Source organism: Balaenoptera acutorostrata, chromosome 19 (assembly GCF_949987535.1).
Source record: "Balaenoptera acutorostrata chromosome 19, mBalAcu1.1, whole genome shotgun sequence".
NCBI lineage: Eukaryota > Metazoa > Chordata > Mammalia > Artiodactyla > Balaenopteridae > Balaenoptera > Balaenoptera acutorostrata.
The window spans coordinates 7,446,345-7,507,292 of NC_080082.1; the positions used below are offsets into that span (position 1 = coordinate 7,446,345).

Below are 60,948 nucleotides of genomic sequence, written 5' to 3' on the forward strand. Positions count from 1 at the left end.
CGGAAGCTCCTGCCTATCCTCCCTGAAGCATTTGAATCTTAGGCTGCGTGACACATACCCTACACAATCTTCTTTCAGGTTATCACTGGGGTTTTGTGGCCAAACTTGGGTTTTTTTCTGGCTTTTTCCTTTTATACTGAAAGTGTTTCTAGGGCAGTATGATTGCTAAGACGATCCGGAGGAAAAACAAATGTTAAACCAAAGATAAAGCACAGGAAAAGAGTAAACCAGTAAGGCTAAAAGACTTCTATATTAAGTAGAAAGTATGCCAAGTTAGTTGCTTTAATTCCTAGTGCAACAGTGTTGGATTGGTTCCCTTGGTTGATGATACAGAAGCAATATATAACATTGTTTCTAAACTGCACAACTTCAGACCCCTATGACAGTTACTAAAACCAGGCTAACTGAAGACATTAAACAAAACTCAGATTTTTATAAAACTTCAGAGACTACTAAACTTTTGAACTCCCAATCCATATATTAATGACATCACAGACCTAAATGCTTAAGCTTCAAAAGGGAAAGTGAGAAACATCAAGTTCTAGAACATACAAACTCATTTTGTTTCAACAGAATTCTTTAAGTTCCATTCAAACAAAACAGAGATGTTATAAAAGCCCAACATCATTGGTATCAAAAATTAAAGTTTGTTTCTAAGTAGTAACATGAATTAGTCATATTACTTTGAAGTAGCCTTGAGATTGATAATTTTAAAAGAACCCCAAGAACAAATATACCACTTCAACAGTCAAAGTTACAGCAATTAGTCACTGAAAAAACACATATTGACTAATTCATATTTATCTGTAAAATGTCAAAAATATCTGCCCTGCCTGTACAAGATGGTTGAAAATGAAAATCAAAGTGAGACAGCATGTGAAAGTACTTAATAAGCACGTAAATCATAACATATTGTGTAAACTCTACCGCTTACTGACTTGCAAAGAATAGTTACATGCAAGTAATGCTGTAACTTGGTATGGTAAACGAGTAGGAGACTAGGTGTCATTAACCTGGAGTCTAATCCTAGTTCATCCATTAAATGCTAATAACCTCATTGTAATACAGATCACTAATGCCCACCGAGCACCACTTCTTTATCTGGAAAGTAAAAGAATTGGATTAGAGGGGTCTGAAGTCCCTTTTGGCTCTGCTACTACGATTAGTAATATTTCACATCTAAATTACTGCTAGCAGGACTTCCCTGGTGGTCCAGCGGTAAAGAATCTGCCTTACAATGCAGGAGATGCGGGTTCGAGCCCTGGTCGGGGGAACTAAGATCCCACATGCCGTGGGGCAACCAAGCCCGCGCGCCACAACTACTGAGCTCGCGCATCTCAACTAGAGAGCCCACGCGCCCTGGAGGCTGCGCGCCACTAGAGAGAGAAAAACCCGCAGGCCACAACTAGAGAGAAGCCCATGCACCGCAACGAAGAGCCCACGCCGCAACGAAAGATCCCACGTACCCCAACAAAGATCCCGCGTGCCGCAACTAAGACCCGACGTAGCCAAGAATAAAATAAAATAAATAAATAATAAATCTTTAAAAAAAACCTAAAAATAGAAAAAAAAATTACTGTTAGTCTAAATAACATTTCACATTACTAAATATTCTCATACGTGCCACCATGTCACAAGCGGATGCCCCACCTTTCCTAATTCAGCAGATATAGCAGTGATACCACTACCTTCGGAAACCTGTGTGTAGACCTGGGAGCGGCTCAAAGCACTATTACCTACTTCTGCACAGTGTGGGTCAAAGATTAAATGAGATGAAGATGCATTTTATCCCTCATTTATCAGACTAGTGAGCTGAAGCCAAGAAGAAGTCATCTACGGACAACTCGCTGAAGAGTGAAAGGTGGGAGCAGAAAGCAGGTGCAGGGCTCTTCTCAATCAGGGACAACTGAGCATCTGAAATGGAAACGCACCAGGGCTGGTCCTCTCATGTCCAATCTTCTGTGGCATAAAGGAAGGCAGTCCCTGCTTCAACCCATCTGCTAACCAGTAGGCACTGGTCTTTCTGTGTGCCAGGGATACGGTAATGAACAAAAGGAAAGTCCCTGGCCTCTTGGAGCTTACACTGTGGGTGGGGAAGATCCACAGAGTAAATGAGTAAAATACAGGGTATATTATAGTGGCAAGTGCTATGGAGAAAAATGAACCACGGAAAGGGAATAGAGAGCATGTATTTGGTGATTTGCAATTTTCTTTTAAGCCAGCTGGATGTCTCTTACAGAACTACAATAATACATCTAAAGTGGTTTTCCTAAGCATTTCCCCAAACAGGGAATACTTTGGATACAGGGAAGACGCTGGCCTGCTGATGCCAATTTTATACTGACTGCTCAAAGCTCTGAACTGCCAGCTATGAGATATCTGTCATGTTGGCAATCTAAATCCACACTAATGACAACTCACCCCAACTCCACCTTTAAATCCACAAAGAAAGAGTGCAAGTGGATTTAAGAAAGAGAGCCAGGAGGAGCCAGAAGTTACCAGAGCACTTGAACTGCTTCTGACTTAGCACAAATGTCTGCCAATACAAAGGTTAAAATGCAGTTTGTGTGCCGAGTTCTGCTAGGACAATGCACTAAGAATGCAGCGCACATCATTTTGCCTTTTCTGACCTGTCAATTCTAGTGACATTCTCTACTATTAGTCTATATTTAACCAGCTTACTAGGCAGTTTCTCCAGCTTCTAGCATTTTCTTTTCTTTTATTAAAAGAGTAACCCAGTTTGCAAGAAAGTTGCTGTAACATAACAGCCCCCTCAAGATGTGACACACTTGTATGAGCACTGTCCTATCAACCTTTAATTCACCTCGTTAGCTGAGCTGGCAAACCAGGTTAAGCTTTGTTTTAAAATGCCTTCTCCAAGTCGCTAAAATCTCATGGTCCTCGGGTTGTAACAGCATCCTGAGAATTACAGTAAGTCTTTTAAAATGTGCTACAGCTTACTTTAACGTCTATAACGCACTACCCTTCTTTTTAAAAGAAGGTCCCACAAAGGGTGGAAAGTCACTTCTGCGAAGAACTTGGGGCTGGTGGGGGCGTGGGGTGTCGGATCGTCCATCCTAAGAAAAAGATCCGATAGGGTTTTCCTTCTGCCCACACCCGGAGAGGTGTTTGTTTGGCTTCTCCGCGGGAGGGGCGCTCCCTGGCCGCTTTCGCGGCGCTGGACCCGGCCCACTGTGCGTCGATTTGGAGGCGAACGGCCGGCAAACTTCAGCCGGGATCCGCGGGCTGGGCCGGGGCGAAGGGGCAGCGCTTCCTGGGCGCCGCCCAGCCCTGCTCGCGGTCGCGGGGCCGGGTCCGGCCCAGGACGGCGTCTGGGGGCCTCCGGGGTTCTGAGGCCCCGGCCAGCGCCGGGCGGTGGGAACCCGAGGAGGGAGGGCGGGGGGACTGCGGTCCGGCGTCAACTCCAGGGGGAGTGGGGTCCGGTGGGGGGCACGGGCCCGGCCCGGCCGAAGCCATAGGGGCTGTCCTGCGGGGAGGCAGCGAGTGGGGCCCGGCCGGGGTGTCTGCCGGGAGGGACGCCGCGCTAAGCGGTGACCAGAGGGACCCCAGCGGCTGGGGGGTGGGGACCAGGGGCTCCGGGGACACGCCCGGCTCGCCCTGCCCCCGGGCTCCGGGCAGCGCGGGCCCGCCCGGCCCCCTCCTCACCTGATGTACGGGCTGGCAGCCGCCAGGATGTTCTTCTGCACCGGTATCTCCTCCCCGTCGAGGACCAGGTGCGCGTCGCAGAAGCGGGACTCCTCGCGGAAAGAGCTGAGCGCTCGCAGTAGGCGCGTGGCGTGCTGAGGATCTGACACGGCGCTGCCCTCGGCCATCGCGGCGCCCGCTCCTCAGCCCGCCGGTCGGGCTCCGAACGCCGCCCAAACGGATGCCTCGAGCCGCCCGCGTCCAGCGCGCACCCAGTCTGCACAGCCCGCTCGCGCCCGTCTGCCCGGCCCGGCTCTCAGCGCTGCGAGCAAAATCGGGAGCCTCCGAAACGCGCCTGCGCCGTGCGCCGCGCGAGAGTCCGGCGCCTTTAAGGAGCCGCGGTGTTGCGTCATTTCTGCGCGACGCCCCCCGCGCCCTTGTGCCCTCCCTCTCCCCCGGCGTCGCCGGAGGCTGCCAATCCGAAGCCTCGTTCCTCCTACTGTGCTGCCGGTCCCCGAACGGGCGCTGCCGGGCGCGGTCCGCCGCTGAGAGCGATCGCTGCAGCGATGGAGGGGTGTGCGGGCAGGCTGGCACTCGGTGGTTGAGCCCGTGGCCTCTGGCGCCGTGAGTCTGAATTCGAGTCTCGGCTCTTCCACTCACTAGCTGTGTTACCATGGGTAAGGTGCCCATCCTTAATTTGTCCGTCTGCAAAATGAAGATGATATCTTAGTGTTGTTGCGGATTCATGTGAGATAACGCATGTAAGCGAGGGCGCAGTAGGTGTAGCTTTCATTATTTACGAGAGAAAAGGCGCTTCCCAGGTAAGAGCACAGAGACCCGAGAAAGCAGGCCCTGAAAAGAGCGTTTGGGTTGCGGGCGAGGGAGGAGATGGAGCAGAAGCAGGGCCTCCTTAGCAGTGGTAAGGAAGTTGGTCTTGATCCCGTAGGTGTTAGGAACCATGAGAGGGTTTTTAGCAGGTCGTTTCACGAAGATCACTCAGCTGCTGCGTGGAGAACTGGGGGTGGCGGGGGCGGGAGGGTGCCAAAGGCAGAAAAGTTCTTAAATATTGCCGTACTTGAGGGAAGGGAACGGCGGCCTGGATGGAAGGGTGATGATGGAGGTGGACAGTAGTGGATGGCTTTAAAAGAATAGGCAGAATTAGAAGGGAGAGGGAGTCCAGGATAATGTTCTGGGTTGAGTAACTAATTGCATGATGTTGGTACATTTCAGAGAGAGAGAGAAACGCTGAAGGGGTGGAAGGTAGAGAGGTCAGATGTTCAGATGTGACCAGGTTCCCCACCCAGTGAAGATCAAGGTGGTGACAGGAAGCAAATCTGGGTCAGCTTGGCCTGCAGAGCAAGCCCCATACTGTCTGAAGTTTCTGGGAAGGTTGCTAAGGGCACATGGGAATGTGGAATGTAGCCCCCGTTTTGTCCACACATTAGGGGCTCAACAAGCTTATAAGAAATTAGCAGTTTTACAAAAGCCAAGGACCGGAAGAATATGGTCAGTATTCCAGATAAGGCAGGATGGGGTTTTCACTGGATCAGCTGAGGCTTTTCCTTCTGTCAACTCAAAGGCTCCAATAAAGTCTTGGATCTTTACCCTGAACCAGTCAAGGATTTGGGGTTACTGGTGGGAATCAGGGTATATAACTCTGGTGGAGTCAGTGGCAAAAGAATAGATTGGGAGAAGGATGTTACTAGCGGAAAGTCCAGACATTTCCAGCTCAGTATTATGGATGAAATGATTAAAATGTCTAGGATTGGCTTCAAAACAAAACAAAGGGATGGAGTGAAGTGGGTGGAGGTATAAATGAATCAAAAGTGGCTATGAGTTACTACTTTTAAAGCCGGGTCATGGGTACATGGAGATTCGTTGTACTCGTCTCTATATTTTTGTGTACGTTGTAAAATGTCATAATACAAAGTCAATAAGATAAGCAGCTGGAGCTTATCTTCTCCATGATACCTGCCCAGTATTCATGGGAGCAGTCAACACTTCTTGCTTGAAGTTACTGCTGTACTTTGAACGTTGCTCTGGCAGGAAAATTACTGTCAGGGGTTTATTTATCCATGTCACCTGCTAGCTTGTATATGCAAGCATCTCCATTTCTAGGTGCCAAGCTCACTGCCTGGCCCTATTAGTGCTCAGTAAATGTTGGATGGATGGAGGGATTTTAAAAATTGTGAACATCAGGCATTTAATAAATGTTTTCTGAATTGCAGTCTGTTTTCAGTTTGTGTTTGTCTTCTTTCTCAACTGGGTCGTTGTTGGAGTCAAAAATGATATATATGACAGAAAGAGTTCAAATCAAATACATAGGTGTTTGATAAACACTTACTGATCAATTACTTGGAATGCTGGTCTATTCTTCAAATGTCAGAGGTTCCAAAACAAAACAAAGAGCTCAAATAACAGAATCACCCTCAGGTAGCCAGTTTTCCCAGAATGGGAGTGTTGCCTTAGTTGAAGTAACTGGAGGTGAATGGGGATTAGCCAGGCAGGCTCTTCCTGGTAGAGGTAACCTTCTCTGGTGTTTTGACAGAAGGAAGGTATGGGAGGACCTGGGCAGAGGGTTGTAGACAGACCAGCATCAATCAGGGGAAAGGGAGTTGCTGGCTTGAGAGGTTCCCCTGTGCAACAGGCAGCAAACCGGCAGAAGATCTTTTAAATGCTCTCCATTCCACCCCCACTGTTTGCAATATTCCCCACCAACCACCTGCCTGAATCACTCATATTCATCCTTCAAAATCCAGCTCAGTGCCCTTCAGAGAACCTCCAACCTGTTTCCCAGGGCAGAGTCCCCATGCTGTGCCATGGTCGTGCCTCCTGTGCTGCATTTAGCTCGCTGCGCTGTAATTAACTGGCTTACACGCGCGCTCCTCCGGGGTAGTAGCTGTGTTGCGTTTACATATTCCAAGAGACTTGCACAGTGCCTGGTGCTCAGTGGGTTATCCCTGAATGCTTCCCGTAATCTGTTAGAGGTGGCAAGTTGGTGAATGAGCCCAGGAGGCAGGATATAGCACAGCAGGGGCAGGTGGGACCACAGAGAGCTGAAGAACACACCCCCTGTGTCAGGTGGGAGCGCGCCCCTCACTTCCAGCTGATTGCTCCAGGGGATGAGGGCCCACGGGTGCCAAATCCAGCGAGTTTTCAAGAGATCTGAAAATTCAGATTCACATGTCCAGTGTCCCAGTTTTTCAACATTAGCCACGAATTCCATCTGAGAAAAAAAAGATGCAGCATGTGTCTGCAGACAGGATCTGGCTTCCATTCATTTCCAGAGGCAATCAGAAGACCATCTTGGTTTACTGAGAAGGGAGTTAACAATCAAAAGAATGCTAGATTCTCAATAAAAATTGTTGAGTTGAACTCAGGTGCCCCAGAAAACCGCATCTTGGTTCTGTAGGGAAGGAAGAGGGCCCAAGTGTGGGAGGAAGGACTTGTGGGGCAGCTGCTACCAGAGCCACTCCTGGTTAGACCGTGGACTGTTCTGCAGCCTTTCTTGATATTGCTCAAACCGAGCCACCTTGATATTGTTTATGGCCATCAGAGTGGTGTATTTAGTGTTATTGTTTCCCTACATTCCATAGATATCAGACATCAGCTGTTGTGAAATGTGTAATCTCAGAGATTCGACACAGTCCCAGCAAGTTTCAGTCTCTGGTGACTATAACTATAGCCTCTTCAGAGGCTAAACAACCCCAGAGAAAGGATTCTTTTTTTCCTCTGAAGACTAAAAAGGATGTTTTCACAAGATACTAACAGTAGTCATTCATTCAACAAATATTTATTAAGCACCTGCTATATGATACCCATTGCAGAGGCACTGATGGTGAAAACAGACATAGTTACCTCCATGGTGTCATTGTAGGGACTTTTTATTCTTTGTGCTTTTCTGATCATGTATCATTTTACAGTCAGGAAAAAACAAGTTTCATTTGCAAAAAGAAAATACTTTGCTTCAAAAAATGAACCCTTAAAAGAAAGAAGAATCACCTTGGAGTTTGGGGTTTTATTTTAAAATAAATGTTAGAAAGAGGAATAAGAGTCCAGGAGAAGATAATGCAAGGAAAAAAATTAGTAGTTTGGAAGCGCTTTGGAAAGTATTGCCTTCAGTGGATTCATTTTATTGAAGTGAAAACTGAAGCAAGATGATGAAGGACTCAGTCAAAGTCATACACGTGACCTAGTTGGGCAGAACAGACAGGCCCAGAGCTTCTGCCTTCCAGCCCTGTAAGCTTTTCCATTACACCAAGTTGACTCTTCATAAACATTAATTTGGTTGAGACAGTCTCTTCTGATTCATTTTAAGGCAGTCTTCAAATATTTTATTAGGTAAATCTGTCATTTGTCCAAATCTATATATAGCTCCTTTCTTTCCGAGAATCTGAGCTCTTCCAAATTGCTGAGTCAGAGAACATCTCAGTATTTATAACTCTTGAGAGTTGATTCTATATATTTACACAATAGTCAGAGAAGTGTCTCAGAAACCAGTGAACTAATTAAGCTGTAATGAAGATAGTTTCTGTTTCTGTGCAAATCCATGCTGTATTCCCAGCACCTGGCACAGGGCCTGACACACAGTAGGTACTCAATAAATATTTGCTGAATGAATAAATGTTAATAAGTAGGGAGAACTGGGATTTTTCTATCCCCAAGGGATTACTTCACTTGTTGTTTTCCACAGTACCCCCATGAACTCCAAGCTGGTCTATGCAACAGCAGGCTAACATCTCTGGTTGAAAATAAACTCCTGATTTTACCCCTTAAACCTAATCATTCCCCAAATAAAGTGGCAGCATCATTCATTTAACCAAGGACAGAGATTTCGGGACATTCTTGATCTTTTTTCTCATGCCCTTCATCCAATTCACCAGCAAATCCTGCAGCTCCTCCTGCAGTCTGTGTCCTGAGTCCAGCCTCATCTCCTGACCCCCATCAGTATCACCTGAGTCCAGCCACCAGTCAGCTCCCCCTGGACTCCTGCAATAGCCTCCTAGGCTGTGCTCCCTGTTCCTCTTGCCCCCTTATGAGTTCTTTCTCCCCGTAAGTTAATCAGATCAAGTTGCTTCCCAAAACAAAACCCTCCAATAGCTTCCCATCAAACTTAGGGGAAAAAAGTCCAAAGTAGAAAGCCCTGAGAGATGTGGCCTTGTACTTCCTCTGCGACCTCATTTCCTACCACTCTCCTGTCCCTCGATGTGCACTAACCAAGCTGGCCTTCTTGCTGTTCCTTGGACAGGCCTCACATATGCCCACCCCAGGGCCTTTGCACTGGCTGATTTCTAAGCCTGGAAATGTCTTTCCTCATATTCTCAGACTTTGATCTTTCCTTCTGCATAGATCAGAGCTCAAATGTCAGCTCCTCAGAGAGGCCTTCACTTATCTCCCTGTATAATGAATGCTTCCCTCAACCGCCTTCATTTTTCCTCACTGCATTCAATGAGTACCTAAAATAATATATGTTTGTGTATTGTGTGTCTCCTCTGATTATAAGTTTCATGAGGTCTGGCAGGAACTTCCTATTTTATTTATCACTGTATCACCAGCCTCTAAAACAATGCATGGAATATAATTGATACACAATAAATACAGACTTACTGAAAGAAAGAAACAGACTGAAGGAAGGGAGGAAGAGAGAAAATCTTCCTGGATCTTTTCGTCCCTTGCTGCCTAACCTGACCTTGCCAACATGGAGAAAGATGAATTATCAAGAGTGATTCAAAGGACATGAAACTTACAAGCCTCAGTAGGTCACGATATAACAGCTCTGGGCAGAGGTCGCCCCAGTTACTTCTTTCAAACCAAGTCCTGTGCAAGAACCTTTATTTCCTCCTTCGAGCCACACCATTTTCCACTTTGTACTCTTTAAATTTAGTTTGGATATTGTATGTTGTTTATATACCCCAAAGCATGCAAAAGATACTCAATTTCTGTCCTCCCCCTAGAATTCTAGCCAATACGCTGCTGATTTATTCTGCAGCATTTATATCATGTAAGTAATTTGCCTGCTCCTTAGACCTGTTTTAACGTGAAGTCATTTGAATTCTTTTAAGTCATTGGATTTCCTCACTACCTCCCCACGGGGTCTCTTTCTCCTATTCTTGGAGGCTCTGGGTTAATTACTCCACTTCTTCAGTTTCTCCCTCTGTAAAACTAGCATAATCGTAGTAACTTCCCAGAGCGGTTGTGAGGATTAAATGAGATGATACTAGTGAAGCACTGACAAGAAGGTCTGGCACATAATAGGTGCTCAGCAAGTGCTAAGTGTTCTTATGTTTATGATCGCTATCATCACCACAGTCATCCTCCTGGTTTTTAATGGCATTTTTCCCAGCTCACGAACTGTTAGCTTCTGGTTGACTTTCAAGTCAAAAATCTAGTCTCTTCACCTCTACAGTCCGGGCTCCACCAGCTACCTCCTCTCAGATCTGGCTTGACAACTTCACGTCTCACTTCTCCCTGATGTAAATGCTGGACTGTAGTGAACTTAATCTATTTTCTGACTCCATCTGCCATTTTCCCTTCCTATTCCAGCTCTTTAAACATCCCTATTTTACTGCTTTTTATTTCATGCTCCATGTGTTTAATTTGATTTTTTAACATTTAAATTCATTCTTATATTTTCGGAAATATGTTAGACATCTTTGCCTAGCAAGGTTTGAAACTAATTAACACTTTAATATATTTATTATCTTGGAAAAACATCTTGATTGAGGTGTAACATAAAGTGTACGGCTCAATGAATTGCTCCATGTGAACTCACCAGCCGGATCAAGATAAAGAACATTCCCAGTAACCCAGAAGGTTCCCTCAGTGTTTCCAGTTAGTACCTCCCACAGGAAACCACTGTTCTGACTTCTATCACTATTGATTGGTTTTTCCTGTTCTTGAACCTTTGCATTTGGCATATTTCACTCCATACAGTGTCTTTGAAATTCTTCCATTTGTTACTTCGAAATTCTTCCATTTGTTATTTGTAGCAATAGTTGGTTCTTTATTACTGTGACACTACCACTGTGTGATCTTTGGAATTCTTCCATTTGTTACTTGTAGCAATAGTTGGTTCTTTATTACTGTGACTCTACCACTGCGTGAATATACCACCATTTATGTATCTGTTTCCCTGTTGGCAGATACTTGGACTGTATCCAGTTTGGGGCTATTACAATAAAGCTATTATGAACATTCTCAAACAAGTCTTTGTTTGGGTGGACACGTGCGCTTTTTTCCCTTGTGGATGTGCCCGAGTTCAGTTGCCGGGTCATAGAAAAGGCATATGTTCAGCTTCAGCAGATACTGCCAGTTTTCCAAAGTGGTTGTACCAAACTACACTCCCACCAGTTGTCTATGAGAGTTCCAGTTGCTCCACATCCCTCAATAATCGGTGGTGTCTTTGTTTTAATTACACCCATTCTGGTGGGTGTGTAGTGGTATCTTGTTTTTTTAATTTGTATTTCCCTAATGAATAACAATGTTGAGCACCTTTTTATATGCTTTTTGATCACTTGTATCTTTTTTTAAGTGCTTGTTTAACCTTTGTTTCATTTTTAAAAATTGGGTTTTCAAATCGATTTTTTTAGGAGTTCTTTTATTATGTGTATGGAACACAAATTTCTTCTCCCAACCTGTGGCTTCTGGAAGATTGTATGGAAAAACCCGAACGAACTTTTTGGCCAACCCAATACTTTCCCCTTAGAACATCGGCATAGATTACATTCCCTACGTGCCATGATCCTGTCTTTCTCATCCTTCACTGGTCCCCCAAGTCCCTGTGCCTGACTCATGAGGTGTCCCACCATCTGGCCCGCTCCTCCCTCCCCACCCTCACCTTCTAGACCCACACCGCCCTCCATCCCAGACCCTCTGCACAGACCCAGCTCTTCATCCTGCCACCTCTTCCCTCCTGCCTGGACTCCTTCTCCCATGACTTTGGTGCCTGAAAAACTGCTCGCCGCTCCAGCACCTCCTCTGTGAAGCCTCTCCTGGCTTCTTTCTGTCTCTTTGTGCCTTGAAATCTGCCTCTGGAACCAGATTGCTGGGTTCAAACCCTCCTTCTGTCCCTTTCCAGCTCTGTGGCCCTGAGGTTTAAATGGCCTAAACCTCAGATTCCTCACTGGGAAAAATTGTGGTTCCTGCTATATATGGTTTTGTGCAAATAAATGAGATGATCCAGGTACAACTGTTTAGCAGTGTCTCGCACATAGTAAGTGCTCTGTAAATGTTTGATTTTAAAAAAAAAAGTCAAAAATAGTCATACATCACACTAATGACATTTATCTGTTAACATATTGGTCTTTTCACTAGACTGGGTATTTCTTGCAATCAGAAGTCATTACCTTAACTTTTGGAGTTTGTGGAGTTCTTAGTGCAGTTTGCTGTGCAGGGAGCTTTACGTCCATTACCCCAACAGATGTTTACAACAACCTGCAAGGTAAGTATTAGGATCTCCATGCCATGGGTTACAAAACTAAGGTTCCAGCCCACATCCCTCAGCTGATTCATAGAGGAGCCAGGATTTTGACTCCCTGATTCACTGCAAAGTTTTTGAGCCATTCATTGGACATCCTTGCCTCTCCATGTGTCCCCAGCACCTACACAGTGAGCTTGGTAAATATCTGATGAGTAGAATTGAGTCTAATAAACCCCAACGTACCCAAGCTTGTCAGAAAAGAACATGGGTTTATCTGTGCTGCTAAAGTTCTGAAGCTGACCCTCAAAGGCCAAGCAATTAGAGACTGAGATCCTTCTGGCAAAACAGACAGCACCTAGAGCAGGTGCCTGTTTTCAACTTTTCCCTCTCAGGAAACAGTGGTTTCAACATCAGTAAGCTGAAGGTGTGCTCTTTAATTGACACAATGCTACTTTTCCAGAGGAACAGGTTGTCGCTTTTCACAAAATTTGTCCTATTTAATGAAACGTTGTTTGCTGTCTTAGTTACCTACCATCTCTCCTATTGCTATATTACAGTCCCAAGCTTTTAAAATGCTGTACCAAGAGTCTTGGGAAGATCCTTTTCAGGCAGATTCTGGAAGCTTGGCCTCTCCAGCTCAATTGTAAATATCTTGAGAGCAGGAATCACCTCATATCCGTCTTTATCTCCCATGGCATCTGACTCGGTTAGGCAGGAATTCAATAAGTATTTGCCAAATCCATTACTGCCTGCTTATTTCATGCTGGGGACTGGGCTAAGCCTTGGGAAGGAGAAAGGAGGAATCACATTCAGATCTTACCCTCCAGGAGCTTCTAGGCCAACCCAGGAGATAAGAGTCAAACATAAACAAAAAGCATCTGATATGGAAAACGGTGTTTGTAATGGGGATTATAGCAGAGAGCTACACTGGGGTACCCCCCTTCCCCACCAACACACACCCAAAGCATCACTTATACCTAAAGATTGCTGGGAAGTTCTTTGCTATTAAAATAAGCATGGACATACTGTGGAGTACACTCTAACATGTATATGCACTTTAAGGTAAAACGCAGATTTCAAGGTGCTGTATTTGGTAGACCTGTGCCCCCGCCTTTCTTTAGCTCCCCTCTTCTCTGCCTCTAGGAATGTTTTGGTGGGTGTGATGTTGAACGCTGCTATTGGCATCAGACAAAACCGGGTTTTCATTCAGGCTCTGCTCCATCACTTTCTAGCTGTGTGATTTTGAGCAAATGGTCTGAGCTCTCTGAACCTCAGATTATTCATGATTTTTATGAGGGTTAGTGTTTCATGTAAAGCTTTTGTCACATACACAGTAGCTTTTATGCCTGTTGTGAGAAAACAAGTGTGGGATGGATGGATGGATGGATCGAGCAGGGAACAGGCCAGTCTTGCCACAGCAAAAAAGGCACATTCCCTTTGACATGAACACTTTGCAATTCTATAGCATTTTATACACTTGAAGCATTTTCATAATCACACAAAAATCAAAGAAAGTAGAGCCATCCCAATTCTACCTATGAGAAAAACTGAAGCCTCAAGAAATGCCCAGAGGGACTTCCCTGGTGGCGCAGTGGTTAAGAATCCGCCTGCCAATGCAGGGCACACGGGTTCGATCCCTGGTCCGGGAAGATCCCACCTGCCACAGAGCAACTAAGCCCGTGCGCCACAACTACTGAGCCTGTGCTCTAGAACCCATGCGCCACAACTACTGAGCCCTTGTGCCACAACTACTGAAGCCCGCGTGCCTAGAGCCTGTGCTCCCCAACAAGAGAAGCCACCGCAATGAGAAGCCCACGCACTGCAACGAAGAGTAGCCCCTGCTCGCTGCAACTAGAGAAAGCCTGCGCGCAGCAACGAAGACCCAATGCAGCCAAAAATAAATAAAGAGTCTTGCAAAGACTGAGATCGGTCATCTTGAGATTCGAGCCAGTGCCTGGTTCAGCATCTTTAACACAACAGCTTGGGGACTTGTTAGGGGATAGAGGATGGGGAGAAGGGGGCCGGCCTTTCAAACTGCTGCCTTTCCTTTCTGAGCTGTGTACGGCCTGTTAATTTGACCTACATGTTGTGAGACAGAGTCACAGAATCCTCACGGCTGGGGTAGTGCAAAAGTCCTTCACTTTCCCTGTTGAGAAGCTGATACAAGCGATGGACTCTACTCTCCTTAAGAACATACAGACACACAAAAACTCACATACAGTTTCAGGAAGCCCCGGGTGCCCTGAAGCCCCTCCACCATGCCCCCTCAGGCGCTCAAGCCCCCTCTACAGAGACCATCCTGAGCCTGACCAACTGCAGAAACCACAAGCTCATTTCCTCCAGCAGACCAGTAGAAACAGTATAACCCAACATAACAAAGCCCTGCAACTTCAGCCAGGGACAACTCACCCTCCCAACTCTGCAGTCATCCGAATTCTAAGAAGTCTATCCTTCGATAAACGTCCAAAGTCAAACCATCCATTTCCCTCTCAGACTTTCGCAAGTCTTGGTGGAGATGAGAATTGAGGTTATCTGTGTTTTAGAAATCAAAATTGCCAGTGTGTTAATAGAAAGGGGAGACCCGTGAACAGGATTAATACAGAGGTTACCTAGAGTCGATTGGCTTCACCACAGGCAATGCCTTCATTATCATGAAAGCCAAGACTGAGCACAAAAGATAAAGAACTGGATTGGCAGCCAAGGGAAATTTGGTGAGGCGTTCAGTTCATGTGTTCATTCAGCACTCATGTATCGAACACTTACTACGTGCCAGGCACTGTTTTAGACCCCCAGGATACATCTGAGACTAAAACAGAAAAATCCTCACCCTGAATGTAATCTTTGAGCTTACATTCTAGTGAGGGAGACGGACAAATACCAATAAACGTAATAAATAAGTCAATTTTATAGTATGCTAGAAGGCAACAAGTGCTACGGGGGGAAAAGGAATTAAGCTGGATGATGGGATCAGGAGCGTGTGTTCAATGGAGGAAGCAAGTTGCAGTGTTCAACTAGGGTCAGGAAATCTGCACTGAAATAACATTTGAGCAAGACTTGGAGGCGAGGAGACCACATACTCATCTTGACCACACATCTTGAAGCCAAGATGATACCAGCGACAATACTAAATGGCTAACATTCACGTATTCACTCAACAAATATTTATTGAGTGCATTAAGAGCTAGGTGCTTGTGGTCGGCTGAATAATGGTCCCCAGAGATATCCAGGTCCTAATCCCTGGAACCTGTGTATGTCACCTATATGGCAAAATGGACTTTGCAGATGTCACAAAGTTAAGGATTTTAAAATAGGGAGATTATCCTGGATCATCCAGTGGGCCCTAAATGTAATCATGAGGGTCCTTATGCAAGAGGGAGATTTGACTTCATAGGAGGAAAAAAAGTGATGTAACAAATGTATGGATACGTTTGGGGGGAAAGTGGCGGGGAGGGGTGTGTGTGTGATGAACTGGGAGATTGGGATTGACATATATACACTAATATGTATAAAATGGATAACTAATAAGAACCTGCTGTATAAAAAAATAAATAAAATTCTAAAATTCAAAAAAAAAAAAGTGATGTGACGATGAAAGCAGGGAAGAAAAGGTGAAGTGAGGCGGGACCATGAGCAAAGGAATGAGGGAGCAGGAAAAGGCAAGGAAACAGACTCTTGCCTGGAGACTCCAGAAGGAAGCTGCCCTTCTGACGCCTTGATCTTATTCCCATAAGACTCATTTTAGACTTCTGACCCCAGAACTGTAAGAATAAATCTGTGTTGTTTTATGCCACCAGTTTGTGGTAATTTGTTACAGCAGCCATAGGAGCCCAATACAGCGCTATTTTAGACAGGGATATAGTGAGAAACAAAACTGATGAAAATCCCTGTCATGTGGCTGTCCCACCCTTGACTCCTCATTCTGTGCCTCGCACTGGCCTGTGCCTTTGATACATAGCATCCTTTTAATGATCACATCTGTCCTAGGAGATGGCTGCTATTTGAACTGAGACCGTGTAACTCGGAGACCCTGTCCTCTGACCATTGGAGGGTCTTCTGGTCATGCCCGATTAGACTATGGCTATTTTGGGTGTGCCAGTGATCTGCTTATGTCATCTCTGATGCCACTGGTCACTCTGGGTGCCTGGGACACCGTCCCCGTCCTCTCTCACCACACCAGGAGTAAGGCCCCTCCGAAAGAGAGGAGGACCAGCCTTCGCTTGAGGGTTTACGAGTAGCATCCTCTGCATGAACTGCCCCCACAATTTTCGCTAACTCAGATGGTTAGAGGCAACTAAGAGGCAGACACTTCTTCTAAGGGCTACAAGAATATTATTTAATCCTCACTGTAGCCCTGTGAGGCGGGTTCTAATGTTATCCCCATCTCACAGGTCAGGAGCCAGAGGCACAGAGAGTTTAAATAACTTATCAAAGGTCTTAAGACTAGTGAGGGTTGGGAGCCAAGATTCAACCTCTTAACTGTTTTTAAGGCTCATAAATAAAATAGCTAAAATTTATTGAAAACTGCTATGTGTCAGGCAATCTTCATTTAAATTTCATGACTCTCTGAATGAGGGACATGTACTATCTCTATTTTATGGAAGATGAAACTGAGGCATCATCAGGTTTCGAGAGGATCAAAACCCAGGCAGTGAGGCTGGAGTCCCTGTTCTCACCTCTTGTGATGTCCTTTAATTAAGAACCCACTTTGTCCCAGGCACTAAACGAAGCCCTGAGGGTGAAGAAGTGAATAAGATTAAGACAATAAAAGTAGTGGTTAAGAAGTTAGACTTGGGGGGCTTCCCTGGTGGCGCAGTGGTTGGGAATCTGCCTGCTAATGCAGGGGACACGGGTTCGAGCCCTGGTCTGGGAGGGTCCCACATGCCACGGAGCAACTAGGCCCGTGAGCCACGATTACGGAGCCTGCGTGTCTGGAGCCTGTGCTCCGCAGCAAGAGAGGCCGCGATAGTGAGAGGCCCGCACACCACGATGAGGAGTGGCCCCCGCTTGCCGCAACTGGAGAAAGCCCTCACACAGAAACGAAGACCCAACACAGCCATAAATAAATAAATAAATAAACCCAAAGTTTAGAAGTTAGACTTGGGGTCTCAGGAACCACCTGTGTGATCTCGGGAAAGTTACTTAACTGTTCTGAGACTCAGTTTTCTCATCCATAATATGAGAATGGTACCAGGACCGACCTCAAGGCTGTTGCGAGGATTACGTGAGAACCAGCACTTACAGTGAGGTGTCAACACACATCAGCTGATGTTATACTGCTGTTACTATTATAATAAGCTCCGTTCCTGCCCTTAACCACAGAAGATGCACAAACAATATAGACATCACTGTTCCTTCCACATTGATTCTGATGATAATTTAAGGAAACCTGAACTAGGCTAAGACCTCTTGCCTGCCCAACCCAAAGGGCAGACTGAAGACAAAATCAGGGAACCCATGCCTTTCACTGGTCCCAACCTCCTGGAATGGATTAGCATCTCTAGGAACACCAGTCACCCTTGGCCCTCCTGGAACACAGTAGATGTACTTAAGGAAAGAAAAAACTGGAAAATCCTACCAGGGGATGTGACTCTGAATTGAACATGCATACACTGGACTTACCTGGAACTTCGCCAGGACCCAGTGATGAAGATGGAGGAAGATACTAAATCTCCACTGACTGAGGCTCTATCTTGGTTTCCTTGTCTCTGAACCAAGGCCTTGCTGGAACCAGCAGAGAGCTGCCCTACAGTTTCTTTTCACTGGTTGAAGGAACCATCTTCTAAGGAATGGTGGAGGAAAAGGAGATACATTTTTTTTCCTGTGTGGAAGGAAGATTTATCAACCCTAAATGGTGACTTTCATGTTGGGACAATTGGATATCCATATGCAAAAAAGTGAAGTAGGACCCCTACCTCACACTGTAAGCAAAAATTAACTCAAAATGGATCATGGACCTAAATTTAAGAGCTAAAACTATAACATTCATAGGAGTACATCTTTGGGACCATAGATTAAGTTATGGTTTCTTAGATATGACACCAAAAGCAGAAGAGATAAAAGAAAAATTAGATTAAATTGGACTTCATCAAAATTTTTAAACTTTTATATTTCAAAAGCACCATCAATAAAGTGAAAAGACTACCCACAGAATGGGAGAAAATACTGCAAAGCATATATGAGTAGATACTTCCCCAAAGAAGATATACAAATGGCCAATAAACACATGGAAAGATGTTCAGCATCATTAGTTATTAGGAAAACGCCAATGAAAACTACAATGAGACACCACTTTATTTTATCTAGGATGACTGAAATAAAAACAGCAGACAATAAAAAATTAGGGAGGATGTGGATATATTGAAACTCTTAAACGCTGCTGGTGAAGCTGTAAAACGGTGTAGCCACTTTGAAAAACAGTTTGGCAGCTCCTCAAAATGTTAAACCTATTTATACCATGACCCAGCAATTTCACTCCTGGGAATATATTCAAGAGAAATGAAGACATACGTCCACATTAAAGACTTGAACATGCGTGTTACTCATGACAGCTCAAAAGAGGAAACAACCCAGATGTCTCTCAACTGATGAGTGGATAAACAAAATGTGGTATGTTCATATAATGGAATATTATTTAGCCACAAAAGGAATGAAGTACTGATTCATACAACAACATAGATGAACCTTGAAAATATTATGCTAAGTGAAAGAACCCAATCACAAAAAAACCCACATATTGCATGATTCAATTTATATGAAATGTCCAGACCAGGCAAACTCACAGAGATAGAAAGTAGATTTATGTTTGCCTAGAACTGGGGGGAGGGGATGCAGAATGAGGGGTGACTGCCCATGGGTACAGGGTTTCTTTTTGGGATGATGAAAATGTTCTAAAAATAGACAGTGGTGATAGTTACACAATAGTGAATATACTAAAAACCACCGAATTGAATACTCTAAAAGAGTGAATTTTATGGTATATGAATTAGATCTCAAAAAAGCTATGATTAAAAAAAATTACTGGGAATTCCCTGGCGGCCCAGTGGTTAGGACTCCATGCTCTCATTGCTGAGGGCCTGGGTTCGATCCCTGGTTGAGGAACTAAGATCCCACAAGCCACGCGACGTGGCCAAAAAAGAGAAAATTACTATCGGTCCTTGATTGTCCTTGAAGAAACTATTGGAGACTTCTCTTTAGTTAATGCCAATTCCACTTCTTACCTGAGTACAGATAAGCTGGGGTTCTGGCTGAAACTTGTCTTTTCTGCCATCTTCTACGCCACAATTCTACGCCCACAGAAGTTCTTGGTAAACTTCTATCTTTAGTTTACCAAGCTCTCTCCTGATTCCATGCCCCTTTCTTTATCTGCATTGCCCATTTCACCTGGTTACCTGCTACCATCCTTCATATATCAGCCATCCCTGGCTCCTGAGACAGTATGGGGGGTCCCCGGGGGTTCCCTTTTTACTGCCATTCCATTGAATTGTGTTGGTTTGTTCCTTGGCGCTGTGTCCTTCACTATGCTATACGCTCCCTGAGGACAGTGGAGGTACTCGTTCTGCTGACCCTTATATGCCAGCATAATCTTGGTCATCACTGAATGAATGAATGAATGAGTGAGTGAGTGAATATATGCTTGAAAAGAACAAGTATCTGAATGGAGTGGAAAGATACAGAGGATAAGAAAGAATAGAGGAAAGGAAGAAGGGAGAATTTGGATTAAAGTTATATTCCCATGTACCTACTTTTTTTCCCTATTGCCTGAGAAATGTGGATTTCTCAGCCCTATAGCCACATTGACCATTTGAGCCTCTCAGATTCTAGAATGGCTTCTCAGTTTCCTATGAATCAAACCAAAACCTTTGGCCTTTCAAAGAACACCCGAACTTTGTTTTTCCACTCTTTGGCTCAGAAATCCAAAGTTGGGAATCTAGCTAAAGAAAATGACAATAACAAGCACCTGAATACAGAGAGGGATGCGGTGTGGACCCTAAAAATAGACGCACATTGTATATAATACAATCTGGCATTGTTTATAATAGTCAAAAACCTAAATGTCCACCAGCAGGCTGGTGTACATCATGCCATGTCCCAAAGATGGAATAATATGAACCCATTAGAAGAATTTCATGATCTGGGAAAATCATTGTATCGTATAGTAAGTGAAAAAAGCAGGTTATAAACTGGTGGGTTACAAACCTATCACCAATATGTAAACTGTGCATAGAAAAAATTTTTAAATTTGGGAAAAACCACACCAGAATGATTTCAGGGGTGTTCTTTGGGTAGTGGGACTCTGGGTGCCTTTCTCGTTTCTTTTTTTAACATAACGAGGTGTTCTACAATGAACATATATGACTTTTATAATCAGAGAAAACAACCCCCCCTAATTGTCTCACTCTTTCCACTACTCTTTCATGGGAAATTCACTCAACACCTGCTTTGTTCAGTCAACCCACATCCGCCTTCAGATCCTCATCCCGAGCTGCACCCTCAGAATCTTGGCAGGTGCTCCCTCCGGCCACTCAGGCAGCTCCTGAAGGTGCGCCCCTCCAGGAGGCCTTTCCTGGTCGCCAGGAGGAAGGAAGGCTGGCTCATCCCCACCTGTCCCAACACAGGGCTCCCACATCTCTCCCTGCTCACCTTGTCCAAGAAAACCCCAGCCTCTCTGCTGGTGCTTGACCTCGAGAGACCGCTTCCTGCTGCAGCCCGGCAGCCAGGGCAGTGGCCCTGCGTCTGCACCTGGTCGCTGAGTCCAGACTCCTGGAAGGAAGCTGAAGAGCAGAGGCCATTGGTCTCACTGTCGTTGGATGATGAGGAAGGCGGTGATGACTTTTCTGTCTGCATGTCCTGATTCACCATGGGAAAGACTTCTCCCGGCCATTTAAAAACCACCCAAACTGCTTTAAACAGCTGAAGTAGTGATCAAAGGTGTTTTCACTTAACCTGGACCAGCAACCTTCTCAATAGTCAGGCCGGTGCTCGGTAGCTTTGGGAGGAAACGAGTACAAACCAGTAACGTGGATGGAGCTCGAATGCACTTAAATTTTTTGTGAGTTGATTTGTCCACGTATACATCCAGCTTATTCCTGAGATGGAATCAAATTAGAGAAACCCTTGAAGGAAAAATTAGTGGGTCAAACATCTGAGGGCTTAACACATACCTGACACATCTTAGAGCGCTTGTGAAAAGCTGTGACTTTATCAAAGGAATAAACAAATCCAGGGTGATTTTTCCTGCAGAACTTCCTGGTCATGCACTACACCCACATGAAGCATAACAAGGAAGGCTCTGAGGATAAGACGGACGGTCTCGGCTTCAAGAAAGGCGCATGCGTCTTGGCTCCGGTGGCCTTTTGAGCTAATTACCCTGGCCTGTGTCTGAAATATGACAGAATTCAGGATCAAGGTAAATTGGACGTCCCGGCATTGACCTTTGGTGTGTCTGAAACCAAGAAGAAAAGATGTGGTGTGCCAGGCTTCCTCATTGGTCTGGTATTTTACCTGTCTTCCTAAACAAGGAAAACAAACCACGGACATACTTTTCTTCCCCGCAGAACTGCGTCCTTTTTCATGACTAGGTCTGGGTACTGTTTGGCAATGGGAATTCAGTAGAATAGCGGTGGGGAAGCATTTTTTAAATACCACCCTCTTCTCAAACGTTTAAAGTAGAATAACGAATAGGTGAGTGACTGTCCCATTTGTCAACGCTTTTCCGTTCACGCCACCCAAATGCAGGCCTCCATCACATGTTTCTTAGGCCACCATGGTTGACACTTGCTCCCAATCCATCTTATCAAGGCTGGAAGCACTGAGGTCTCCAGAGGAGAAGAGTAGATGGTCTTCATTCTGCCATCCACGGAGTTTGGGTTTTTGTTTAATGGGATCTATGAGCTGAGCATGAAATGGAAATGCTGGGATGGTAGAGGAGTTTTTGAGGAACCAACAGAGGAAGAAAGAGAGGAGAGATCAGGGACAGCTGGGAGAGGAACCCTTGTGGGGAATTTGGGGGTGGTGTTCCATGTGAACTGTCTTCCTTGTCTTCCCAGGAGATCTTCAGTAAAATATCTTTTTCTTTTTTAAAATATCCGTCCCTTTTTTGGTACATTATGGAGTTGGATTTCTTTGTTGGCGGAATTCATTCGTTCAACAAATAGTTAATTTGGTGGTAGAGCCTGCATCTACCAGGCAGCGTTCTAGAGGATAGAGTAGTGAATAAAACTTACCCAACACAGAACAACTTGGATGAAAACAAACAACAACTTGGATGGCACTTCCCTGGCGGTCCAGTGGTTACGAATCCGCCTTCCAATGCAGGGGATGGGGGTTCGATCCCTGGTCGGGGAACTAAGACCCCACATGCCGCGGGGCAACTAAGATCACGTGCTCTGGAGCCTATGCGCCACAACTAGAGAGAAGCCCGGGAGCCGCAACTAAGACCCGACGCAGCCAAATAAATAAATAAAAGGAAAGCAAAACAACAACAACAACTTGGATGAATCTCCAAGGAATTCTGCTGACGGGACCCCCTTTCCTGTATGGCTCTGGCACGCCTCGCCACCCTGGTTCTCAGCATCAGGCAAGACAGGACTCAATCCTGGATTCCAGCCCCTCCATATGCTCCTGCAGTGGGGGACGCCCACACCAGTCTGCTGTCCCACTGGGTGTACAATGAGGCACCTGGCGGACTATGAACCATCTAGCTCTGCCCCTCTGTTTTACTGCCTTAGAAGATCTTCAGAGGAAAGAAGCCATGTAAGATTAAAATAAGGTCTGAAAAGCCTTTAAAGTTTTATTATTTTGTATTATGCCACGCCTTGCATGGAATGACCACAAAGTACACGCCTTCTGGGTCATGTAGTCTACTAACAGCGCAGGGTTGAGAAAGCTAGAACTCACGATCAGTCCACGGGAAAGAAGGGAGGGAGGGAAGGGAAAGAAAGGTGGGGAGGGAGGAGCAACGATAAATATTTCTGTGTCTCTTCTCCAATGGGTCAGTGGCTGCCCATTCCAGGAGCAATGATTATGTGCCTTAATACAATTGCTGATTCATGGTCACGGTCTTTATACTAAAGGAAAGGGGCTTTTAGAAGTGCTAGAGCTAATCAATAAATATTTGATCAACTTTCAAACAAGGTTCTTACGGCCAAAATAAAATGAAAGAAAAGAAACTGATAAAAGCTCTATTTCTGTAACTTTGTCTCAAAGCAACCATGGAAAGAATAAGTGCAAAATAAAATGAAGGGCCCTCCTGCCCCCCACCCAGGGAGGGACCACCCTTGAGTCTGGTAGAGCCGTTCTCCAGGGCCCAGGCCCCCACCCAGTCAGGTCCTCGGGGCCACACGGCGCTCTGCAGCCCTGTCCTGCTCCTCCCGGGAAGGGGCCTGCTTCCCTGCATCCCAGTTGGCACCTGGGATGAACAGCCCGTGGAGATCCAGGTGCATCTCTACATCAACGGAGGCACGAGCCAATTCTGTAAAAGTTTTGGCATCCAGAACCAGTAGAAAAGGCAGCTTCTGGGGATCGGTAGAGACAATGGCTGATAAGATAATCCCTTTGGGGAAACAAAAAGAGACACTTTGTAAAAGTGCAGCCTTGAACCTGGTCCAGCTGGGGCGATAAGTTTCTCAGCTCTATCTCCCTGTCCTTTGAATGTAAGTATCTAATCAAAACAGAAGGGAAGCGAATTTGATATTCTGTGGGAGCAGAAGGGAAAGGCCAGGGAAATCGGAAGGCTTGGCTGAACCAGTCCCCTCACCTTTCTGAGCCTCAGTCTCTTCATCTGTAGAGTGGGGATAATCCTCCCCACCCTCAGAGGGTTGCTGAGAGGATCTTGCACGGTCAGTTATGAAAGCACTTTGTAAATCATTACATGCACTGAAGAATGGCTATTTTCCTACTATTTAGAAACTCCAGTTATAGAGAATCAGCTTTGACGCTGCACTTAGGCTAATATCCGTCACTCGGCTAAACCCGGACCAGTTGCACTCAAATGACATTTGAATGAGTCCAACTCATCTCATGCATGTGCAGCTTTCCCCTCTGTAAAATGGGAATATTCTAAATACCGACTCTCAAGGGACAGAGGACTAAATGAAATAGTGCAGCAAATATGTGTGATTCTTCCCAAGGCCTCCCGGGTTTCAGAGTGGCTGAGGGCAGCTGAGGTCAGATCGGCTTGAATTCAACCCTCCTCTGTATGCACTGGGCTTATGACCGACCGTGGGTAAGGTACCTCACTCTCTGAGCCTCTCCTTTGGTGGAATGAAGACCAGGTTGCTCCCTGCCCACGAGAGATTGTGCAGGACACACTTGCCCAGCCCAGGGGGAGGCCAGCCTCAGCAGGAGGTGGCACCAACCATCCCCCACCTTGGAGGTGACAGTGACACGGGGTCCCTTACCTGGCATGCCGTGCAGTGCAGGTCGATAGGAAGACACCACCCAGGTAGAAAACCACTCCCTTCTCACCCGAGGGAAGCAGCTGGCAGGCTTAGCGGGGCAGCCTGCCCTGCCCCAGAGGTGTGGGCAGCCCCACCCAGGCTTCTAGTACCCTCCTTAGCATCCCTAGGGGGTGGGCAGGGCATTTCTGGGGCAAAGACAGAATCAAAGAGGGAAAGGACCATTTGGTCAGGTGGAAACCTGGACAAGAGAGGAGGGCCACAAGCATTTCTAGGTGCTCCACGGAAAACTTACATGCTTAGAGGAGTTACAAATTCAGATGCAGCCATTGCAATGGGTTTTAAAACCAAGATTCTATACTCTGGGCAAGGGTAGTGCTGCTCCGTGGAAAGGAAGTGGGCTCTTGTGTCGCAAACAATTTAATCACCTCGGAAGGGAGGTCTGACCTTCTGCTCCTGGGAGATGACCTCTAAGCCCTTGGACTGACGGTCTGACGAGAGTGCCTTTGTTTACCTGGGGCCACTGCATATAACCCATCCTAGCAAAGTGATTTAGGGGGAGGCCTGGGCCACAGGTGTCAGCTCAACCTCCAGAGGGGCCGAAGACTGGAGGTCACCATGTCCGCATGACCACGCCCCACACAGGCTCCAACACAGGGCTTGGAGAGCTTCCCTGGTTGGCCACACTCCGTGGTCGACGCTGGGGAAGTTGGCGTGGTCCTACCCCCCGCAGGAGAGGGCCAGCGGAAACCCCATGCACAGGACTCTCCTGGATCCTGCCCCACTCGCCTTTTCTCTTTCAATCTGCACCCTTTCGCCAGGGTAAACCGTAACCATGAGTACAACAGCTTTCGGTGTGTTCTGTGAGTTCTCCTCTTGAAACTGAGGGTGGTCTTGGGGAGCCCCGAACTTGCAGTTGGTGTCAGAAGTGGGGGTGGGCTGGGGGACTCCCTCATCCCACAGCTTTGGACTCAGACACACCTGGGCTGCAAAGCATGACTCCCCCAGCTGTGTGATGGGGGGCGGTCACTGCCCCCGAACGACGTCTCTGTTTGAGGGGTGATCACACGCACAGTGCAGCAAGTGGGCTGCCCTTCCCGGGGCCTTACCGTGATCCTCGTCCTCGGCACCCGGTGTGGGCACGAACACCGGCTCCGCCGGCCAGCAGTGCGCCTTTCCCCACTTCAAGGACGACTTCGTGAGAATGTCGTATTTTATTATCTGCGCGTCCGAAGGGGAGAAACATGGGAATGAGCGGTTGGAGAGCATGCTTATTCCCTGCGAATAGGAAGGCATCAAGGCCCCAGAGAGAGGGGAGTGCACTCTGACACTGGCGAACGTAGACCCCAAGTGGCATCTGCCTCTGGTCAGTGTAACAACAGAAACGAAAGCAGCTCGCTTCCTCCTCCGACTTTAAGCAAAGTTCCTCCCGCCACTGCAGAGCTGACAGTACACTCTGAATTCTTTCAGAAATAAAACCCCTGGATTTATCTGGTACTTGGCACTATATTGCAATTTTTATACACATTAGATAAACTAAAGTATTCAATGCAAACCTTTAAAGTATAATATGATTCCTTTGTTGTTTTAAAAGTGTGAGTCCCTGGCCTTCTCTCAATCTCTAACAGGCCTCTTTCCCCCGAGGGTGTGGGATTAGTGGGGAGTGACTGGGGGTGTGCGTATGTGTGTGTGGGAACCTTAATTTTTTGCTTTGTACATTTCTGCACAGCTTGCGTTTTAAAAAAAAAAAGATTTTCCATTTTATTACTAAAAAATGAAGCTACTAAGGAAAACTGATGTCTGTACAGCACTCAGCATGGTCCCTGGGAAACAGCAAGTGTTCAAACAAACAGCAGTTTAAAAACCAAAATATGAATTGCTATGCTGTACACCTGAAACTAACACGATATTGTAAATCATCTATACTTCAATCTAAAAATAAGTTAATTAAAAAAAAAAAGTAGGGCTTCCCTGGTGGCGCAGTGGTTGAGAGTCTGCCTGCCAATGCAGGGGACATGGGTTCGAGCCCTGGTCTGGGAAGATCCCACATGCCGCGGAGCAACTAGGCCCGTGAGCCACAACTACTGAGCCTGCGCGTCTGGAGCCTGTGCTCCGCAACAAGAGAGGCCGCGATAGTGAGAGGCCCGCGCACCGCGATGAAGAGGGGTCCCCGCTTGCCCCAACTAGAGAAAGCCCTCGCACAGAAACGAAGACCCAACACAGCCAAAAATAAATAAATAAATAAGTTAAAAAGAATAAAATAAAACTAACAATTCATGCTTTAAAAAAAAAAAAAAAGTAAATCCTCCTAGTTTCAGCTCTATCCTCTCTGCTTGAGACAGTGAGTTCCTTGAGGGCAGGAACTGGGATCTCCCTGTTCGCTTCCTTTTCCTCGGTGCCTACCACATTGTAGCACATAGCTGGTGCTCAATAAACATGCATCCAAAAAAGAAATCAACGGATAAACTCCAGCCACCACATCTTTCCTGAGCGACAGCCCATTGGGTGCAATTCCCTCTCCTGGATGGTCCATTGTTGCTTCCAGTGTATTTTGTCCCAAGCTGACGTCACTTTCTGACTTACTCCCACCCCAAGGGGACCTCGGTTCTGACCTCCCTGAGAACGTGGGAACTCAGCTTTGCAGACAGACACGGTGGTTATAGGCTGCCATCTCCCAAGGACTAGTACCTTGGTTGGGATGGGGCTCCACTGGACTTCAGCAGCAAAGACATAGCGGTATCGCTTCCCGTTGTGAGCGTAATTGATCCGAGGCAGCTCTAAGCCTAGAGAGAAATGACACAGCTGACAAAGCCCCCTTCACCGAGAGCTGGGACCACCTGTCTTTTGTGGCATCCAGGCCGGGCATCCTTTTCACAAAAACGGTTCCCAAGCCAGGATCCCTGAACTTGATTCAGGCCCTGGATTGGATCAAGGGTGATCATTGGGCAGGAGGAGGGAACTTCTGATAACTACCCCAGCTCCATTAGAAGCTCCATTAAGAGCAAGGTAAGATAGACCTGGGTTTTTAAGTGTATAAACATCTTTAATTATCCAAGATAGAAATCAAAGAAAATTGCATGATTAAAATCAGAGGCTACTGCAATTTTTTAAAGCTCTTTTAAAAAAAAGTGTGTGCATGCACATGTGTGGGTGTGAATAGAACCTTCTGAAGCCGTGGAAGGAGCATCAGTGGGGAATATTTAAATAAATCTGGTGAAATCATATAATAACATTATACAAAAGTAACATTTACAAAGAATTTTAATAACATGGGGAAATGTCTACATCATAAGATTAAATGTAAAAGGCTGCTTATGGAATTATCTCCACTGTGTTATAAATGAAGAGAAAAAGTTTGGAAGCATTGCTGGGGTGATAACTTCCTCATGGTGGTTTATAGTTTGTACTGTCCATTCTAAGTTTCTCATTGTGTGAAATTTTCATTATACCTATTATTTTTGTAATCCAAAAAGCCTTGAAAATGTGTCCATGTCCACGCATATACATTTATATATGCTTGTTGTGTCAAATTAAATTTCTAAGTCTGAATATTGAAATGAAAGTCCCTCTTATGAAATATTGCCGATAGTTGGAGCCAACTGCTGGTGAAAATACAATGTCCAAGAAAAGAAGAAGCAGAGATGGAAACATGTGCCACATAAAAGCCTCCTGAAGAGGACCCAGGGCATAAATGGTTATCGGGCTCAGTGGGGAGGGAAGTGGGGTGGAGAACTAAGAAGGGAAGATGTCCAATCCCACAGGTGAGTAATCACGAAACTCCCAAGAGACAGGTCAAGATGAACATGAGGATGAGGGACCACCCACACACTCAACTCAGAAAAAAGATGCCCACTGTTGGTCCCAGAGTAGGTCTGAGACTCGCTGTGATGCTCCTGGGTCCCTTGAACCTGGTCTGGTACCCCCCTTTCCTCCACTCTGTAAATGACCAGCTATACGCCCATGGTTAAGTAAAATGTGATTCATCCCTGTGAATTCTATTTTATTCTATTGTCCGGCTATTAAAGCCATGCTCTTGAAGAATCTTTGGGATGTGGGAAAATTCCCAGGCTACGTTCATTAAGCGGAAGAAGCCATTTCAGAACATTCTAGATGGTATGGTATGCATTTTGTATAACCGTAAATGCAGAGGTTAAGGGTTTTTCGAGTCAGTGAAGCCTGGGTTCAGATGCTGGCTCTGCTGCCCAACTTCAGGCAAGTTATCGAATTATTCCCAGCTCTGCTGTCCTCGGTTCTAAAGCATGAACAGTACGTGGCAGCCCCTGCCTCTTAGAGGTGTTCTAATCACGGCTGCTTTTAGCTGGACCCTCACTGTGGGCCAGGCCCTCAGCTAAGCCCCTTACATGCATGGGCTCAGCTAACGTGATAAGAACAGGATGAGACTGGGGAGGAAAGGACGGGAAGTTGGGGAGCCCCTAGAAGAGGGCCTGGCATGCGCCAAGCAATGCCTACGTGATGGAAAGACTGAATGGATGTTTCCAAACGGGCGTCACAGGTGGAGGGATTATGAAGGATTTGTCTACGGTCATGCTTTTCAGTGCTGCCCAAGGTTGCTACAATAAACAAGAATTCCCTTCCCAGAAATAAAACGACCGTAGTGTTTTACTCCTCCATCTGCCCATGTGAGTGACAGGTGAGCAGAGATGGAAGTTGATGCCTTAAGCATGGGGACGAACATGTCTATATTCACTTCCAAAGACTCTGAGAGGCTGGGGCACCACACAGAACCCATTATGGGATCCGTGCGATGCCATGTGTAGACGTGGTTCTTAGTGGGCAAATCTGAGGTCGTCTTAGCAGAGTCCCCAGGACTGTCCTTCCAGACGCCTGGCCCTGGCGTGGGGCAGCGATATGGGGAGCCGGGCTCCCAGCCTAGAGCCCCGCCCGCCGCTCCCCAGCCCTGTCCTGGGCAGGCCTGTTCGTTCCACGCTTAAGTACTGAGCACACCCTGCTCTAAGCCAGACTTCTGTCACATGCCGGTGACAACACTGAGCACACAAACACGGCCCCCACCCCACGGGCTTCTACACTAGGGCAGTGGTCCTCAATCAGGTTGGAGGCCAGGGACGCTGCTCAACATCCTCCGATGCCCAGGGCAGCCCTGACCGCAAGAATGACCCGGCCCCCGTATCAGCAGTGCCCACATTGGGACGCCCTGCTCTGGTGGGTGCTTCTCTCCGAGGGGGTTTATGTTCTGGGTGTAGCTCAGCCTTTCTGAGGCCCAATTTTCTCCTCTGGCAAACGGGGCTGATAGCACTGATTCTGCAGGGTGTTCTGAGTGTGCACAGGTAGAAATCTGCACATGCCATGCCTTTCGGGAAGTCAGCGTTCAATACACAGCAGCATTTGATACAGAGAACAAACTAGTGGCTACCAGTTGAGGGGGGCGATATAGGGGTGGGGGAGAGGGGGGTACAAACTATTGGGTGTAAGACAGGCTCAAGGATGTATTGTACAACACAGGGAATACAACCAATACTTTGTAATAACTGTAAATGGAAAGTAACCTTTAAAAACTGCATAAAAAATTTAAATTCAAAAAAATAAAATAAACTTTTAAAAAGAAAGCAAAAAAACCCCAAAAAAACCATGGAAGCATTTGAAAGGCTAGCCGTGAAAGTCCCTGGGTCCAACGACCACCCGAGTACCTCCCTGGGAGGGGTATGAAGATACTTGAAAGAGAAGTGTCCCCAAATGCCTTCCCTTGGGCATCCCAACAGCCTTCCTCTCAGTCCCTCGGCCACGCACATCTCCTCTGCATCAGAAAGAGGTATCATATAAAGAGGACATTCAGCCCCTCCCTAAACACAGGACAGAGGATGCATTTTACCTTCATAAAGCAACTCCGGCTGGCAGTAGACTTGGTCCTCTTTTTCCTTCAGGGCTCTTGCTGTTGTAGATGACAGTTTGATTAAATTGGAGCCCACCTCTGCATTCTGAAAGAATCGGTTTTCCAGAAAAATAAAAACTTGGTATCCAGAACAAGTATTTGTTTTACTGTGCACATGTTAAAAAATGCTTTAGTGTCTGTCACCTTGTTCTGGCCTCACATTAACCACCGGAAGCAGCTATTATATGATTGGCCTTTTCAGTTAAAAATGAGAACTGGGGGCTGGAAGTGACTCCCCGAAGAGGGCAAAGCTGGTGGGTGGTAGAAGGGGGGGCCCTAAAAACCCTGGATCTTTTCTTCTACTCTGGGCTGCCTGATCCCTCACAGGTGAATTAATGTACTTATAAGTTCTCACTTTTTAAATACTGGATGATTCACCTGTAAAAGGCTGCATCAGTCATTAAATAGGTGTTTATAAAGAGTTCATAATAACATGTGAAATGCTCATGATAGAATACTGAGTGAAAAAAGCAGCAGAGTAAACTGCATACACAGTCTGAGCTCAACCATGTTAAACAAAGAAAAAGAAAAAGAAATTACATTGAAAAGAGCCTGGGAGAAATACCAAATAGTAACAATATAGCATGTGGTGGGATTATGGAGACTTTCATTTCTTTTTCTAGGCTTTTCTAGATTTTCAGTATTTTCTTCTATGAAAATGTACCCCTGTTGAAAAGAAAACAAACATGCAATAAAAATTACTTGGGAGAAAAATATCTATCAAGGACATCTCTTGGTCTCAAGTGACAATCGGACTTTGTTCAGTACTTTACCATCATCGTTGTAACCCAGGAGAGGGACAGAACACAATTAATTAAATATCTATTGAGCATCTACTACTCCCTGTGTCCCCACATACTCTCTACGGGACCTTGAACAACTTACTTGGTATCTCTGAAGTTCAGTTTCCCCATCTGTATAATGAGGTATAGCACAAGCATCGTATAAATAGTATGTGCGTCTCCAAGTTATTATGCAGATTAAATAAAACAATACGTGCAGTTGGTTTATAAGAGGGCCTGGTTAGCGGTAAATGCTAGATAAATGTTAACTGCTATTGATAACATAATTGTATTATTATTTTTTTTTTTACTACTACTACTACTGCCACTACCCCTGGGGGTGAGTTCAGGTTAGGCACTGGAGGAGAAGGAGGAACAAGGCCACAAATCTCTGCATTCATGGAGTTACAGGAGGAGAATTATGGTCATGTCTGACTTCTCATTTAAACTTTTCTCTACTTTCCAAACTTTCCAAAATAAGCTTTTATAATGAAAACAAACCTATTCGAACAATAGCAGCTTTTGGCTGAGAAGGTGGGAAATTTACTGCATCCTAGAAGCTGAACCGTAGGGCCCCTCTGAGATTTGTTTAGGGCGATCCCAATTAACAGAAGAGGAAACTGAGGCCCAGGGAAGGAAAGTGGCTTGCCCAGGGTCACACAGAGGGGAGCAGAGGCTGGGCCCAGAGCTTCGCACTGAGATTCTTCTGCTCAGAAGCAAAAGCACTGCAGGCAGCAGGCAAAGCAAAGCCCCTGAGGCTGGCCGGTTCCCATCCCATAGGTCTCGGCTCAAACATCCCTTTCCCTGACAAGTCAGTCTGCAGTGTCTCCAAGGCATGTGTCCCAAGCTGCAGTTATCTCCTTTATGGACCTGCTTCCTTCTTTCATGCTGTCTTCCCTGTGAAGACAGTGATCAGATTTTATTCAGTGCATGGCACATAGTCAGCTCCCAGGAAGGAACTGCTGAAGCAATGAGCAAATGCATGACTCAATGAGCTTTTCCTTCAACTCTTAAGGGGCAGAACACGTGCTTTGCAGGTGCTTGTAAAAATCAAACGAAGGGCGTGAAAAGGTCGTGTAGCGCCCAGAACATCGGGTGACTTGGAAGCAGAAGCTCTGTTTGCCTTCATCTGTATGTGCAGCCCCACATGTGAGAGGCCCTGCCCTGTGCCTTGCTAGTCAAGAGACAACCACAGGCCTCTTGTGCATGTCCCGGGCTTGATTCTCAGGGAGTCAGTCCGCAGAGACGTTTTCTAGCTGCAGCATGAAACTGGTCAGACTGGTTGAGGCATAAACTGCGAATTTTTCCACACACAGCAGTAATGAACATGACTTGGCAGCTTTCTGTGGCCAATGTGCTCAACTGTGGGAAGAAATCACTTTCCAGCCAGAATTCAACGAAATCCTGCAGTCTGGCTTTGAAATTCCTCAACTCGAGGGAACTCCCATGAGAAGCAGTCATCTCAATAATCCCGCAAAACACTGGCTTTGGAGTTTGGCAGCCTTGGGTGTGAAGTATGACTGTAGAGCTTTCTACATGAACTTGAGCAGGCCTCCCACAGCCTACGTGAACTTGAGCCTGCTTCCTCGTTTGTATAAAGGGGGGCAATCCGTAACTTTTGGACGGGTGGCGAGTACAAGCGAAGGTCCCTTTGACCTGCGTCTGGGGATTGTGGCTAGGATTAAATTAAATAATGGTTATGAAAACACCTGATCCAGGGCCAGACCATCGTAGGCAGTAATTTGGAGCCAGACAGACATGCATTCAAATCCCAACTCAAATCCTCTGGATGATTCTGCCATGTTAGGCAAGTTACTGTCTCTCTCATCTACAGTCATGGGGATGACAAATAACCCCGAGGACTGTCATACAGATTCGGTGAGAAGCATGCAGAGCATTTCACAGGGCCAAAAATTTTCAGGACCCAGGATGAGAGCAGAGGCCCACCAAACCTATGTCCACATATATCAAATTGTTAAGTAAAATACCATTCTCTCCCGCCTTCCTTTATGCACAGAGCTTCATAATGTTGTGGAACTGTGCTGTCTGATACGGCAAACACCACCAGCCATGCGTAGCTATTTAAATTTAAATTAAATGAAATTTAAAATTCCCTTCCTTGGCTGCACTGGCCACATTTCAGTAGCCTAGGTATCTGGCTGCTACTGCTTGGACAGAGAATATTCCTTCATTGCAGCAGGTTCTAGTGCCCAGTGCTGGTCTGGAAGGATGCATGTGAATTCAGAATTCCAGGACTCCTTGGCATTCTGAGCTAGAAGCAGCTGGCAGAGTGAAGGCTGGCTGCTGGGCCCAGGCTTCCCTCCTCCTTTTCTTCGCACTGCACGGAAGCCCCAGCCAGCCCTGGCCTCCCTGGTGGGTCTGAGGGCTGCATCCAGCAGCACAGCCTGCCCTTAGGAGGACAGAGGCAGCTGCTGCAGGCTGGCTTGGGTCATTTGTGCAGGGAATTCAGGGATCCCAGGTCACAGTTGGGGTCGGAAGGGTGCTTCTCTGGGTGGACATCCTGTGGCCCTGTGAATTCCTCACCCAGTGAAGAAGGGACACTGATGGAGAAAGGCCAGAGCAGGGGGCCCCTCTGGCCTAGGTCTAAGAGCAGAAAAGGCATCTGACACAGGGCCGGGCACAGAGTGAGCTCTCGAGAAATGGTGGCTTCTCTTATTATTGGGTCTTCATTTTTGCATTTGAAAACAAGACAAAAACCAAATCTACTGAGCCAGGAGTTGGAACCACCCCTTCTAGCTCCAAAATGCCAGCCCCACCCCCTCCTGGAGCCCTGCAGGACGAGGGCAGGGTGGCTGGCAGGGACTGTCTGCACCGCCCATGCCCCTTGGGGCCCAGCCCCACCTTAAACAACTCCCGCACCACCCTACACAAACAGGCAGAGGGTGCCAGTGGCCCCCTCCTTCCTTGGACCCCAGCTGGCCCAAACGCCAGAGAAGCTGGGGCAGCTGGGAGGCCCCAGACTTTTGAACACACTTCAGTATAGCCCATTCTATGTGGAAGGCACTTTCTACTTGGGAAATGTTCCAAGCGCTAAAGGAAGACCTTGTGCCCTTTTAGAGACCTTGCTTCACCTTTTTCATTCATTCATCGTTCATTCATTTATTTAAAATATCTAAGGGCTTAATGAGAACCCTCTGAGTACCAGACCCTGTGATGGGCTCAGGGGATAAACTGCTGACAAGACCAAGAGTCCCAGCCCTCTGGGAGCTTTAACAGGAAGCTCATTATACCTGCCATCAATGTGAGCAAAGAGCTGCAGGTGCCATTAGAATGTACAAACCCACTGAGGGAGTCAGGATGTCAGACCTGAAGGATGAGCAGGGATTAGAATCCCCTGGAGGTTGTGCCTTCACTGGGCTGGTCTCAGAGTCCCCAGGTAAGTCCAACCCGCAGCCGGGAGAGGAGCAGAGGTCTCACGGGAAGAAGACAGGGTTGCAGGCAGAGAGACAGCAACGTGCAAAGGCCCCAGACTGAAGAGCGTTTGAGAAAGGGCGGCATCCCCTAAGGCCCTTCCCTAATATGCTTTTGGACAGGATGGAATCAGAGCCGCCGGATCTGGACACATAGGCCATGTCTGTAGCTCGACTTTCCCCTTTCAACACGCAGGTGGGGCGACTTGAAAGTGAAGCAAGGAGACATTTTTAAGGGACAATAAACAGCAATTAAAAAGCGTGACCGGAGCTACCCTTCCCAGCGCTCACTCTTCTTTGCAGATGGCTCACACAGTGCCTTTTTAAAATACACGTGCTAAACTTCTTAGCTTGGTTCCAAGGAAGCAAATCATTTCTAGAGCTTGATAAAAGGTTATAAAATCCTGCAGTGTGTGGGCAGCAGAAGGGAGTGTTTCCTCTCTGTGTATCATCCACAGGCTGAGGCCTCCACAAGGTGGGGGTGGGGTGGGAGGTGGGGTGGAGGTGGGCAGGCCTCAGGATTTGCCACCTGTGTGCTTTGTGACACCCCCATTGCATCCTGGAGCCAGGAGACACCCCAAGCGCTGCACTATGGAACTTCCCAGAGTGAGGGGCACAGAGGCCAGGGGCTCAGATGATGATTTTGTGGGACACGGCCGTTCATTCAATAGCCCTGAATCACATGGGGAGAAAGTTAATCCCTTTTTCTCTTCCAGTCTTTCCGACTGGGTCCAGGCGAGAGTCTCAGTTAAGTGCCACTATGTGTTTGACACCTAATACTTTTCCAACGTTCTCTTTAAGGAAGAGATCAGGTCTTGGCTAGAGCAACAGCATCAGGCTAGAGCTCAGGACCTGCGCTTATTACCAGCCCTTCACGCGCATCTGCACTTCCATCCACAGCACGCAATGCTGGCTTTCCACTGGGTCGTGATAGGTTTCCTTCCACGTGAGTTAAGGGAAGAGTGAGTTGATTTAAATGAAAACATGATTTTGTAAATGTTAACAGAGGTGATAGGAAGTACGGTGAAAATCATGACAGAGATACACAAATGACTGCAGATGGGGAAATGCTGGAGAGAGGAGAAAGGACCCAGCTCTGGAGTTGGAGAAAGGACCCAGCTCTGGAATTGGACAAAGCTGGGTTCAGATGCGGGTCTTCCGCCCACTGGTTGGGAGGTGCCTGAACTCCTGCATAGAGGCGCCTGGAGGGTGGGAGGGAGAAGCCTCCCTGGCCATGTAGGAGTGTCTTCTGTTCCCTAGGCCTGCAGGGCTCTGAGAGAGGTCAGGGTGACCCTCTGGGACTCTTTCCAGGAGTTAGGCCTGCTCGGGAGATCAGCAGAGTTATACCCCTTACCAGCTCCAAGGAAGGGTTTAGAGCCAATCTTGGCTCTGCCACTGGGCTGTGTGACCTTGGGTACATTCCTTAACCTCTCTGAGCCTCAGTTTCTTCATCTGTAAAATGAGGCTAACCTGAGGATCTCTCCCACAGATTGTTTTGATCATTAAGTTAGGTAAGGAAAATACAATGCTTAGCAAAGTACCTGGCACATAGAGTGCATTGAGTAAGGATGAGCCATCAAAACTGAATTGAACTGAATTTGGTTTCATTTAAATTAATTAAGTCATGAAGTCAGGAAGTTCTGGAGCCAGAAGCCTCTGTAGCCCTTAAAACCAAACCCAGAGCCCTGGCAGCATCAGCCTAATTAAGGATAACGTCTGGCCCAGGGGTCATTTTTAACGTAAGAACAGGACTGTTCAACATCAGGGAGACGGGTAAGCAAATGGTGATGAATCCCCACCATGGACTGCCAGGCCAATATTTAAAATGATGTCATAGAAGACTATTTAATGTCATGGAGAGATGTCTACATATACAAGTAGATGGAAATAGTATGTACAGTAGTATACAAAATAGTATGTACATATTCAGCCATGAAAAAAAATGAGGCCCTGATACGTGCTACAACACTGATGAACTGTGAAAACATGCTTCGTGAAAGAGGCCAGCCACGAAAGACTACATATTGTATGATTCCATTTATATGAGATATCTAGAATAGGCAAATACACAGAGATAGAAAGTAGATTAGTGGTTACCTGGGGCTGGGGGGGATGGAGGGGTTGGGGGTGGGGAGCTGATGGTTAAAGGGTACAAGGTGTCTTTTGGGGAAATGAAAATGTTTTAAAATTGATTGTGCTGATGGTTGTACATTCAACTCTGTGAATATGCTAAAAGCCATTGAATTGAACACTTTGTTTTGGTTTTTTTTAAGATTTTTTTTTTTAATGTTGACCATTTTTAAAGTCTTTAATTAGCTTGTTACAATGTTGCTTCTGTTTTATGTTTTGGTTTTGTGGCCCACAGGGCATGTGGGACCTTAGCTCCCTGACCAGGGGTTGAACTCTCACCCCCTGCATTGGAAGGCGAAGTCTTTACCACTGGACGGCCAGGGAAGTCCCAAATTGTACACTTCATTTTTTAAATTTATTTATTTTATTTACTTATTTTTGGCTGCATTGGGTCTTCGTTGCTGCATGTGGGCTTTGTCTAGTTGCGGCGAGTGAGGCCTACTCTTCGTTGCGGTGCGCGGGCTTCTCATTGCAGTGGCTTCTCTTGTTGCAGAGCACGGGCTCTAGGTGTGTGGGTTCAGTAGTTGTGGCTCATGGGCTTAGTTGCTCCGCCGCATGTAGGATCTTCTGGGACCAGGGCTCGAACCCGTGTCCCCTGCATTGGCAGGCAGATTCTTAACCACTGTGCCACCAGGGAAGCCCCAAATTGTACACTTTAAATGAGTGAAAATGGGTGAATAGTATGGTATGTGAATTATGTTTCATTAAAGCTGTTAAAAATTGTGTACAGTATAATTTTCTTCTCCAAAATTAGGAAATATGTATTTATATGTTAAATATTAATTTTAGAAAAGAAAATCATACTGTACATAATTTTTAACAGCTTTGAGATATATACACAATATGTATATATATTATATACATACATATCAATATATATTGTGTATGTATATCTTTCTGTCTACTTGCTTATCTATCTATTTATCTATAGAGAGAGAGAGACTTGGGAGGCAATACAAATATATCCACAATGGGTTTATGGTAATTTTTTTTCCTTTTAACTTAATCTATATTTTCGAAAGTTTCTACCATGAATATATACCATATTTGGAAAAATAATGAAAGCATTTTCTGTTCTTCTTTAAGAACAGTTCATTTGGGGACTTCCCTGGTGGCGCAGTGGTTAAGAATCCGCCTGCCAATGCAGGGGACGAGTGTTCGAGCCCTGGTCCGGGAAGATCCCACATGCTATGGAGCAACTAAGCCCGTGCGCCACAACTACTGAGCCTGCGCTCTTGAGCCCGTGAGCCACAACTACTGAGCCCACATGCCACAACTACGGAAGCCCGCGCACCCAGAGCCCGTGCTCTGCAACAAGAGAAGCCACCACAATGAGAAGCCCGCGCACCGCAACGAGGAGTAGCCCCCGCTCGCCGCAACTAGAGAAAGCCCATGCAAAGCAACGAAGACCCAACATAGGCCCCCCCCAAAAAAAGAACAGCCCATTTTGAATTTCAATATTAACGAAATTAGAGCCAAAGTCACTTCCTGAGTGGGCTCACATCTCCCAGGACTCAAGCCATTACCTTGTCCACACGGAGGGGCACTGCGAACCTCTTGAGGGCTGGGACGGAGGTGAGCCTGGAGTTCTCCTCGAAGTCCTTATTCAGGTTGGCCAAGTAGAAGAGCTGGTAAAGGCTGCTGTCCTCGTAGGCAATGACGTCGAACAGAAGGCAGCCGTCCTCTTCGTAGGCGTTGACGTGATGAAACACCACCATGGGGTCCGTGTAAAATTTGGTCAGCACGGGCTTCCTCGTCCTTTGGTCAATGATGTGAATGTAAGTCTGAAAGAAGATGCATATCAGTGCTCAGCTCTTCCTCTGCAGGCCCAACACAGTGGCATCAGGCAGGGGACAAGACCCAGCCCTGCCATCCACTTGCTCGTGACCCTGAAGCATTCCCTCCCCTTTATGAGCCTCTCTGTACTACCTCCAGGCACACGCAAAAGTGCTGAGGGAGGAGGGAAGCTTTGCTGCCAGGGCCCCTTCCTCACCAGGAGGACAGTATCTGGGGAGATACAGGATCTGAGAGTGTACCATCTCCCCAGCCTTCACTTGACTGTGATCCAGGTGGGCAGCGACAGACCAGCTCCCAGGCAAGGCCAGGTTGAGGAGAAACAGTCAGGTCCAGCCCTCTAAGGTCCCATTGGTGGCCAGCGCCCCTAAAGCCCCTCCTGGATCCCCTCTCCTGACCTTTGCCCGCTGCAGGTGTGGTTTTCCCAGTAACCTGGCTTCCCTGGAGGGCTGCGGTGCCAAGTGACCGGTCTAGTCAAGGAGCCCATGTGAGTATCAGCTCATTAGGCGTCCACATGCACCTCTGGGTGTCACAGGCAGTATCACTCTGGGTGGCAAGTAGCCATATCTGCAGCCCCAGTTGCCTAATCCAAGGGGAAGGGGTGTTTTCTTTCGTTTGGCAGCTCTGGCCTAACCATCCTCCTTCTGAAAGGAGGGAGGGGCTGCTCCAGGCTGCCGTTTCCCCACCTCCTCTGGCTCATTGCTTCTTTCTCTCCTTTCCCAGAATCAGGCTTTGAAGTTAAGTGGGGGAGCGGGGAGGAGTAGTGTACAGAGGAAGAGGGCATTGGGAGGGAGGGTGGGTTTGGGGAGGTGAACACAGGCGTGGTTATTGTAGGCTTTTCTTCCCCATAAACCCAATCCCAGGGTCAGACACAGGGACTTCTCAGAAAGTTCTCCAAATGCATTCCAAAGCCCTTCCCAGGGCTCTGTGCCCCGTCCTCGTCCTCGGGGGCTCTGTCTTCTCACTGTGGGACTCTCCAGGGCCAGAGGTCCCCAGGGGCTGCAGACTGGAGGCCTAGAGGGCTCTGACACTCCTGCCGGCGGGATGCTCATGGTCCTGTGGAGCAAACCCACTTCCTCTGGCTCCCTGCTGGCCCCCTTGCCCAGCTCATTCAACCCACAAACATTCATATGAGGGCTTAAGACACATCAGACACTTTTTGGGGAACTGAAGAGATAAAATAAAACCACCCGCCCACTTTCATGGAGTGTATATTTCAGTGGGGGTGAGGCCAAGGGTCAGTGATCAATATATACAACATGTCAAGGACGATGGATGAGCACGACTGAGAAAATGGAGTGGGGGGTGGAGAAGCCTTTCGGGGGTGGGGGTCTGTGATAGACACGCGGACCTCAGGGGTGGGGGAGGGTAGAGCGAGACCGGGATTGATCAAGGGAGAAAGCCATCTGGGAAAGAACATTCCAGGTGGAGGGGACACAAAATCAAAGGCCCTGAGGCAGGAACGTGTTTGGCAGGTTTGAGGTGTAGGAGGCGACCACGTGAGCAGGGAGCCAGCGGTTGGGATGAGGGCATGTGGGCCTTTATGGGCTGGTGAGTGAAGCCTTTGGATCTTATTCTGAGGAAGACGGGAAATCACCAGAAGGTTCTGAGCAGAGGAGGGATCTCACCTAACCCCTTTGTTCCCTCGAGGACCTCACTCTCCTCCTTGAGAATGCAGGCGTTAGAGAGGCGGCAGCCACACGCGGGACACATATTTGTATGGATACATGAAGATGCACGAGGTGCGCAGAAAGAGGAGAAGGGTGTCAAATGGATGGTGGTGGTTCCCTCGGGAGGGGGCTGGGCGGGGAGGCGGGAGGAATGGGGATGGGGAGGAGGAAGGGGACTTGATCTGTTGCTTTCTACACTTGTGTGCTATTTGAATAGATGACACTGAGAATCACTTGATTATTTTTCACAAGTAACAATAGCACATAAATACATAGATACACCTATACATGAATAATGTATTCATACCCACATGTATATACACATACACACATGCAGACGTCACATATACAGGGAGCTACGTGTACATCCAGGCACACAGATATTCTGAGCACTCCACTCAGGTGTACCTAAATTGAAGACGTTTCTGTTACACCATCCGGTGGGACGCTCTATCATCATGATGTCTAAATGATCTGTGACATCCCCTCCCCGCCCCCAGCAGGGATGCTGAAAGGGCCTTGTCAACGGATGGTGGAGGCTGGAGGAGGCCAGGTGTGGGTCAGGGCTGAGGAGCAGCCCCTTTGCTGCTGGGCGAGTAGGGGCTGCTTTGGCTGATGAGGCTGCCTGGCCCAAGGTCACACGCCCTTCTGGGGATGGTCTGCTCCACTGACTTATGGACGTCGGGGCACAAAGGCCCAGCCGCTTGCCCTAACTGGGGACCACTGTGAAGGGCCATCCCAGCTTCAGAACTCGCTGGAAGGTCGGCTCACGCCTCTGGGGAGACGGCGTGGCAGCTGATGGCCTCCCTCCCAGAGCCGCCCTGCCTGCTGACCTCCATCTTGCTCTGGCCGTCCTCGTGCGGTGGGGTCGCCGGCCCTGCCTTACCTTGTCCTCCCTGTGGAAAGCCAGGCAGGAAGCCCAGCTCACGCCCCGGATGTAGGCGGTTGCCATCTTGAGGATATCCATCCTGAAAGGCTGCTCGAGGAAAACGATGTAGCTCTCGGTGACTCCGAAGCTGTGGTAATAGCTTGGGGAGAGGAGCGCGCGGGAGGCGATGGAGCAGAACACCTCCATGTGTTTCAGGGGGCTCAGCCCCTTCTTCCCGCCCTCTAGAGAGAAGCCAGCCTCAGGGACGGCGCAGGGCCTGGCGGCCCCCGACGGGGCCACCGTCTCCCGCAGCGCGGCCTCTCAAACCCACCCGGCCGCTGAGAAGAACCTTCAAATGAGAGCCAACAACAAACCGGGTGAAGGCGCTGCGGCCTGGCTGATGCAGGGACGGGGCCCTTCCCCCGTGAGATCTGGTTTGGCATCCACAACCACTGCATCCCCAGGCTCTGGGCCTCTGGACCACCGGGCCTCTGGGCCAGGCGTATGCAACTCCAGCACGGGGCTAACCCAGCCTCCACCTGCTTTCTAAATAGAGGTTTATCTGGAGCGTGGCCCCTGCAGGGTCCACGGCTGCTTTGCTTTCGAGGTTCAGAGTTGAGAAGACACAGCAGAGACCATACAGGCGGCAAAGCCTCAAATACTTATTTTGTGGACCTTTACGGAAAACGTTTGCCAGCCCCTGCTCTGGAGCAATGTTCCTCACTTTCACATGCACGCGGATCATCTGGGGGTCATGACAAAATGTGGAGTGTGACTCAGCCTGTGGGGTGGGGCCCGAGGCCCTGCATTTCCGTCAAGCTCCCAGGCAGGGGGTTAGCTTCCCAAGGTTAAGCTTTGACATGTTGCTGAGAACCATCATTTGACGTGTATTTCATGGGGTTTCTATGAATTTCTTTTGGCATTGCCCGTTCTGAAACACCTGGGAATGAGACTAAATGCCTATGGTAATGTGACAGATTGTGACAGTCAAGGTAGGCTGTAGGATTCCCATTTTACAGGTGGGAAACTAGGGCTTGGTGGGACGCTCCATCATTACAGCCAAAGGCACAGGGTTAAGCCGAAAAGACACAGGCCCCTTAGCCTGGCTGCCTACTCTGTTATTAGAGGGAAGGGAGAGACCAAAGGAAATCCTGCAGGAGTCCAAGTACCTTGCTCAGCATCCACCACGAAGGTGCTTTCTTATTCCTCTGCAAGGATGAGTCACCCGCTGGCCAAAAGGCCTCCCCACCCAGGCCTGGGGCTGGGTTATAATGAGTTACATGCAAGCGTCCCCACCTTTCTTGTGGCCACCTGTGCACACTGTAAACAGCTGGCTGGTGGGAGGGATGCTCTGGGTTTGTGGGGTAGTTCTTTTCTTCACCAAACAAATGGCACACAAAGCAAATTGAAAGGAAAGGCATCCTGGCCTGGGAGGCAGGACACAGGTGTGAATCCCAGCGAAGCTGCCAGCCTGGACCAGGTGTGCAGAGGGTACCTCCTGTGAGCCGTGGGCATGTCACCTGATCCCCCTGGGGCCCGCAGTCCTCTGTAATATGAGGTGGCAAACTCAAATGCCTAACCACCCCCAGGTCTGCATTCTAGGATCCCAAAGGGCCCTTATATCCCTTTATTGGCTTAATTAATGGGAGTTCCATTTAACAAAAGCATTGTACCTTCTGACCTTGGGGGCTCCCATCTGCCAGCAGAGCCTGGAATCTGCTCGGGGGTGAGGGGGGGGCTCTACGGGACTGTGAGGGAGGGGGGCCAGCAGGGATCACAGATGGAAACCGGCCTTCCTAAACCAGAAGGTCTAGCCAAGCACCCTCATAGTTCTGTACTGTCTCCTGAGCCCACGCAGCCACTCTTGGAGGCCTGGTCTCCTGGGTGTGGTTCCCAAGAGGGTCCTGGACAAATAAGGGCTAGGAGCCCAGCCCTCCTCCCCCTCAGGAACACGCAGTCACAATCGGCCTGGGCTCCACGCCAGGTTCCTGCCCCTAAATGGAGACGGTCCAGAAGGCCCGCAGAACAGGGTGGGGATGTGGAGTGGGTGCCAGCAGGGCTGAGCTCCCTGAACAACCCTGGGAGCCTGGCTTCAGGGGCTGGGATGAAAGAGGACAGCACAGCCCTGACATACAGAGGTTTGTCAGAAAACTAAAAAATGAATGAAAGAAAGGAAGGATGGATGGATGGATGATGAATAGATTAATGGATGGATTGATAGGTAGATGATTAATGAATAATGGATAAATTAATGAATTAATGAACAGGAACCTAAAGAAAAGGAGGTTGGAATAGCAAAGGGATTCACTTCTTCCAAAAGGAAGCCTAGCATCATTTCTTTTCTCCTAAAGGAGAAAAGTGAGTTCACGGTCCTCTGAATCATCTGTGCAGGCAAGTGTCAGATTGAGTGTTGTGTTATCAACCAAAATCAGAACTCTTCCGAAAGAGCCACCTTGGTGTCTGTACTCCATTACACCCCCAGAATGACCCACCTGATACTGTGGCAGGGATCTTAAAGATCACATATTTTGTCTTCCCCTTGTCCACGATGGACGTGCCAATGTTGAGAACATTTCCAGCGTCATCATAATGAGGATGTGACGTCGCCAGATTTACAGCCACGTGTTTACGATAATCAACCTGCAAAACATGACAGCCACCTGGTTTTTAAAAGGGGAGAGGGTGAAATCCTGTGAAAAGCTGACTGACTCCAGATTCAGACAGATGATGGTTATTTTTGCACATCTCCTGATCTGAAAATAAGGCAGACATCACCTTTAAAGGAGATGTTCCCTCTTGCAGCCTGATGTAACCTCGAGGGGGCCTCGCACAGCTGATAGGCTGCAGGGGACTTGGTGAGCTACATGTGTTTTCTCTGACAGTCACACCCAGCCTGTCACCTGGCCTTGCCGGGTGGCCTCAGCATGGAAACAGGACGCCTCACTGCAGAGAGCTCCAAGTAACAACTTGGGCAGAGAGGCAGCCTGAGGGCTAAGCTTGGCCACTTCTTTGGTGAAGCTATTTAAATTCTCCCCTTTTGCATCCCACAGAGGCATAAATCTCCAGGCCTCTCTCATAGGGTTATTCTGGGAACAGAAAGGTTACAAAAACATTTGGTCAAAGGGAAAGGAGACTAATGAGCTCAATAATGATCCCGACTCCAAACAAGCCACAACCATAGAGCAGTGGGGTGGCCCAGGAACCAACTGCCCGCCCTTCTTCCCCTAGAATAGCACAACCTCCTCCAGCCAAAAGTCAGGTGATACCTCGTTCTCTCCTCGTTAAATTGTATTGCAAAGACATCCAGGCTTTGAACTGCCAGCTGGAGAAAATTGAAAGTGGGTCTATTGATCTTCACGAAAATGTAGACTTGATTCTACCCAGGAAAGGTATCTGCTTGGGCTCTGATTTTTGCGCCCTTGCTCTGTGCCTAATGCCTCCCTCTTCAGGTCAATACAAGGCAGGGTTGCTGGGAGTCCTGGGTGGCCCAGTATAGTCATTCATTGAAATTTCCATTGAGGTGCCACTCAGTGCCAAGGACTATGGACACTGTTAGGGGTTGAACTGGATCTTCCAAAAAGATATGTTGAAGTCCTAACTCCTGGTGCCTAAATTTGGAAATAGGGTCTTTGTAGATGTAATCAAGTTAAAAAGAGGTCATTCTGGATTAGGGTGGGCCTTCATACAATGATTTGTAGCTTTACAAGAGATTGGATTACAAAAATTATTGGTTGCTCCTATAAACCAAGGAACAACCACCAGAAGCTGGAAGAGGCAGAGAAGGATCCTCCCCTAGAAACTTCAGAGAGAGCATGGCCCTGCCGATACCTTGATTTCAGACTTCCAGCCTCCAGAACTGTGAGAGGATACATTTCTGTTGTCTTAAGCCACCTAAGATACATTTCTGTTGTATTCCTTTGTTATGGGAGCCCTAGGAATGAATACAGACACAAAGATGACAGGGCACAGTCCTGCTGTAAGGAAGCTTAGAATCTAGTGCTAAGTGCTGAGCTGGGAGAGCCCAAGACCCAAGGGCATCAGAGGAGGGCTCCTCTGTGAGTTCCTGCAGGCTCCTGGCCTCCTGCAGGGGGTCCCTTTCTTGAGTCAGGAACTGAGGCTGGTTGTAGATTTACTGATACCTTCTCCAGGGTTTCCAGAGTCTGGGGGTTGATTTTCCTGATGTAATTGGTCTCCGTGGTTGCATAGAAGTCTTCTCCACACTTCATGATGTTGATCAGACAGTTGTCTGTGAAATCAGGGATGGTGTGGGACAGGTAGGAGAAAGCTCTGGGGAGGAAGCAAGTCAACGGGGTCAATGGCTGTGTCCACCCAGCTGGAAAGTTCTACTCGAGATGGTTTTAGTTTTCCCACCACTTAAAACACTCTGCTTCAACTAAGGGAGAAAAAGTACTGGGTCCCAATGGGTCCGTTGAGGAATCCTGAGGACTCAGAGATCAAGTTACCCAAAAATACCACCACATTCAATCAGCTAAGGAGGGAGTCAGCTGGGACAACAAGGCTGCCCGCTGAGCCCTCCTGGTCCCCCCAAATCCAAAAGTCTCCTGCACCAGAGCCATCAAGAGCTGGTGGGTTGTTCTGAAGTGTTTTAAGAAGTTCTACAGAAATCGTAGTCATACCCGTAATGGCCCCCCAAAGACTAGCAAAACAGCTAATCTCTGCTTTGGGCAGGAATGTGAGCCCACCCTGGTTACCCAGCTTTGTCCAGGATATTAGATTTTTGAAAAAGCAAAGCAAACTAATTATGAGTTAAGAACTGATCATTTGATTAGAAGGCAAACTCAAAGCAGGAAGTCCTGACCCTGTGTACTGGTTAGTGCTCCCCCTACTTGCAAACAGTGTAACAGCAAGGAGGCCCCACAGGCTGCGGTTTTAAATTCATTCCCTCCCCCTCCCCCAGGCTCCTCCCCCAGCAGGGAATGGGAGTTCCCTGCTTGCTGTGTGCCGGACTCAGCACTGGACACTAGGACTGGAGAGATGATGTCAGTTCTGGAAAAGCAGAAGCCAGCTTCCCTCTCTGGGCCAGTTTACCCCTAAGACATTTCACAACCCTTCTATGTCTAAAGAGTATCAGAAAGGAGGTACTGATGGCTGGCCTGATTCCCTGGCCAACAATTTAAGTGTTGAACATGTATGTAATACATTCATATGCATCACAACCCAGATGATTTTAACTGTATACAACTGAAAATTTCCCCCATCCTTCCTCTCATCAGTTCCCCACCTCCCTCATGCATCCTTCCAGAAAACAAATCTAGATTTCCCCCTGCCTTCTTACACAAATTATAGCATATTATATGCTCTTTCTACACTTTGCTTTTTTTTTTTTTCCACTTAACAGTATATCTTGGAAATCTTTCATTTGAAACGTAGAGAGCATCCTCATTCCTTTATTTATACCTGCCTGGTATTTTCCTGTAGTGTTACTGTGATTTATTTAACCACTCCTCTGTTGATGATCATTTGAGTTATTTTCAGTTCCTCATCATAACAAATAATTCAGCCATGAATAACCTTGTACATTTGTCATTTCAGACACAAGCAAGTACCCCTCTGGACTGAAGGGAATGTGCATTTGTAATTTTGATAGATAATTCCAAAGTGCTCCCCCACCAGCTATGTGGGAGAATACCTAACAATCTGTCAGGTGCTCTTTGCTTCTCTTGCTATCAGTGATCAAAAACTGTGCAGCGTATATGGTCAAAGGCCATCACGGGAAATTTTCCACCCAACCTAAAGACAGCCGTCAGGAGCAAACGCTGCTTGTTTTGACTGTAAAGGACATTGGAAAGCAGGACTAGATTCAAAATGGACAGTTACTTGGAAAATATGTTTTTGCAGGGGTCCGGATAGGCCATTGTTCCAAATTCTGACACCACAATCCTGTTCGCTTCAATATTGGCATTGTAGGTATCACTTCTCAGGTATTTGCTTCTGTAATAGACTTCACCTGAAAGAGAAGCAGCAGAATCATCCCAGACTGACACCTTTACAGGGCTTTGAAGTTGATTTCAGCCATTCCAGGGATTTGATGGGCAGTGGGTGGGGAGGGAGTTCACTGGGACAGTCCCTTTAATGTGTGTGCTAGATACAACAAGCATTTGGAGGGAACTCTCACACACATTTCGGCAAGGTTGAGACTCACAACAGTATGTCCAGGTAAGTATTCCTGTTCCCAGCTCCATCTTCGTATGAGGGAACTGAGGCTCAGAAATGTTCCATCCCCTCGCCCAGCATCACCCAGAGAGGTGCCGACCCAGGCCATCAACAACCCCTTCCACCATATTTGTATCCTTCCAGGTAAGGTCCAGATTTGGAGGATTGGTCCAGAAGGCCCTGTACTTAGGCTAGGTTTCTCCAGGGCCCAGTTCAGTTCTGGGAGCCCTACACTGACAATTTAGCCCCTGGAGTAACATTTCGTATCTATTTGCAACCAGGGAGCACCCTTATACCCAATTCTGCACACAGCAGAGGGTCAGTACATGTGTTGATGACACTGCAGAGAATCTGACTCACTCCAGAAAAGCATGGACTCTTGACCAGTCCACCAAGACCAACCTGAAAATATACCAGATGGTTCTAGACTTATATTAATTTCCTATGGCTGCTGTTACAAATTATCATAAATGTAGTGGCTTAAAACAACACAAATTTGTTATCTTACTGTTTTGGAAGACATCATCTGAAATGGGTTTTACAAGGCAAAAATCAAAGTGTCAGCAGGGCTAGTTCCTCCTGGAGGCTCTAGGGGAGAATCTAGAAGCTGCCTTTATTCCTTGGCTTGTGGCTGCATCACTCTGACCTCTGATTCTGCTGTCACATCTTTTCTGACTCTGACCCTCCTGCCTTCCTCTTTCCTTTATGACTACACCAAGCCTACCCTGATAATCCAGGACAATCTCCCCATCTCAAGGTCCTTAACTTAATCACATCTGCAAGACCCTTTTACCATGTAGAATAGCATATAATATATTCACAGTTTCCTTCTGGGGAGAGAAGGGGGAGGGAAGAGGAGAGAGGGGAGAGGAGAGAGGGGAGAGGGAAGAAGGGAGAGAGATATGGAGGGAGAGAGATACATATACTCTTCATAAGTGGGTGTGGGTGTGTCAGGAGAGGCTTCACAGAGGAGGTAGCACTTGAAAAAGCCCTTGAAGGATGAGTAGAATTGAACTGCAACAGATCCGGGAGGTGGGGCTAGGAGAGAGGGTCAGGTGTTCCCATGGACTCTCCCCAGAAAGTCTGTAAGCAAAGACCTGGGGGTGGGGTGCACAGCCCACTTCCTGGAAGGGCTAAGTCAGTGTGGGCTGGAGCACCGGGCACTTGGGAGCAGCAGGAACGAGATGAGGCTGGGGGCCAGGTGGGGACCTTACTAAGTCTTCAGGACTGTGAATACTGAGGCCTTTGACCTTCATTTGGTAGATAATTTGAAACCTCTAGGGTTTTTGTTTCATTTTATTTTGCCATTAGTTAGCAAATGACATTATGTTGACTTTTCCCCTCTAGAGAACACATTCCTTGCTGTAGTATAACCTATGCTTCCAGGGTTGGTACAATTATAATATGCAAAAAAGTAGGGCCCAGGACATACTGACAGTTTGTTCCCATAAAAAAGAGCTTCATCAGAGAAACGCCCATCATGTATCTACTGTCACAATGATTGGCTTCAAGGAGAGACTGAATCCCAAGAAATTCTTGCCCAGGGCATTTTTATATTTTCAGGAGAGGAAATGAAACTAAGAGCTAACATTTATTGAGCATGTGTGTGCTAATCACTGTGAGGGCACTTTATGTGTATTATCTGGTTTAATCCTCTGAACATAAGAAGTGTGTAGAAGACTCTAAGAAATGTATTCTTTAGGGGAAAAAAAATCAACTTAATGTCATTTACTAATTAACAGCCAAATAAAACAAAATTTAAACAATGCTTGAAGGTTTCAAATTTCTTACAAAATGAAGTGCAAAGGGCTTGGGCACTCATGACCCTGCAGGCCCATTTCCCAGCTAATAAATTGAGGCACAGAGAGGTTAAGTACCTTGCCTTAAGCCACACAGCTAGCAAGTGGTAAACTGGACTCAAAAGCTGGCAACTGGAAGATCCTGACACAGCGACCATGTCAATTGACCATTCTATCTGATCCTTGTTATTAAAAATATACCTATAGAAATATGCTATCATAACTGTATGGTGTGGTGAAGTTTCACAAACTAAACCTACCCATATAAACTACTTCCTGATCAAGAAACAGAATGTGAGCAGCCTTTGGGAAGGCCGCTCATATCTCATCCTGTACTAGCCTCCCCGATCCCAACCCTGCAGGGGAACCACTATCTTGACTTCTAACAGTCTTGGTTAGTTTTGCCCTCAGGATTGCGTTTTCACCTCTGTTTCCAAAGGATGTGAGTGTACGTTTCAGCAGTGATGACTCCAACCTGTGCATTTAAGTGGCAACAACAACAATAATGGTAACACTCGTCATGATAAAATTAGAAGAGACCATGAAAGACTTTCTGGTGCTTTCTCCAGTCTTCAGGAGGTAAACTGTGTGTCAGATAATCATCTGTCCTCTTTGCAAGCATCTTTTCAGGGGTGGCTACTGTACATTAGTATCTCTGAGATATTTGGTGGGGGGAGCTTTGTTCCTGGGGCAGCGGAAAGGAACATGGAGGAATGGTTAGGAGCACGGGCTCTGGGGCTAACTGGGCCCGGGGTTCATGCATTTGATCACTATTTGTTAAACACCTGGATGGGCCAGGATGTGAGTATGTAATGGTGAGTGGGACAGGCAAGATCTCCACCCCAAGTAGGTTCAAGTCTCCACGTGGATATGAATCCTTGCTCCATCATCTACCGGCCATGCACTTGACCCTGTGTCAGAGGCAAGCCTCAGTCCCCTCTGCTCTGACATGAGAATCCTGATACCTTCCTCACAGAGCTGCTATAACATTTAAGGCCTGTAAAGCACTTAGCACATAGTAGGTGCTCAATAAAAAGCTACATATGCTAGTCAGATATAGTAGGTAGCTGGGGCAAGGCTTTGGCTCTGGGCAAGTCCCCATTCAAGCCACGTGACCTTGGGTGAGTCCCTTTGTCACTGAACCTCAGTTTCTTCAACTGGAAGCTGGGGATCATACAGTCCTCCCCAACTAGGGTTGGCAGTTTTAAATGAGATGGGACGATAGAAGGAGTTTGGCTCCCTGGCGTTCAGCACGCACATGATAAGTGATGGCTGCAGTTCTGAATTCTCCAAAATCCCGGAGGCAGGAAGATTCACCTGGGGGCTGGTGAGGCCACACCTACTGGTCTTCATGCTACACAGGACCAGCTTTAAGGCCACTCTGGTCTCCCCTTGAGCCAGCCTGCCCTTCGCGGTCACTCTCTCTGAGGGCTGCCACCCATAGGTACTGGCTAATGTGCTTTGCCTAAAATGCTGAATTCTGTTCATATGAAACATAAACACCCAGCCCAGGCTGGTTGTCGACAGGCAGCCCATATCCTACAAACAACTAGCCCCGGAGCAGGGAGCGCTCAGAGGGCCGTGGGGAAATGTGTCTCTGGAATTGCTCAAGGCTGACACTTACTTTGAGGTTGAGATTAAAGAAGGAGGCACAGAGCGTTCTCTAGCACCCTGCTCTCGGGAGCCCAATTAACCACATTCCTTCTAAAGGGACACAAGTAAACAGACGTGTTCCCGCCTGGGATCTTCCAGAACTGGGTCAAGTGTGATTATTTGGTGGGGTGGGAGATATACACATATTTTTTTTTTTTATTAAAAAACTTTAAAGCAAACTTTCCAAAAGACTACCTTGGAGCTACAACAGTTGAAAAAGTCAGCTTTGGAGAGGCTTTGTGCCTCTAAATCTCTGCGACTCTGCTGTTGGTGGGAATGTAAATTGGTATAACCATTATGGAGAACAGTATGGAAGTTCCTTAAAAAACTAAAAATAGAGCTACCATATGATCCAGCAATCCCACTCCTGGGCATATATCTGGAGAAAACCATAATTCAAAAAGATACATGCGCCCCAATCTTCATTGCAGCACTGTTCACAATAGCCAAGACATGGAAGCAACCTAAATGTCCATTGACAGAGGAATGGATAAAGATGCGGTATATATATATATACAATGGAATATTACTCAGCCATAAAAAAGAACGAAATAATGCCATGTGCAGCCATACGGATGGACCTGGAGATTGTAATACTGAGCGAAGTAAGTCAGACAGAGAAAGAGAAATATTGTATAATATCACTTATATGTGTAATCTAAAAAGATGATACAAATGAACTTATTTACAAAACAGAAATAGAGTCACAGATATAAAAAAACAAACTTATGGTTACCAGGGGAGAAAGTGGGGGAGGGATAAATTGGAAGATTGGGATTGACATGTACACACTACTATATATAAAGCAGATAACTAATAAGGACCTACTGTACAGCACAGGGAACTCTACTCAATACTCTGTAATGACCTATATGGGAAAAGAATCTAAAAAAGAGTGGACATATGTATATGTATAACTGATACACTATGCTGTACAGCAGAAACTAACACAACACTGTAAATCAACTATACTCCAATTAAAAAAAAACTCTCTGTGACTCTGACTCTTGGAATTCACACATTCAAATCCTCACGGGACACCGACTTTGCCTCTTATTGGAAAAGTATCAAATCTGCTGCTAAGAGGGACCTGGGTTGACTCATCTCCATGCCAGCTTTATAAAAATTTTCAATTTTGAAAGAATTTTAGACTTACAGAAAAGAGTGCTCCTGTATACCCTTCACCCGGCTTCCCCATCTCCACTCTGCCTTTTTTATTCAAATCTTTTTTAGTTTTTTAAAGCATTATCTTCTAGTGACTTCTGCTGAAGGCTATGAGTCATTTTCCTGTCTTTTGCTTTCTTACTTTCTTACTCCAGTCCTTTCTTCCTGGTTTGGCACTAATTTCCATTCTCCATGCTAGCTGTGCACTAGAACCACCTGGTACTTTTAAAAAATCATGGAGGCCCAAGCCCCAAACCACCAGTGTGCTCGGGGTCATTTGGGAAACATGTTGGAAACACAGATGCTCTATCCCTACCCTTCAAGCCCTGGGTGGGGTCTCAGGATTCACAACCTAAATGAGCATCCTGGGGGATTCTGATGCAGGAAGCCCACAAACCACCTTTTGAGAAATACTGGCTTTGTGTTACCTGCAAATCAGAGAATGCTGATTGCCCTGTGCATTGTCCTCTTAAATTGTGTATGGTAGTACTTAACATTTTTGGTTTATATTTCCACTGTTAGATACTGGGGAGCCATTGAGAGTTCAAGAGGAGAGGAGAGATGACGCCAAGCTGTGCTACACCAACACTGGCAATCTGGCAGCCTTGGGAGGATTGGGCTGGAGAGTTGCGGAGAGATGGTAGCTGGGGAATGGAGTGGGGGATGGGTAGGGATTGCATAATGCTTAGGACTTAGGATTCTGGATTTAAAGAGCATTGAGTTTATAACTGACTACCACTACTTCTTTGCTGTGTGCATTTGGGTAAGTTCTTTGGCTACTCTGGGCCTTAGACGCCCATCTGTAAAATCGAGATAGTAACAGTGGTCCCTTCCCCAGGAGCTGCAGTGAGGGCTGAGTCGTGGATGGCCATGAACCACTTAGGCCGATGGCCAGCAAGCACTCCCTGTAGCAAGTATTGAAGAGATGGACTGGGGGAGTATTGCCTCCTTCTACCAAAACATCTTCACCTTGTTTGTGTCATTTCAGCTCCACAGAGTTCCTAAGCGCCCCTGTGGGCCAGACCCTGTGCTAAGTGATGAAGATACAACAATCTGAACAGGGACCCTGCACTCTGGGGCCTCCACCCTAGGCTGGAGAACGGCACACTGATCATTGCAAAGCAGAGTGGAGCACACACCCTTGACACACGCCCAGGTTCAAGAGCAGGACAGGCAGGGGAGGGCGAGTAATTGGCTAGAGTCTCCATTCCTCCCACGTTCTAGCCAATTCCAGATTATGAACAGAACTGTCTTTCATGCTGCTTTATTGTATATATTTAAAATTTTCTGCATATTATGATGTTTTCACACCTTAAAAAACCTTTCTGGCTGGGGCAAGACTGTGTCTCCCTGGACCAGACAATTCTTAGAGGTAGGAAAGGATCCACTAGGTCTTTGATATGCAAACTAACCAATCCTCCATCTGGTTCATACACCCCCAGAGACAATATCCCTCTGCCTTAACCAGCCCAGGATCAGGTACCAGGCAACTAGGGACCATCCCTACAGCCCAAAGTTCACTGAATTGTTCAACTAGCCAGTCCTAGGCTGTTCACTCTGCCCTTTCCTGCCTTGCCCTCAGAAACCCCAATAAAGGCCTCGGTCTCAGAGTTCACCCCGCTCCTGTCTTCTCCCTCCCGTCCACCCTGGTGTCTTTCCCATGTGCCCTGCGCCACTCGCCTCCTGTCTCCAGCACCTGTGGGTAGAATAACCTTTGTTTTCCTGAGTCTCTCTGTGTCTCCTCTTGTGGTTGCACCTGACTGACCATCTCAGAAAAGAACAGAAAACAGCTACTTACCTCTGACAGTAAACTTTTAGTTTGAAAACCTACTAGAAGCTTTTAGAAAGTCTAAATAGTATGGGATAACTTTGGTCACTGGCCCATTTAGCCCACTCAAGGATTTTGGTGGACAGCAGCCATACTTCTGCAAGATGGCTAGGGCTCGGTCATCCCCTGCTGGTTCCCTTGTCCCTGGATTCTCTACTGAAGGATACCATTTAAGCACCTGCCATTTCTCAGAGGTATGTGTGCATATGTGTGTGTGTGTGTGTGTGTGTGTGTGTGTGTGTGTGTGTGTGTGTGTGTGTGTGTGTTGGGCTGAGGACAGGAGAGAAGGCTGCAAACGAACTCCAGACAAGTTCAGATCCCAGCCCTACGTCAGTGACTTTGGATCAGTCACCTAACCTCCCTAAAGTTTCAGTGTCACATGTGCAAGGAGACAAGAGTACCTCCCACACACATGAATGTGAGATCGGAAATGGACCATGAAGGACCTGGCAGCGGTTGAGGCAGGGCCTCAGAGAAGGGAAGCCACTGTTACTTTACCTCTCAGGCACCTCATCCAGAACAGCACTTCTGTCCCCAAGAATCACTGGGAACTTCTGTTTAGGAAAAGGGGGGACAATTAAGGCTCAAGGCTGTCGGGAAATATGGAACTACCCACCCTGTAGCTGAGTCACAGTAAAAACTGTGAGTTTTTGCAAACTCGGAGCTCATGGCGTTCATGGTGTCTGTTCATGAAATGCTAGAGCAAGTCACTGGCAGAGTCCGCACTCAAAAAATAATTGCCGACTAGCTTGAAAGAGATGACAGTTATGTGAAAATAATAGCTAACGCTTATGGAGCACATATGATGAGCCGGGCATTACACAAAGCCCCTCACACATATTAATTTATTTAAATTCCACATCAATTCTACGGGACATGCTACTAATAGCCCCATTTTACAGATGGGGAGACTGAGACACAGATAGGGTCAGTAACTTTGGCCAAGTCACACAGCTTAGGTATGTGTTAGTTAGGATGGTGGAGCTGGGATTCAAACCCAGCAACAGTGATGGTGGTTTTTATTTTACTTTATTTTTTTATAAATTTATTTACTTATTTTTGGCCGTGTTGGGTCTTCATTGCTGCGCGCGGGCTTTCTCTAGTTGCGGCTAGTGGGGGCTACTCTTCGTCTCAGTGCGCGGGCATCTCATTGTGGCGGCTTCTCTTGTTGCGGAGCATGGGCTCTAGGCGTGCTCCACGGCATGTGGGATCTTCCCAGACCAGGGCTCAAACCCATGTCCCCTGCATTGGCAGGCAGATTCTTAACCATTGCACCACCAGGGAGGTCCTATGATGGTGGTTTTTAATCAACTGAGCATCTACCAGGCATCAGATCCTTGCTGGACACCTAGTACTTCTGATCATCACAACAGCTTTCCAGGGAGGACGATCAAGCTCCTTTCACTGATGAGGAAACCGAGGCCCAGGGAGGTGGAGTGGCTGCAGCTTGCCCAAGCTGGAACACAGGGGTCAGAGAAAACTCTCACCACGCTGAACCCTACCACATGGCCCTGAGCCTGCTGAAGCCTCCCAGAACCCATTCCAGACCTTTTAAGAACCCGGCTTGTACTTTGTGACATAAATCAGCTCAATGGCCAGTAGCAGAGAGTAGACAATCCACCTCCTGAGTCAGTCATCTGAACTCGGAATTTCACCTTAGTTGCGGCACTTCCTACCTTCCACTCTGTGTTCAGTGTCCTCTCAGGGACATGACTGACCTGGCTCTCCCGGCCTGGTGAGCAATATGCTCACTTTGTTCTCTTCAGCTCTACACTCCTCCTATTTTAATTTGATGTGTGTCTGATTCCAAAGCCTGTAAACTTCCACCTGTCCCTGCCCACCTTACTGAGAATGCATATTATTTTTCCGGTTGAACTCGCTGAAAAACAACGCTGGCCACCTTTCCAGGGAGGTTTGTGCTTGTGGTAGGCTGAATAATGGCTTCCCAAGATGTCCACATCCCAATCCCTGGAACCTTTGAATATGTTACTTTACAGGGCAGTAGAGACTTTATAGACGTGATTGGGTTAAGGATCTTGAAGTGGGTGATTATCCTGGATTATCTGGGTGAGCCTAGAGTAATTACAAAAGCTTTTATAAGAGGGAGACAGGGGACTTCCCTGATGGTCCGGTGGGTAAGACTCCGCGCATGCGTGCCACAACTAAGAGTTTGCATGCTGCAACTAAGAGTCCACATGCCGCTACTAAGAAGTCCGCATGCTGCAACAAAGATCCTGCATGCCACAACTAAGACCCTGAGCAGCCTAAATAAATAAATATTAAAAAAAAAAAGCAAGAGAGAGACAGAGTCAGACTCAGAGAAGGGGATGTGATGATAGAAGCAGAGAGACAGAGAGAGAAAGAGAGAGACCACAAGATGCTATGCTGCTGGCTTTGAAGATGAAGATGGGGCCACAAGCCAAGGGATGCAAGTGACTTCTAGAAGCTAGAAAAAGCAAGGAAACGGATTCTCTCCCTGGAGCCTCCAGAAGGAATACAGCCCTGCCGACACCTTGATTTTAGCCCAGGGAAACGCATTTTAGACTTCCGACTTCCAGAACTGTAAGAGAATTAAATGCGTGTTGCTTTAAGCTACTCCATTGGTGGTCATTTGTTACGGCAGCCATGGCCAACCACACGGTGCTCTTACCGTCTCCGATTGTGAAGCTGTGGAGCAAGGCCAGGCCGTCGAACCAGTGGTTGTATCTGGTCTCGCCCACTGTGTGCATCCCAGGCCCATTGCGGAGCAGGGTCCCCTGCAGCCATGCTGGAATCCTGCCTGGCGAGAGAAAGAACATTTAGTTTCCAGTTCTGCACCTAAACCAAAAAGCTAAAAGAAGTGGCCATATAGCCCCTGCACCACTTGCTGCATCCGTGCATTTCCAGAAAGAATATGCCTGGCATTGTGCTAGCACTGAGGATACCAAGATGAAAAGGCATCATCCCTGTCTCCAAGTTGCTCCCCATCCATTAAGAGACGAAAACAAAGGAAAACACTCAAAATACACTGTGCTAAAGGCAAGGCAACAGACTCAGCAAGGGTGCTGCGGGGAACAGAACTCCACCCTGAAACTGGGCGAGAGCAGGAGGGTGAGGAATGTTTCCTGAGGAGGTGACCTGGTTGAGTTTTGAGGGAGAGTAGGTGTTTGCCTTGCAAAGGCCTGAGGAGAGAACATTCTAGAGCTGTGCTGTCCAATGTGGTAGCCACCACCCCCGAGTGGCAACTGGGCACTGGAAATGTGGCTAGTCCCAACTGAGATGTGCAGTAAATGTGAAACAAACACCACATTGCAAAGACTTAGTATGAAAAAGAAATGTAAAACATCTCATTAGCAATTTAAAAATATTAATTACATGTTGGTCTGATAACATTCTGGATATGTTGTATTAAATAAAATATACTATTAAAATTTATTTCATCTGTTTCTTTGTATTTTGTTGAATGTGGCTATTAGGAAATTTTAAATTACACATGAGCAAGCGTTATATTGCCATTGGACAGCATTGCAGGTGCTGTTGGGGTCCCGCCCACGTCCCCTTGGCGTTCACCTCTCCCTGAAGGCTGCTTTCTGCAAATGCCTACAGCTCTCCACCTGAGGGCTTTGTTCTCACTGTGGAGCAGCTCTGCCCACACGTGGACGAGCTGGAAGCTCACTGGAGAGTTAATGACCCTGAAAGCTGCTCTCACCCAAAGATGGATGGGGTGCTATGGGTCAAAGGCCACCACTTCCTTGCCCTTGGCTGACACAATGCGAGGCATATTTTATGCTTTGTCCAGAGGATTCGGCTCCAATGACTCCTGGTGGTCAATGGCTTGACAATGCCTTCTTCATTGGCTTCCCTCCCAGGGTTCCTTAGGAAGCACATCCCAAATAAACGACTTACACCTGAATTCTTATCTCTGGAGAAACCTGAACCCAGAGATCAAAGACCAATTCAAAGATCAGGAGATGTGCAAGCTGTTTAGCAAGAGCTGGCCTGTGACTTTCAAGCGAGGACGTCATAAATATTGCGGCTGGAGAGTTAAGTAGGGCCAAGTGACCAAGGTCAACAAGACCGCGCCAAGCTTTGACTTGGTGCTCAGAAGAATGGGACACCTTTGATGGTCATAACAGGGAGAATAGGATCAGATTTTTTTTTTGCAATTTTAAAAATTGAGATAAAATTCACATAACATAACATCCACCATTTCAAAGTGTTCAGTTCAGGATTATTTTTTTTTTGGTGAATATTTACAATGTTGTGCAACTATCACCACTAACTCCAGAACATTTCCATCACCCCAAAAAGAAGCCCTGTTCCCATTAGCAGTCAATCCCCATCCCCTGCTCAGCCCCTAGCAACCGCTAATCCACGGTCTGTCTCTAAGGATCTGCCTCTTCTCATACGAATGGAATGTGATCAAATTTGGGGGTTTCGAAAGTTATTTCTGGCTGTGGTGTGGAGTGTGGACGGGAGGAGGAGCCAGAGGGAGGTGGGAAGGCCAGAGGGAGGAGCAGGGTAGCAGCAGTGGGGATGGAGAGAAACCAATGGAACAAAGGGACTTAGAGTTTGACTAAATGTATGGGGAAGGGGAAGGGAACGCTCAAAAAATGCAGCCGAGTCTCTTGCCTTGGGTGGGATTATTCACAGAGACCCAGGACACAGGAGAAGGAGCAGGTTGAGGCACAACAGGGAGAGATGAATCTGAGCATATATTAAGGCCCTAGACATAATAAGAAGACCATTTATTGAGCACTATGTGTTTTAATAGATTAAATCATTTAGTCATTGTGGCAATCTCATGTGGTAGGTACATGTTGACTTTATTAGACATGAGAGGAAACTGAGTCAGAAAATGCTTAAGTAACTCGCCAAGGAAGCCTCAGAGCCAAGAATGCACAGCTGGACGTGAAGCCAGAGCCTTGGCCTGGGCCCCCGCGGCAGACGTGTCCACACAGGCACAATGTCTAGTGAGCTGTCTGCCGACGGACACTGACCAGCTGATTAGACGTGACCCGGGGCTGGAGGCCTGCACTAAGCTGGAGCCCATCCTCTGCTGGCCGCCGGGACTCAGGCAAGTTGCTGCTTCTCTCTGGCCCTCTGCTTCACACCTGCCCAGTAGGGAGGCCTGATTTACAGCAGTGGTCCCCCGCTTGGAATCACCCAGAGGGCTGTAAAAACACAGGTTTCTGGGCACCACCCCCAGAGTATCTGATTCAGAGGGTCTGAAGTGAGGCCGGGAATCTGTGATTCTAACAAGCGCCCAGTGTATGCTGATGCGGCAGGTCTGGGGTCCATCCTCTGAGAACAGCTGATCTAGGTCTAGAGGTTCATTCAGCTTCTCAGGTCCTAGGATTCTTGTTTTCTAAAATTTCCAAGCATTTCCATGCAGTCACTAAACATGAGCTGTAAAGGGGTATAATGGCAAAATGTCCGTGGTACCCCAGAGCATAAAAGGATAGGCGTCAAGGATCCCTTTTTTAAAAATAAAAAGTTAACAGTAAGTGTACATTTGTTTTTTGAAAAAGTATTTATATATAAAATCTATTAATAGATCTTTGTACTCTATATTTACGTATCTTTTAAAAACTTAAATAGGCTCAAATATTAATAGTGCTTAAGAGATGGAAATACAGCAGATTTTTATTTCCCTGTGTTCTCATTTGCACTTCCAAGTTTTATACGTAATATAGACACACATATAGATTGCACATTACCTCTGTAATCAGAAAAAATATACATAAAAGCTATTTTTTTTTCTTTCAAAAGCCATCCAAGGCAATTCCTCAGCTGAGAAGCTCCAATCTGACTTGCCTCACAAAGGGCACTGTTGTCCTGTCCTTGTGAAAACTATGCATCTATCCAAGACGGTGGTGTGGCTGAGCCGACGCCCTCCCTGTTCTCAGCACCACTCCTGGGACGGGAGAGTTCACATCCACTCACTGCCCTGCAGAGTCTAAACAAAACGGTCCCACGAAAGTGGCCACGCAGAAGAGGTAGAGAAAACCCATGAAACGTAGATTCCTGAGGAGGCTCCCATCCTGGGCTCTGCAGGTACTCGCATCCTGAAACCGCACCTTCTAGGAAATCACATCGGGCTCCGCGATGCCCCCCAGCGCGCATGTGCAGCAGTGGGCGCTCCCACGCGATTCTCTTATTACTTTGAAATTAACTTAGGACGCGCACATCTTTACAAATATATCATGCACTGAGGGATAGAGCACAATTTGCAGAAGAATCCCATTGTCTGTACGCCAATTGCAGCAGTCCCGGGACTTTTCCCCTGGAAATAGTGAGAACGACTCTCTCTCCTTGAAAACTGTTACAATGCATAAAAGCACACCTAGTTTTTCACAGAGAATGTATCTAGATTATGGATCATCTTCCCTCTATATACCTCTTTCCAGATTTTCCAAAAATAATTTATAATAAGCATTACTTTTATAAGCAGAAAAAAAGTGTACATCTAAACATATAAGCACCCATCGTTTATAGAAAACGCTCACCTGTCACTCTGGCCCTCAAAGGCTCCAGTTGTTCCTTCTTATTTCTGCCAAATATTATATCCATCGTGCAGGGCGATGAGCAAGAGCGGTGTTAACAGTGAACAGACGCTCCTCTGTGTTCAAGGCGACTGCTCCTGGCCCCTCCTTGTCTTCCCCTCCTGCTCGCCTGCAGCTTCCTTCACATCTCCTTCCCTTCTGATGCCACTCGTTTCTCCCTTTGCTTTCCGCTCTCCTAGGGCCTGGGATCTCTTCGTGCACACGGCGGCGGGAAGCTGTGCTGGCGTTATTTATGTTTGGTCAAAGGTCAATTCCCTAGCCATGTGTCCCAGCTAATCTTTAATTTGCTGATTGTGTCCTCAACTCTCCCTTTCCACTTCCACTTTTGGTTGAACCAAGAAAAGCGAGTTTCTTGCTGTGTTTAAGCTGAAGGGATCCGGGGGGGTGAGGTGGGGGGGGAGGGATAAATTGGAAGATTGGGATTGACGCATACACACTACTATATATAAAATAGATAACTAATAAGGACCTACTGTATAGCACAGGGAACTCTACTCAATACTCTGTCATGGCCTATATGGGAAAAGAATCTAAAAAAGAGTGGATATAAGTGTATGTGTAACTGATTCACTTTGCTGTACACCTGAAACTAACACAACATGGTAAATCAACTATGCTCCAATAAAAATTTAAAAAACAACAACAGGTGGGATCATTTAGCAGTGCATTCTGCTTAGGACACCTGGATTAGGGGAGCCCAGAGGGCATCAATCACGTGAATCCCTACTGCACAGCATGGGAAC

General features: G+C 47.0%; 2 protein-coding genes across 5 annotated transcripts in view; both read right to left on the reverse strand.

Moving 5' to 3' along the window:
* The window catches only part of GAN (gigaxonin), a 103,323-nt gene extending 99,315 nt beyond the window's left edge, over positions 1-4,008 (reverse strand). For all 4 annotated transcript variants that reach the window (XM_057533904.1, XM_057533906.1, XM_057533905.1 and 1 more), the window contains exon 1: positions 3,667-4,008. In XM_057533904.1, coding sequence (XP_057389887.1) covers positions 3,667-3,833 — 167 coding nt within the window. In that variant the 5' untranslated portion in view covers positions 3,834-4,008. The remainder of the gene's footprint in view (positions 1-3,666) is intronic.
* A 19,287-nt stretch (positions 4,009-23,295) lies between these two features.
* On the reverse strand, positions 23,296-60,398 carry BCO1 (beta-carotene oxygenase 1). The gene is made up of 11 exons (XM_007182590.2): positions 60,149-60,398; positions 56,311-56,439; positions 46,881-47,010; positions 45,182-45,329; positions 43,535-43,682; positions 41,061-41,284; positions 38,237-38,494; positions 30,308-30,413; positions 27,148-27,242; positions 25,569-25,680; positions 23,296-23,615 (listed from the first exon to the last, which is right to left on the reverse strand). Exons 1-11 carry the CDS (start codon positions 60,210-60,212, stop codon positions 23,386-23,388), a joined length of 1,644 nt encoding a protein of 547 aa, XP_007182652.2. The 5' UTR covers positions 60,213-60,398; the 3' UTR covers positions 23,296-23,385.
* Between the last annotated feature and the right edge of the window lie 550 nt (positions 60,399-60,948).

What these genes read in the sequence shown, in the direction of transcription:
- BCO1 (XM_007182590.2), bottom strand. Translation starts at nt 60,212, where the DNA reads ATGGATATAATATTTGGCAGAAATAAGAAGGAACAACTGGAGCCTTTG. An exon ending in CAGCTTCACAATCGGAGACG is followed by an intron (nt 47,011 to 56,310) that starts GTAAGAGCACCG and finishes CTTCTCTTTCAG; the next exon opens with GTGAAGTCTATTACAGAAGC. An exon ending in TGCCCCTCCGTGTGGACAAG is followed by an intron (nt 30,414 to 38,236) that starts GTAATGGCTTGA and finishes CGATTCTTTCAG; the next exon opens with AATGCAGAGGTGGGCTCCAA.